At 49.2% G+C, this 70,477-nt stretch overlaps 1 protein-coding gene across 1 annotated transcript; it reads right to left on the reverse strand.

The window, feature by feature from the left end:
- Positions 1-6,452: 6,452 nt before the first annotated feature.
- LOC138732645 (filaggrin-like) lies at positions 6,453-53,063 on the reverse strand. The gene is made up of 16 exons (XM_069879286.1): positions 52,919-53,063; positions 51,862-52,154; positions 51,085-51,684; positions 28,571-28,577; positions 27,352-28,254; positions 24,000-24,728; positions 21,043-21,628; positions 20,463-20,662; positions 18,583-19,531; positions 17,621-18,409; positions 16,034-16,271; positions 14,956-15,750; positions 14,077-14,494; positions 10,547-10,767; positions 7,381-8,072; positions 6,453-6,885 (listed from the first exon to the last, which is right to left on the reverse strand). Exons 1-16 carry the CDS (start codon positions 53,061-53,063, stop codon positions 6,453-6,455), a joined length of 7,998 nt encoding a protein of 2,665 aa, XP_069735387.1.
- Between the last annotated feature and the right edge of the window lie 17,414 nt (positions 53,064-70,477).

A 70,477-nucleotide genomic window follows, 5' to 3' on the forward strand; every position in this document is an offset into this window, starting at 1 on the left:
CTGCTGTGCCCACGGTTGTCCTGCCCACCTCCTGCTGAGCCTCACCTGCTTCATGGATCCCAGCTGCTTTTGGACGAGCTGTGGTTCTGGGGCTCACAGAGTGCTCTGGCAGCGTGGCTCTGGGGAGGAGGAGGCCGTGCGAGTTCATACCAAGCCCTGGCATAGGGTCTCCATCAGCTGTGGCCCCAGCTGTGGCGGGAGAGGGCAAGGCAGGGCTTTCCCTCAGTGTGCACCGAGCTTGGGCAAAAGTCCACCTTCCCAGTGCTCCCTTTGAGCTGTTAAAAGCCAAAGCAGAGAGAAGCACACCTCCAGACTGGGCAGAGAGTGAATTGAGAGCAGCCCTGAAAAGAAAGAATTGAGGGTGCTGAGAGATGAGAAACTCAATGTGAGCCCGCAACGTGCGCTTGCAGCCCAGAAACCAGCAGTGTCCTAGGCTGCATCCAAAGCAGTGGGACCAGCAGATGTGGGAGAGGATTCTGCCCCTTTGGTGAGACCCCGCCTGGAGCCCTGCATCCAGTTCTGGAGGCTGAGAGATTTGGGGTTGTTCAGCCTGGAGAAGAGAAGGCTGTGGGGAGACCTTAGAGCAACTTCCAGTACTGAAAGGGGCTCCAGGAAAGCTGGGGAGGGGCTCTGGATCAGGGAGTGCAGGGATAGGACAAGGAGAGGATGTTTTTAAGGTGAGAGAGGAGAGATCTAGGTGGCATCTTAGGAAGAAATCGTTTCCTGTGAGGGTGGGGAGGCCCTGGCCCAGGTTTCCCAGAGCAGTGGCGGCTGCCCCATCCCTGGAGGGGTTCCAGGCCAGCTTGGATAGGGCTTGGAGCCACCGGATTCAGTGGGAGGTGTCCCTGCCCATGGCAGGGGTGGAACTGGATGGTCTTTAGGGTCCCTTCCGACCCAAGCCATTCTATGATTCTTTCAATGGCAGGATCAGGGCATGCTGTCCATATTAACATGTTTGTAAAATGGCTATTTGAAGCTTTTAAATATTTGCTGGCCAGGTTTGAATCATGCTTTTGAATCACGCTCTTAGGTAGTTGTCTAGGCCTTTATAGCAGCCATTGGGTGACATAACATGTCCGTTCTCACCCTTTTCCAGGCAGGTGAGGCAAGAAGCAGTGCTGAGAACAAAGGTCACTGAGCAAGTTGTTAAGACTCCCCATTTGCCTGTCAAATAGACAGGATGAACCCGAAAGCGGTGATAAAACTGCAACTGCGTTGGCGTTGAGGAGATGTGGTGGGATACACCGCAGGACGGGCCGTTAGCGCTTGGCTGAAGCAATGCTAATCGTGGCCTGAAAAATACGCAGCCCAATTCCTGCAGCTCTACCACTGAAGTAATGGGGAACTTGGGAGTGGGACTGATGAGCAGCTTCATAACGGGCTAATGAGCAGTCTGGCTGCTCTCCATCAAAGGCCTAGTGGAAGTTGGTACAAGAGCCCTGGGGTGGTACAGGAGGAGAATGTGCAGGCTGGGAAATGTCCAAATGTAGCATTAAAATACAGCATGAACTGAGTGGAAGCCTGTGCTTAAATGTGACAGGTGTATGAGAAGTGATACATGCTCAAAGAGACTGTATTTGCGTTATACAAAGCCCAAGGAATAGATTATAGATGTGCTGTTTCAGTCTTAGAGCTTCTAGGTGGCTGGAAACACCTTTTGTTCCAGATAGTGGAGGAAGCTGCCTAAAAAAAAAAAAGCAGCCTCTTGGGTTTTGATTATTGAGGAAGAGTAGACAACAAGGGAGAATCGGGAAGAGCTGTGGGTGAAATAGCAGGTATCGGAGGTGGGAGGTGATCTGGGAGGAGCTGCTGAGGGTGACAGAGAAGGATGAGGACATTAGGATGAGGCTGGGGATGGCAAGGTGTATCTGATGTGTATGGAGTTGGAGCCACTAATCAAGCATTTGTATCTCCTGTCTCATAAACAGTTGACAATCATCACCTCCATCCCTTTGTACTGGAGGTCAGTGAGAGCTTTAACAGCTTTGTACTGCTCCTCGTTGTCGGTTAACTGAGGGTCTTGCTGTGGATCTGAACATCCACATCCTGCTGATTAAATGTGTAAGAAATCAGCACTGCTGGAGTGTAGGATAGTTTTTCTTCTTGGCTTTTAATTTTTTAGGAATCCATGAGCTGGGGACATTAGTAAGTTGGCAAAGTCAAGATCTTGAAAGTCAGGCCCTGTCATTACATCCTGAATTTGCCTCTGTGAGTCTGTGGGATGTAATTCATTTTAATGAGCTGTTCATGTGCAAGAGTTAACCTGCACCTGCTTTTCCTGCCTCCTTGTGCTCCTGGCAGCATCGCCCCTGCAGGTGTGCGGTGCTCACCTGTTTTCTTTGTGGCTGGGTAACAGCAAGTTGCGTGGGTGATTAACTGTGATTCAAGGCACCTTTCCTTGACAGGCAACTATTTCAGCATGTGCTAAAATGTGTTTGGGAATCATGTCCCAAGGCCTAGGAGCCTCAGAGGGTGCAAGCAACTTAACGTTCTCCATTGTGACCAAAAGAGATGATACAGATTATAGCTGTTCAAGAGATGATTGAAAAGCCTCTGTTGCAACAGCACACGTAACGTAAGCCTGCCTAGCGCATGGGTTAGAGCCCTTTCCAAAAGTGCTGATGATCTTTCTTCATCAGCAGCTAATTTCTTGTTACCAATGATCTTGCTGCACAGGATTTTTTAGTCTGGAATAATCTCTTGGAAGCCTTTGATGGTGTGTTTAGCAACCTGAGAGAAGTGACTTCCCTCAAAGTGGCTGGGTGATGATCTCGGAGGGATATAGAATAGGGTGAGATAGTTTGCAGTGTAACATCAGTTGTTCCTGAAGTGCTAATGTGAATCCCTTGCCAGTTATAGATTGCAGGCAGCAATCGGATCCTGCTTGTTATATTTCTGATGAAGGAAGTTGCAGTGTCTTGGAAGGAGAACTGTCTGTGACTGACATATTTTGCTTCAGCAGCCGGGGTACTAAGTTATTTCTGTGCAAAAACTGAGATGTAATTATTCCTAATGGTGTCATGTTGACTTGCTCTTGTAGTGCTAGGCAGAAAGGTAGTTTCTGTAAATAAAGGAAACTAAACCCAATTAATAATGAAAAGGACGACTTCTGCAAGCGTGTGCCTGAATGAAGAGAGTGGAGAGATGTGTGGGAACACTTATTCCAATCAGAACAACAAATTTTCCAGCAAGTTATCTCTGATCCTTTCTGTCCATTCCTCATCAGCATTCACAGAAGGAGATATTATTTATGAGAACTTCTGTGAGAAAAGGAGTGTGTGAATATTAATGAGAATGACAAGAAATGACATGCAACTCTGTGCAAAATCTGTGTGAGAAGCACCTGGGTGCCCATCATGTGCTCTTGGCAGATTTTGCACAGTTTTGAAGCATCTCTGGTAGCAAATGTGGGTGGAAACGTAGCATTAAGTGTCTGATCAAGCCCCACAGGCAAGAAATAGCCGATAGTCACACTAAATGAACTCTAGTGAAGTCCTTGGTTTAGTCTCTTGCTTACAACATTAAGTTCAGAAATAAATATAAACATATTTTACTGATCTGTTAGAGTAGGGAGTGGAGAAAACACCTTCTGACCTCAACGAGGTCAGGTTTTCACCTTAGGCTCTCCAAGCACAAGTTGTGAACTGAATTGACCTCTTGTTCATATTTAAACACAAACTGTTTGAAACAGTTTCTTTTTATTTTGAAGGAGTGCTAATAGCTTATCCACGTTCCTGTTTCTGCTGCTTTATTGTGTTCTTGTATTCCCTGAACCTGCAGGCTCCAAATTTGCTGCCTACAGATGTGGTGTAGCTTCTGGTTGAGTAGGGTTGCATCTAAAGCACCTCTCAGAAGAATAATAGCCTCCTCACTCTAACCAAACTATGACAAGGCAAAAGTTAATATAACGGGGTCTAAGTTCATGGGGACATTTGGAAATATTTTCTTGATTCTGAAAGCTGTGGTCCGTGGGTCCTTCTCTCCACAGTGCCTTGGGAAATAATAGCAGGAATGGGGACAATCGTGTTAAAGGTGGTTAGAGTGCTGCCACCTTTTGGTACAAAATTAGGGAGAGCTGTTGCCAACACTGACTTGGAGAAAAAAAGCCTTTTCAATATCTAAAGAGCAGTGAAAAGGGATTACCTGAGCGTGCACTGCTTGACAAGAATGTTATCCCATGTAGCTGCTTTTCTTTCTGCCTCCTTTGTGCAGTCCTTCCTTTTGTCGGTTCTTGATTTGTCTGTAGTTTCCACTAGCAGCTTTCATACCATTATTCATCATGTTTGTGTCTGATGAATGCAACATGAAACCCCTCGCAGCATCCCGCAGCCGTGAGAAAGGATGCTCTGATGCTTCTTCTAGAAGGAGCAGTGGCTTAAATCAAAGACCTGTAGCAGCTGAAGAGCTGGTAGAAAATTGCTTGACATGGAAAAATGGCTTGTGTCTGCGTGTTGCTTGTCTCCTGGCGCTCTGGAGCAAGGATGTGGATAGAGCTGGTTCATCAGTCTCACTAAGAGCCAATACCCAGCTAGACTTGAAATGCTGCCTCTCCCTTCACCTACCACTCAGGGGCAGAGACAGCGATAGAGGGAACAGTCACATTCATGTGCAGTTTTACTTCCTGCCACTCTGTGTTTAAATGCTTCTGATGAAAATCTGGAGTGGTTTCACTCATTGGAGAAGGCAGATGCTGTAGAGGCAGGTCATAGGTGAGTTTTTCAGTGTGGGCATTTGCACAGTTGAAAGAACCTGGGGCCAAAAGAGAAATCACTTTGTTTAAGAAGTAAGTTTCTTGGAGGAGATAAGAGATGCTGTCTAGAAATGCTTGGATGTCACTTCCCAGGCTTTGGGATGGGAGGTTGGCATGCACATATCTGTAGGGATCTCTAATCCCTCATGATTTGCTCTTGTATGAATGGGGTCAGTACTTCAAGTGGGAAATGGCTGATGCCCCTGCAGTCCCTGACACTGACTTGTGTTGGGGTTAAGCCCTCGCTGGAGAGTGCACTGCCAGGTCTCAGGGTGCACTGGGTTACTGGGACTCCCTGGATGGGAGGTGCGGGGAGCAGCCGGCTGCGGGTGCCTGAGGTTTTTAATGGCCATCTTCAGGCAGTAATATTTTATTAAGTGAGAAAGCTCCCCATTTCATTACTCTGTATGCTCCAGCTTAGAGTTAAATAGTACTATAATTCTACTTTACGATACGTTCAAGACCTTCTTTTGCAACTTGGAGTGGTACTTTCTCAGAGGAGTATGTTTCTTGACTCTAAAGGCAGTGTTTGCGTGAACAAAGATGCAGAATCTCGTCTGACATCTGTATTGTGTGTGCAGCACGTAAGTCGTCAGATGGAGGCTGTAATTATTATTTCTGTACATGTTAGGAAGTTAGTGTGCTTGCTTCTATTCCAGGGTAAGAGTATTGATAGTGAATAACTGAGAGGATGCTGCAAAGGAAACTCAGTTGATATGCAGAACACAAGATGTCAAGGTCTGACGTTCCTCATCACTTACGAGACGGCATCTAATAACTCATAAGTGAATGTAAATGTCATATCAGTCCTAAAACATTATGCGTTCTCTATCAACCAGAATAATGAATGATAACAAATGTTACAGCACACAAAACACCAAGAAAACAAAAGTGAAGCATGAAATGAAATGAAAGAAATAAAGCGGAGAAAATGAGAATGCTACTATACCTTGCTTTATTCATACTTCTCATCTGGAAGGATCTCCAAGCTTTGTGGGTAGGATGGGTGCTTACAGGCTCCAGACAAATCTGACCACACATAAATAAATACTCATGCATCATCACTGTTGGCACACAACAGTTTTTTTCCAATTCATTGTGGACTTGCAATGGGGCAGACGTAGTATTCTGGTAAAAAAGATTTTTTTGATTACTTTTGATTACTGAGGCTTCGCTGCGCTGCCCCTCGCCGCGCTCCCCTTCGCCGTACTGCTCTTCACTGCGCACTTCCTCGTATGCTCCTCTTCGCCTGCTCTTCCTCACCTGCTCCCATTTGCCGTACTGCTCTTCGCGCGCTCTTCCTCGCCTGCTCCCCTTCGCCGCGCTCTTTCTCACCTCCTCCCCTTCGCGCGCTCTTTCTCGCCGCGCTGCCCTTTGCCGCCCTCTTCCTCGCCTGCTCCTCTTCGCGCGCTCTTCGTTGCCTGCTCCCCTTCGCGCTCTCTTCCTTGCCTGCTCCCCTTCGCGCGGTCTTCGTCGCCTGCTCCTCTTGCTGCGCTGCCTTCGCCGCGCCGCCCTTCGCTGCGCTGCCCTTTGCCGCACTCTTCATTGCCTGCTCCTCTTCGCGCGCTCTTCGCCGCCTGCTCCGCTTCGCCGCCTGCTCCCCTTCTCCGTCTCCCCTTCTCCGCCTCCCCTTCGCTGCGCTCTTTCTCGCCTGGTCCCCTTCGCTGCGCTCTTTCTCGCCTGCTCCTCTTCGCGGCGCTCTTCATTGCCTGCTCCTTTTCACACTCTCTGTCCGCCTGCTCCCCTTCGCCGCCTGCTCCCCTTCGCCGCCTGCTCCCCTTCGCCGCCTGCTCCCCTTCGCCGCCTGCTCCCCTTCGCCACGCTCCCCTGCTCCGCCTCCCCTTCTCCGCCTCCCCTTCGCTGCGCTCTTTCTCGCCTGCTTCCCTTCGCACGCTCTTTCTCGCCTGCTCCTCTTCACCGCGCTGCCCTTCGCCGCGCTCTTCCTCACCTGCTCCTCTTCGCGCGCTCTTCGTCGCCTGCTCCCCTTTGCCGCGCGGCCCTGCGCTGTGCTCTTTCTCACCTGCTCCCCTTCGCTGCGCTGCCCTTCACCGCGATCTTCATTGCCTGCTCCTCTTTGCGCGCTCTTCGTCGCCGCCTCCCCGTCGCCGCCTCCCCTTTGCCGCGCTCTTTCTCGCCTGCTCCCCTTCGCGTGCTTTTCCTTGCCTGCTCCCCTTAGCTGCGCTGCCCTTCGCCGCGCTCTTCATTGCCTGCTCCTCTTCGCGTGCTCTTCGCCGCCTGCTCCCATTCGCCGCCTGCTCCTTTTCTCTGCCTCCCCTTCTCCGCATCCCCTTCGCCGCGCTCTTTCCCGCCTGATCCTCTTCGCCGCGCTTTTCCTCACCTGCTTCTCTTTGCGCGCTCTTCGTCGCCTGCTGCCCTTTGCCGCGCTGCCCTTTGCCGCGCTCCCCTTCACCACGCACTTTCTCTCCTGCTCCTCTTCAATGCGCTGCCCTTCGCCACGCTCTTCATTGCCTGCTCCTCTTCACCGCGCTCTTCCTCGCCTGCTCCTCTTCGCGCGCTCTTCCTCGCCTGCTCCCCTTTGCGTGCTCTTCCTTGCCTTCTCCCATTCGCTGCACTGCCCTTCACCGCCTGCTCCCCTTCACTGTGCTCCTCTTCACCGCACCCCTTTTCACGTGCTCCTCTTTGCCACGCTTCTCTTCACCGTGCTCTTCCTCGCGTGCTCCTCTTTGCCACGCTTCTCTTCGCTGCGCTCTTCCTCGCCTGCTCCCCTTCGCCACGCTCCCCTTCGCCGCGCTCTTTCTCGCCTGCTCCCCTTCGCCGCGCTCCCCTTCGCAGCGCTCCCCTTCGCCGCCTTCCCTTCACCATACTGCTCTTCGCACACTCTTCCTCGCCTGCTCCCCTTTGCCACACTCCCCTTCGCTGCCTCTCCTTTGCCGTACTGCTCTTCGCGCGCTCTTCCTCGCCTGCTCCCCTTTGCCGTGCTCCCCTTCGCTTCGCTCCCCTTCACCATACTGCTCTTCGCGCGCTCTTCCTTGCCGCCTCCCCTTCGCCATACTGCTCTTCGCGCGCTCTTCCTCGCCTGCTCCCTTCGCCGCGCTCTTCGTCGCCTGCTCCTCTTCGCCGCGCTCTTCGTCGCCTGCTCCTCTTCGCCGCACTCTTCGTCGCCTGCTCCTCTTTGCCGCGCTCTTCGTCGCCTGCCTCTCTTTGTGCGCTCTTCGTCGCCTGCTCCTCTTTGCGCACTCTTCGTCGCCTGCTCCTTTGCCGCGCTGCCATTTGCCACGCTGCCCTTCGCCGCGCTCTTCCTCGCCTGCTCCCCTTCGTACGCTCTTCCTCGCCGGCTCCTCTTCGCCGCGCTGTCCATTGCCTGCTCCCCTTCACGCACTCTTCGCCGCCTGCTCCCCTTTGCCGCACTCCCCTTCTCCACCTCCCCTTCTCCGACTCTCCTTCGCCGCGCTCTTTCTCGCCTGCTCCTCTTCACCGTGCTGCATTTTGCCACGCTGCCCTTCGCCGCGCTTTTCCTTGCCTGCTCCTCTTCGCCGCGCTCTTCCTCGCCTGCTCCCCTTCGCCGCGCTGCCCTTCGCCGCGCTCCCCTTTGCCTGCTCCTCTTCGCGCGCTCTTCGCTGCCTGCTCCCTTTCGCCACCTGCTCCCCTTCTCCGCCTCCCCTTTGCCGCCTCCCCTTCGCCGCGCTCTTCCTCGCCTGCTTCCCTTCGCGTGCTCTTTCTTGCCTGCTCCTCTTCACCGGGCTCTTCCTCACCTGCTCCTCTTCGTGCGCTCTTCGTCGCCTGCTCTCCTTCGCCACGCTTTTTCTCGCATGCTTCTCTTCGCTGCGCTGCCCTTCACCACGCTTTTCATTGCCTGCTCCTCTTTGTGTGCTCTTCGTCGCCTGCTCCTCTTCACGCGCTCTTCGTCGCCTGCTCCCCTTTGCCGCGCTCCCCTTTGCTGCGCTGCCATTTGCCGCGCTCTTTCTCACCTGCTCCTCTTCGTGCGCTCTTCCTCGCCTGCTCCTCTTCGCGCGCTCTTCCTCGCCTGCTCCCCTTCGCTGCGCTGCCCTTCGCTGCGCTGCCCTTCGCCGCGCTGCCCTTCGCCACGTTCTTCATTGCCTGCTCCCCTTCGCCCCCTCCCCTTCGCCGCGCTTTTCTTCGCGTACTCCTCTTTTTGCGCTCCTCCTTGCCGCCTCCCCTTCGCCACCTGCTCCCCTTCACCGCTCTCCCCTTCTCCATCTCCCCTTCTCCGCCTCCCCTTCGCCGCGCTCTTTCTCGCCTGCTTCCCTTCGCGCACTCTTTCTTGACTGCTCCTCTTCGCCGCGCTCTTCGTTGCCTGCTCCCCTTGCCTGCGTTCCCCTTCGCCACGCTCTTTCTCGCTTGCTCCCCTTCGCTGCGCTGCCCTTCACCACACTCTTCATTGTCTGCTCCTCTTCGCCGCGCTCTTCCTTGCCTGCTCCCCTTCACGTGCTCTTCCTTGCCTTCTCCTCTTCACCGCGCTCTTCGTTGCCTGCTCCCCTTCGCCTTGCTCTTCCTCGCCTGCTCCTCTTTGCCGCGCTCCCCTTCGCCGTGCTCTTTCTCGCCTGCTCCTCTTTGCCGCGCTGCCCTTTGCTGCGTTCCCCTTCGCTGCCTCCCCTTCGCCATACTGCTCTTCGCGCACTCTTCCTCGCCGCCTCCCCTTCGGCAGCTCCCCTTTGCCGCACTGCCCTTCACCGTAGTGCTCTTCGCGCAATCTTCCTCGCCTGCTCCTCTTCGTGCGCTCTTCCTCGCCTACTCCTCTTTGCCGCGCTCCCCTTCGCCGTGCTCTTTCTCGCCTGCTCCTCTTCGCCGCGCTGCCCTTTGCTGCGTTCCCCTTCGCTGCCTCCCCTTCGCTGTACTGCTCTTCGCGCGCTCTTCCTCGCCTGCTCCCCTTCACCATGCTCCCCTTCGCCCCGCTCTGCTTCGCCATACTGCTCTTCGCGCGCTCTTCCTCGCCGCCTCCCCTTCGGCAGCTCCCCTTTGCCGCACTGCCCTTCACCGTAGTGCTCTTCGCGCAATCTTCCTCGCCTGCTCCCCTTTGCGCGGTCTTCCTCGCCTGCTCCTCTTTGCTGCGCTGCCCTTTGCCGCACCGCCCTTCGCTGCACTGCCCTTCGCCGCGCTCTTCATTGCCTGCTCCTCTTCGCGCGCTCTTCACCGCCTGCTCCCCTTCTCCGCCTCCCCTTCGCCGCGCTCTTTCTCGCCTGCTTCCCTTCGCGCGCTCTTTCTCTCCTGCTCCTCTTTGCCGCGCTGCCCTTTGCCATGCTCTTCCTCGCCTGCTCCTCTTCGCGCGCTCTTCGTCGCCTGCTCCCCTTCGCTGCGCTCCTCTTCACTGTGCTTTTTCTCGCCTTTTCCCCTTCGCCGCGCTGCCCTTCGCAGCCTCCCCTTCTCCACCTCCCCTTCGCCGCACTCCCCTTTGCCGCGCTCTTTCTCACCTGCTCCCCTTAGCGCGCTCTGTCTCACTGCGCTGCCCTTTGCCGCGCTCTTCGTTGCCTGCTCCTCTTCGCCGTGCTCCCCTTCGCCGTGCTCTTTCTCGCCTGCTCCCATTCGCGCGCTCTTCCCTGCCTGCTGCCCTTCACTGCGCTGCCCTTCGCCGCGCTCTTTATTGCCTGCTCCTCTTCACGCACTCTTCGCCGCCTGCTCCCCTTCGCCGCGCTCCCCTTTGCTGCGCGTTTTCTCGCCTGCTCCCCTTCGCTGCGCTGCTCTTCACCACGCTCTTCATTGCCTGCTCCTCTTCCCCGGGCTCTTCCTCGCCTGCTCCCCTTCGCCGTGCTCCCCTTTCCCGCCTCCCCATCGCCGCCTCCAATTTGCTGCGCTCCCCTTCGCAGTGCTCTTTCTCACCTGCTCCCCTTCGCTGCGCTGCCCTTCGCCGCGTTCTTCATTGCCTGCTCCTCTTCGCGCGCTCTTCGCCGCCTGCTCCCCTTCGCCGCGCTCCCCTTTACCTGCTCCCCTTCGCTGCCTCCCCTTCACCGCGCTTTTCTTCGCGTGTTCCTCTTTGCCGCGCTCCTCTTCTTGTGCTCCTCCTTGCCGCCTCCCCTTCGCCGCCTGCTCCCCTTCGCCGCCTGCTCCCCTTCGCCACCTGCTCCCCTTCGCCACCTGCTCCCCTTCGCCACCTGCTCCCCTTCGCCGCTCTCCCCTTCTCTGCTCTCCCCTTCTCCGTCTCCCCTTCTCCGCCTCCCCTTCGCTACGCTCTTTCTCGCCTGCTTCCCTTCGCGCACTCTTCCTTGCCTGCTCCTCTTCGCCGCGCTGCACTTCGCCACGCTGCCCTTCACAGAATCACACAGAATCACAGAATAACCAGGTTGGAAGAGACCCACCGGATCACCGAGTCCAACCGTTCCTACCAAACACTAAACCATATCCCTCAGTACCTCTTCCACCCGTGCCTTAAACACCTCCAGGGAAGGTGACTCAACCACCTCCCTGGGCAGCCTGTTCCAGTGCCCAATGACCCTTTCTGTCAAGAATTTTTTCCTAACGTCTAGCCTAAACCTCCCCTGGCGGAGCTTGAGGCCATTCCCTCTTGTCCTGTCCCCTGTCACTTGGGAGAAGAGGCCAGCACCCTCCTCTCTACAACGTCCTTTCAGGTAGTTGTAGAGAGCAATGAGGTCACCCCTCAGCCTCCTCTTCTCCAGGCTAAACAACCCCAGCTCTCTCAGCCCCACCGTGCTCTTCCTTGCCTGCTCCTCTTCGCCGTGCTCTTCCTTGCCTGCTCCTCTTCGCTGCGCTCCCCTTCGCCACGCTTTCTCACTTGCTTCCCTTCGCTGCGCTGCCCTTCGCCATGCATTTCCTTGCCTGCTCCTCTTTGTGCGCTCTTCCTTGCCTGCTCCCCTTCGCGTGCTCTTCCTTGCCTTCTCCTCTTCGCCGCGCTCTTCGTCGCCTGCTCCCCTACGCCGTGTTCCCCTTCGCCGCACCCCTCTTCGCGTGCTCCTCTTTGCCGCGCTCCTCTTCGTGCACTCTTCCTCGCCTGCTCCTCTTTGCTGCGCTCCCCTTCGCCGTGCTCTTTCTCGCCTGCTCCTCTTCACCACGCTGCCCTTTGCTGCGTTCCCCTTCGCTGCCTCCCCTTCGCCGTACTACTCTCCGCGCGCTCTTCCTCGCTGCCTCCCCTTCGACGCCTCCTCTTCGCCGCGCTGCCCTTCGCCGTAGTGCTCTTTGCGCACTCTTCCTCGCCTGCTCCTCTTTGCTACGCTGCCCTTCGCCGCGCCACCCTTCGCTGCGCTGCCCTTCGCCGCGCTCTTCATTGCCTGCTCCTCTTTGCACGCTCTTCGCCGCCTGCTCCCCTTCGCTGCCTGCTCCCCTTTTCCGCCTCCCCTTCACCGCGCTCTTTCTTGCCTGCTTCCCTTCGCGCGCTCTTTCTCTCCTGCTCCCCTTCGCCGCGCTGCCCTTTGCCACGCTCTTCCTTGCCTGCTCCTCTTCACGTGCTCTTTGTCGCCTGCTCCCTTTCGCCGCGCTGCCCTTCGCCGCGCTGCCCTTCGCCGCGCTCTTCGTTGCCTGCTCCTCTTTGCCGTGCTCTTTCTCACCTGCTCCCATTCGCGCGCTCTTCCCTGCCTGCTGCCCTTCGCTGCGCTGCCCTTCGCCACGGTCTTTATTGCCTGCTCCTCTTCACGCACTCTTCGCCGCCTGCTCCCCTTCGCCGCCTGCTCCCCTTCACCGCGCTCCCCTTTGCTGTGCTCTTTCTCGCCTGCTCCCCTTCGCTGTGCTGCTCTTCGCCGCGCTCTTCATTGCCTGCTCCTCTTCTCCGGGCTCTTCCTCGCCTGCTCTTCTTCGCGCGCTCTTCGTCGCCTACTCCCCTTCGCCGCGCTCCCCTTCGTGTGCTCTACCTCGCCGCGCTCCCCTTCGCCGCCTCCAATTCGCCGTGCTCCCCTTCGCACGCTCTTCCTCCCCTGCTCCCCTTCGCCGTGTTGCCCTTCGCCACGCTGCCCTTCGCCACGCTGCCCTTTGCCACACTCTTCATTGCCTGCTCCCCTTCGTACACTCTTCCTTGCCTGCTCCTCTTCGCTGCGCTCTTTCTCACCTGCTCGTCTTCGCTGCGCTGCCCTTCGCCACCTCCCTTTCACCACGCTCCCCTTCTCCGTACTGCTCTTCCTCGCCTGCTCCCCTTCGTGCGCTCTTCCTCGCCTGCTCCCCTTCGCGCGCTCTTCCTTGCCTGCTCCTCTTCGCTGTTCTCCCCTTCGTCATCTCCCCTTCGTCGCTCTCCCCTTTGCCGTACTACTCTTCGCCACGCTCTTCCTCGTCTGCTCCCCTTCACTGCGCTGCCCTTCACCGCGCTCTTCCTCGCCTGCTCCCCTTCGCGCGCTCTTCCTCGCCTGCTCCTTTTCGCCATGCTCTTTGTCGCCCGCTCCTCTTCGTGCGCTCTTCCTCGCCTGCTCCCCTTTGCCGCGCTCCCCTTCGCCGCCTCCCCTTCGCGTGCTCCTCTTTGCCGCGCTCCTCTTTGTGCAGTCTTCCTCGCCGCCCCCACTTCGCCACGCTCTACTTCACCGCCTCCCCTTCGCCGCACTCCCTTTTGCCGTGCTCCCCTTCGCCACCTCCCTTTCGCTGCGCTGCCCTTCACCGCGCTGCCCTTCGCTGCCTCCCCTTTGCCGTACTGCTCTTCGCGCGCTCTTCCTCACCTACTCCCCTTCGCTGTGCTCTTCCTCACCGGCTCCCCTTCGCCGTGCTCCCCTTTGAACCCTCCCCTTCGCCGCGCTCCCCTTCGCTGCCTCCCATTCGCCATACTGCTCTTCGCGCGCTCTTCCTTGCCGCCTCCCCTTTGCCGCGCTCCCTTTTGAAGTCTCCCCTTCGCCGCGCTCCCCTTCGCCACCTCCTCTTCGCTGCGCTCCCATTCACCATCTCCCCTTCGGTGCCTCCCCTTTGCCGTACTGCTCTTCGCGTGCTCTTCCTCGCCGCCTCCCCTTCGCTGCACTCCCCTTCGCCGCCTCCCCTACGCCGCGCTCGCCTTTGCTGCTTCCCCTTCGCCGTACTGCTCTTCGCGCGCTCTTCCTCGCCACCTCCTCTTTGTCACGCTCCCCTTCACCGCCTCCTCTTCACCACATCCCCTTCGCCGCGCCCCCCTTTGCCGCCTCCCCTTCGCCGTACTGCTCTTTGCATGCTCTTCCTTGCCTTCTCCCCTTCGCGCACTCTTCCTCGCCTGCTCCCCTTCGCCGCACTGCCCTTCGCTGTGCTCTTCCTCGCCAGGTCCCCTTCGCTGCACTCCCCGTCGCCGCCTCCCCTTCGTGTGCTCCTCTTTGCCGCGCTCCTCTTCGTGCACCCTTCCTTGCCGCCTCCCTTTGCTGCCTACCCTTCACAGCCACCCCTTAGCCGTGCTCCCCTTAGCCGTGCTCCCCTTCGCCACCTCCCCTTCGCTGCCTCCCCTTCGCCGTGCTCTTCCTCACCTGCTCCCCTTCGCCGGGCTCCCCTTCGCTGCCTCCCATTTGCCGTACTGCTTTTCGCGTGCTCTTCCTCGCCTGCTCCCCTTCGCGTGCACTTCCTCGCCTGCTCCCCTTTGCCGCGCTCTTCATCGCCTGCTCCTCTTCGCGTGCTCTTCCTTGCCTGTTCCTCTTCGCGCTCCCCTTCGCCACGCTCCCCTTCGCCGCGCTCTTCCTCGCATGCTCCCCTTCGCGCGTTCTTCGTTGCCTGCTCCCCTTCGCCACGCTCCTGTTCGCCGCGCTCCCCTTTGCCGCCTCCCCTTCGCCATGCTCCCCTTCGCGCGCTCTTCCTCGCCTGCTCCTTTTCACCGCGCTCTTCGTCGCCTGCTCCTCTTTGTGCGTTCTTCCTCACCTGCTCCCCTTCGCCGCACTCCCTTTTGCTGTACTATATTCGCGCACTCTTCCTCGCCTACTCCCTTTCGCCGCACTCCCCTTCGCCATGCTCCCCTTCACTGCCTTCCCTTCGCCGTACTGCTCTTCGCGCACTCTTCCTCGCCGCCTCCCCTTCCATGCCTCCCCTTTGCCGCAATGCCCTTCGTCGCCTCCCCTTCGCCGCCTCACCTTCGCCCTGCTACCCTTCGCCGTAGTACTCTTCGCGTGCTCTTCCCGGCCTGCTCCCCTTCACCGTGCTCTTACTCGCCTGCTGCTCTTCGCGCACTCTTCCTTGCCTTCTCCCCTTCGCGCGCTCTTCCTTGCCTGCTCCCCTTCGCCGCGTGACCTTCGCCGCGCTCTTCCTCGCCATGTCCCCTTCGCCGCACTCCCTGTCGCCGCCTCCCCTTCACATGCTCCTCTTTGCCGCGCTCCTCTTCGTGCACTCTTCCTTGTCGCCTCCCCTTCACCACCTACCCTTCGGAGCCACCCCTTCGCTGTGCTCCCCTTAGCCGTGCTCCCCTTCGCCACCTCCCCTTTGCCGTACTGCTCTTCAAGCGCTCTTCCTTGCAAGCTCCCCTTCGCCGCCTCCCCTTCGCCGTACTGCTTTTCGCATGCTCTTCCTCGCCTGCTCCCCTTCGCCGCGCTCTTCGTCACCTGCTCCTCTTCGTGTGCTCTTCCTCGCCTGTTCCTCTTTGTGCGCTCTTCGCCACGCTCCCCTTCGCCGTGCTGCCCTTCGCTGCACTCTTCCTCGCCTGCTCCCCATCGCCACCTCCCCTTCGCCGTCCTGCTCTTCTCGCACTCTTGCCTGCTCCCCTTCGCGCGCTCTTCCTCGCTGCCTCCCCTTCGCCATGCTCCCCTTAGCCGTGCTCCCCTTTGCCACCTCTCTTTCACCGCACTGCCCTTCGCCACCTCCCCTTTGCCGTGCTGCTCTTCGCATGCTCTTCCTCGCCTGCTCCCCTTCGCTGTGCTCTTCCTCGCCTGCTCCCCTTCGCCTTGCTCTTCCTCGCCTGCTCCCCTTCGCCGCGCTCCCCTTCGCTGCCTCCCCTTTGCCGTACTGCTCTTCGCGCGCTCTTCCTCGCCACCTCCCCTTTGCCACGCTCCCCTTCGCCGCCTCCCCTTCACCGCCTCCCATTCGCCATACTGCTCTTTGCGCGCTCTTTCTCGCATGCTCCCCTCGCTGCGCTGCCCTTCGCCGTGCTCTTCATCGCCTGCTCCCCTTCGCGCGCTCTTCCTCGTCTGCTCCCCTTCACCGCGCTCCCTTTCGCCATACTATATTCGAGCGCTCTTCCTCGCCTTCTCCCTTTCGCCGCACTCCCCTTTGCCACGCTCCCCTTTGCTGCCTCCCCTTCGCTGTACTGCTCTTCGCACGCTCTTCCTTGCCGCCTCCCCTTCCGTGCCTCCTCTTCGCCGCACTGCCCTTCGCCATTTCCCCTTCGCTGCCTCCCCTTCGCCCCGCTGCCCTTCGCTGTACTGCTCTTCGTGCACTCTTCCTCGTCTGCTCCCCTTCGCACGCTCTTCCTTGCCTACTCCCCTTTCCTGTGCTCTTCCTCGCCTGCTCCTCTTCGCTGTGCTGCCCTTCGCCGCCTCCCGTTCGCGTGCTCCTCTTTGCCTCGCTCCTCTTCGTGCACTCTTCCTTGCTGTCTCCCCTTTGCCGCGCTGCCCTTCGCCGCCTCCCCTTTGCCGTACTGCTCTTTGCGCGCTCTTCCTCGCCTGCTCTCCTTTGTGCGTTCTTCCTTGCCTGCTCCTCTTCGCTGTGCTCTTCCTTGCCTGCTCCCTTTCGGTGCGCTGCCCTTCGAAGCCTCCCCTTCGCCGCGCTCTCCTTCGCTGCATCCCCTTTGCGTGCTCCTCTTTGCCACGCTCCTCTTCGTGCGCTCTCCCTTGCCGCCTCCCCTTCGCCGCCTCCCCTTCGCTGCCTCCCCTTCGCCGTAGTGCTCTTCGCGCGCTATTCCTCGGTTGCTCCCCTTCGCCATACTGCTCTTTGCACGCTCTTCCTCGCCGTCTCCCCTTCCACGCCTCCCCTTCACTGCTTCCCCTTCGCGTGCTTCTCTTTGCTGCACTCCTCTTTGTGCACTCTTCCTTGCCGCCTCCCCTTAGCCACGCTCCCCTTCTCCGCCTCCCCTTCGCCGCCGCCCCTTCACCGCGCTCCCCTTACCGTTCTCCTCTTCGCCACCTCCCCTTTGCTGCGCTGCCCTTCGCCGCCTCCCCTTTGACGTACTGCTCTTCGCCGTGCTCTTCCTCTCCTTCTCCTCTTCGCCGCGCTCTTCCTTGCCTGCTCTCCTTTGCCGCGCTCCCCTTTGCCGCGCTCCCCTTTGCCGCGCTTCCCTTCACCGCCCTCCCCTTCGCTGCCTCCCCTTCGCCGCGCTCCCCTTCTCCTCCTCCCCTTCGCTGCGCTCCCCTTCGCCGCGCTCTTTCTCACCTGCTCCCCTTCACGTGCTCTTTCTCGCTGCGCTGCCCTTTGCGGCTCTGTCCTTTGCGGCTCTGCCCTTCGCCGCGCTGCCCTTCGCCGCACTCTTCCTTGCCTGCTCTCCTTTGCGCGCTCTTCGTTGCCTGCTCCCCTTCGCCACACTCTTTCTCGCCTGCTCCCCTTCGCTGCGATGCCCTTCACCGTGCTCCCCTTCGTGTGCTCTTCCTCGCCGCGCTCCTCTTTGCCGTGCTCCCCTTCGCCGCCTCCCCTTTGCCGCGCTCCCCTTCGCAGCGCTCTTTCTCTCCTGCTCCCCTTCGCGTGCCCTTCCTCCCCTGCTCCCCTTCGCCGCGCTGCCCTTCGCCGCGCTCTTCCTCGCCTGCTCCCCTTCACATGCTCTTCCTTGCCTGCTCCCCTTTGCCGCGCTGCCCTTTGCCACGCTCTTCCTCGCCTGCTCCACTTCACCGCACTCCCCTTTGCCGCCTCCCTTTCTCTGCACTCCTCTTCGTGCACTCTTTCTCGCCTGCTCCCCTTCACTGTGATGCCCTTCGCTGTGCTCTTCCTCGCCTGCTCCCCTTCGCATGCTCTTTGTTGCCTGCTCCCCTTCGCCGCCTCCCCTTCGCCGCGCTACCCTTTGCTCGCTCTTCCTCACCTGCTCCTTTTTGCCACGCTCTTCATCGCCTGCTCCTCTTCTTGCGCTCTTCCTCGCTTGCTCCCATTCGCCGCGCTCCCCCTCACCTGCTCCTTTTTGCCACGCTCTTCATCGCCTGCTCCTCTTCTTGCGCTCTTCCTCGCTTGCTCCCCTTCGCCATACTATATTCGCGCGCTCTTCCTCGCCTACTCCCTTTCGCCACGCTCCCCTTCGCTGCCTCCCCTTCACCGTACTGCTCTTCGCGCGCTCTTCCTTGCCGCCTCCCCTTTGCCGCGCTGCCCTTCGCCGTAGTGCTCTTCGCGCGCTCTTCCTCGCCTGCTCCCCTTCGCCGCGCTCTTCCTTGCCTGCTCCTCTTAGCGTGCTCTTCCTCACCTGCTCCTCTTTGCGCGCTCTTTGCCGTGCTCCCCTGCACCGCGATCCCCTTCGCCATGCTCTTCTTCGCGTGCTCCTCTTTGCCGCGCTCCTCTTTGTGCGCTCTTCCTTGCCGCCTCCCCGTTGCCGCCTCCCCTTCGCCGCGCTCCCCTTCGCCATACTGCTCTTCACGCGGTCTTCCTCGTCTGCTCCCCTTCACCGCCTCCCCTTCGCTGTGCTGCCCTTCGGCGTAGTGCTCTTCGAGCGCCCTTCCTCGCCTGCTCCACTTCGCCGCGCTGCCCTTCGCCGCGCTGTCCTTCACTGCACTATTCCTCGCCTGCTCCCCTTTGCTGGGCTCCCCTTCGCTGCCTCCCCTTCGCGTGCTCATCTTTGCTGCGCTCCTCTTCGTGCAGTCTTCCTCGCTGCCCCCACTTCGCCGCCTCCCCTTCGCCGCGCTCCCTTTCGCCATGCTCCCCTTCGCCACCTCCCTTTCGCTGCGCTGCCTTTCACCGCGCTGCCCTTCGCTGCCTCCCCTTCGCCGTACTGCTCTTCACACGCTCTTCCTTGCCGCCTCCTCTTCACCGCGCTCCCCTTCGCTGCCTCCCCATCACCATACTGCTCTTCGCGCGCTCTTCCTCGCCTGCTCCCCTTCGCGTGCTCTTCCTCGCCTACTCCCCTTCGCTGTGCTCTTCCTCACCGGCTCCCCTTCGCCGCGCTCCCCTTCGCTGCATCCCATTTGTCGTACTGCTCTTCGCGCGCTCTTCCTCGCCGCCTCCCCTTCGCCGCGCTCCCCTTCGCCACCTCCCCATTGCTGTACTGCTCTTTGGGTGCTCTTCCTCGCCGCCTCCCCTTTGCCACGCTCCCCTTCGCCGCCTCCTCTTCGCCACATCCCCTTCGCCACGCCCCCCTTCGCCGCCTCCCCTTTGCCGTACTGCACTTCGCCGCACTCTTCCTCGCCTGCTCCCGTTCGCGCGCTCTTCGTTGCTTGCTCCGCTTCACCGCGCTCCCCTTCGCCACCTCCCCTTCGCCGTGCTCCTCTTTGTGTGCTCTTCCTCGCCTGCTCCCCTTCGCCGCGCTCCCTTTCACCGTACTATATTCGCGCACTCTTTCTTGCCTACTCTCTTTCGCCCCACTCCCCTTCGCCGTGCTCCCCTTCGCTGCCTCCCCTTCGCCGTACTGCTCTTCACGCGCTCTTCCTCGCCGCCTCTCCGTCGCCGCGCTCCCCTTTGCCGTGCTCCCCTTTGCCGCGCTCCCCTTTGCCGTAGTGCTCTTTGCGCGCTCTTCCTCGCCTGCTCCCCTTCGCCGCGCTCTTCCTTGCCTTCTCCCCTTCGCGCGCTCTTCCTCGCCTGCTCCCCTTCGCCGCACTCCTCGTTGCCGCCTCCCCTTTGCCACCTCCCCTTCGCTGTACTGCTCTTCGCGTGCTCTTCCTCGCCGCCTCCCCTTCCGTGCCTCCCCTTTGCCGCCTCCCCTTCGCCGTGCTACCCTTCGCTGTAGTGCTCTTCGCGTGCTCTTCCTCGCCTGCTCCCCTTCGCCGCGCTGCCCTTTGCCGCGCTCTTCCTCACCTGCCCCTCTTCGCGCTCTCTTTGCCGCGCTCCCGTTCGCCGTCTCCCCTTCGCCGTACTGCTCTTCGCCATGCTCTTCCTCGCCTGCTCCCCTTCGCCATGCTCTTCCTCACCTGCTTCTTTTCGTTGCACTCTTCCTTGCCTGCTCCTCTTTGTGTGCTCTTCGTCACCTGCTCCTCTTCGCGCGCTCTTTGTCGCCTGCTCCCGTTCGCCGCGCTCCCCTTCGCCGCCTCCCCTTCTCCACCTCCCCTTTGCCGCGCTTTTTCTCACCTGCTCCCTTTCGTGTGCTCTTTCTCGCCGCGCTGCCCATCGCCGCGCTCTTTCTCACCTGCTCCCCCTCGCGCGCCCTTCCTTGTCTGCTCCCCTTCGCTGCGCAGCCTTTCGCCGCGCAGCCCTTCACCGTGCTCTTCATTGCCTGCTCCTCTTTGTGCGCTCTTCGCCGCCTGCTCCCGTTCGCCGTGCTCCCCTTCGCCGCCTCCCCTTCTCCTCCTCCCCTTCGCCGCGCTCTTTCTCACCTGCTCCTCTTCGCCACGCTGCACTTCGCCACACTGCTCTTCGTCGCACTCTTTTTCGCCTGCTCCTCTTCACGCGCTCTTCGTCACCTGCTCCCCTTCGCTGCGCTCCCCTTCATGTGCTCTTCCTCGCCGCGCTCCTCTTTGCCGTGCTCCCCTTCGCCGCCTCCCCTTCGCCGCGCTCTTCGTCGCCTGCTCCCCTTCGCGGTGCTCCTCTTCGCGTGCTTCTCTTTGCCGCGCTCCTCTTCATGCGCTCTTCCTTGCCTGCTCCTCTTTGCCGCGCTGCCCTTCACCGCCTCCCTTTCCCTGTGCTCCCCTTCGCTCTGGTCCCCTTCGTCGTCTCCCCTTCATCGCGCTCCCCTTCGCCATACCACTCTTCGCCGTGCACTTCCTCATCTGCTCCTCTTTGCACGCTCTTCCTCGCCTACGCCCCTTCGCCGCCTCCCCTTCGCTGTACTGCTCTTTGCGCGCTCTTCCTCGCTGCCTCCCCTTCCGTGCCTCACCTTTGCCGCACTGCCCTTCGCCATTTCCCCTTTGCCGCCTCCCCTTCGCTGTAGTGCTCTTCACGCGCTCTTCCTCGCCTGCTCCCCTTCGCTGCGCTCTTCCTTGCCTGCTCCCCTTCGCGTGCTCTTCCTTGCCTGCTCCTCTTCGCGTGCTCTTCCTCACCTGCTCCGCTTCGCCGCGCTCCCCTTCGCTGCCTCCCCTTCGCAGCCACCCCTTCGTTGTGCTCCCCTTAGCCGTGCTCCCCTTTGCCACCTCCCCTTTGCCGTACTGCTCTTCGCGCTCTCTTCCTCGCCTTCTCCCCTTCGCTGTGCTCTTCCTCGCCTGCTCCTCTTCACCACGCTTTTCCTCGCCTGCTCCCCTTCGTGCGCTCTTCCTCGCCTACTCATCTTCACGCGCTCTTCCTCGCCGCCTCCCCTTTGCCGCGCTCCCTTTCGAAGCCTCCCCTTCGCTGCGCTCCCATTCGCCGCCTCCCCTTCGGTGCCTCCCCTTCGCCATACAGCTCTTTGCGTGCTATTTCTTGCCTGCTCCCCTTCGCCGCGATCCCCTTCACTGCACTGCTCTTCGCTCACTCTTCCTCACCTGCTCCCCTTTGCGTGCTCTTCCTCGCCTGCTCCCCTTCGCGGCCTCCCCTTCGCGTGCTCCTCTGTGCCGCGCTCCTCTTCGTGCACTCTTCCTCGCTGCCTCCCCTTCGCCGTGCTCCCCTTCACCGCCTCCCCTTCACCGCTCTCCTTCGCCGCGCTCTCCTTAGCCGCCTCCCCTTCGCAGCCACCCCTTCGTTGTGCTCCCCTTAGCCGTGCTCCCCTTTGCCTCCTCCCCTTTGCCGTGCTGCTCTTTGTGCGCTCTTCCTCGCCTGCTCCCCTTCCTGCTCTCTTCCTCGCCTTCTCCCCTTCGCCGCGCTCTTCCTCGCCTGCTCCCCTTTGCTGCACTACCCTTCGCTGCTTCCGCTTCGCCGTACTGCTCTTCACGCGCTCTTCCTCGCCTGCTCCCCTTCGCGCGCTGTTCCTCGTTGCTCCCCTTCGCCATGCTCTTCCTCGCCTGCTTATCTTCACCACGCTCTTCCTCGCCTGCTCCTCTTCGCCACGCTTTTCCTCGCCTGCTCCTCTTTGTGCGCTCTTCCTCGCCTGCTCCTCTTCGTGCGCTCTTCGTGCGCTCTTCGTCTGCTCCCCTTCGCCGCGATCCGCTTCGCCGTACTGCTCTTCACGTGCTCTTCTTCACCTGCTCCCCTTCGCCACGCTGCCCTTCGCCATTTCCCCTTCGCTGCCTCCCTTTTGCCGTACTGCTCTTCGCTCACTCTTCCTCACCTGCTCCCCTTCGCTCACTCTTCCTCGCCTGCTCCCCTTTGCCGCACTGCCCTTCGCCGCGTTGCCCTTCGCCTTGCTCTTCCTCGCCTGCTCCCCTTTGCCGCGCTCCCCTTCGCCGCCTCCCCTTCGCATGCTCCTCTTTGCCGCCCTCCTCTTCGTGCACTCTTCCTCGCTGCCTCCCCTTCGCCAACTCCCCTTTGCTGTGCTCCCCTTCACTGCTCTCCTTCGCCGCTCTCCTTAGCCGTGCTACCCTTCGCCACCTCCCTTTCACCACGCTGCCCTTCGCCGCGCTGCCCTTCACCACCTCCCCTTTGCCGTACTGCTCTTCGCGTGCTCTTCCTCGCCTGCTCCCCTTCGTGCGCTCTTCCTCGCCTGCTCCTCTTCGCTGTGCTCTTCCTCGCCTGCTCCCTTTCGGCACGCTGCCCTTCGCTGCCTCCCCTTCGCCGTACTGCTCTTCGCGTGCTCTTCCTCGCCGCCTCCCCTTTGCTGCGCTCCTCTTCGAAGCCTCCCCTTCGCTGCGATCCCCTTCGCAGCCTCCCCTTCGCCGCGCTCTCCTTCGCCGCGCTCCCCTTCGCCGTACTGCTCTTCGCTCACTCTTCCTCGCCTGCTCCCCTTCGCCGCGCTGCCCTTCGCCGCACTCTTCCTCGCCTGCTCCCCTTCGCTGCGCTCCCCTTCGCCGCCTCCCCTTCGCCGTGCTCCCCTTCGCTGCCTCCCCTTCGCCGTAGTGCTCTTCGCGCGCTATTCCTCGGTTGCTCCCCTTCGCCATACTGCTCTTTGAACGCTCTTCCTCGTCGCCTCCCCTTCCACGCCTCCCCTTCGCTGCTTCCCCTTCGCGTGCTTCTCTTTGCCGCGCTCCTCTTCGTGCACTCTTCCTTGCCGCCTCCCCTTAGCCACGCTCCCCTTCTCCGCCTCCCCTTCGCTGCCGCCCCTTCACCGCGCTCCCCTTACCATTCTCCTCTTCGCCACCTCCCCTTCGCTGCACTGCCCTTCGCCGCGCTGCCCTTCGCCGCCTCCCCTTTGACGTACTGCTCTTCGCCGCGCTCTTCCTCTCCTTCTCCTCTTCGCCGCGCTCTTCGTTGCCTGCTCCTCTTCGTGCGCTCTTCATCACCTGCTCCTCTTTGCGCGCTCTTCGTTGCCTGCTCTCCTTTGCCACGCTCCCCTTTGCCGCGCTCCCCTTTGCCGTGCTTCCCTTCACCGCCCTCCCCTTCGCTGCCTCCCCTTCTCCTCCTCCCCTTCGCTGTGCTCCCCTTCACCGCGCTCTTTCTCACCTGCTCCCCTTCACATGCTCTTTCTCGCTGCGCTGCCCTTTGCGGCTCTGCCCTTCGCCGTGCTGCCCTTCGCCGCACTCTTCCTCGCCTGCTCCCCTTTGCGCGCTCTTCATTGCCTGCTCCTCTTCGCCGCGCTCTTCCTCGCCTGCTCCCCTTCACCGCCTCCCCTTTGCCGCGTTGCCCTCCGCCACCTCCCCTTCTCCGCCACCTCCCCTTCTCTGCCACCTCCCCTTCTCCGCCACCCCTTCGCTGCGCTGCCCTTCGGCGTAGTGCTCTTCGCGCGCCCTTCCTCACCTGCTCCACTTCGCCGCGCTGCCCTTCACCGCGCTGTCCTTCACTGCACTATTCCTTGCCTGCTCCCCTTTGCCGGGCTCCCCTTCGCCGCCTCCCCTTCGCGTGCTCCTCTTTGCCGCGCTCCTCTTCGTGCAGTCTTCCTCGCCGCCCCCACTTCGCCGCGCTCCCTTTTGCCGCGATCTACTTCGCCGCCTCCCCTTCGCCGCGCTCCCTTTCGCCATGCTCCCCTTCGCCACCTCCCTTTCGCTGCACTGCCTTTCACCGCGCTGCCCTTCGCTGCGCTCTTCATTGCCTGCTCCTCTTCACCGTGCTCTTCCTCGCCTGCTCCCCTTCGCGCGCTCTTCCTTGCCTTCTCCCCTTCGCCGCGCTCCCCTTCGCCGCGCTCCTCTTCGCCGTACTGCTCTTCGCGCACTCTTCCTCGCCTGCTCCCCTTGGCCGTGCTGCCCTTTGCCGCGCTGCCCTTCGCCGCCTCCCCTTCACCGTACTGCTTTTCGCACACTATTCCTCGCCTGCTCCCCTTCGCCGTGCTCCCCTTCGCTGTACTGCTCTTTGCGCTCTCTTCGTCGCCTGCTCCCCTTCGCCACGCTCCTCTTTGCTGCCTCCCCTTTGCTGCGCTCTTCCTCACCTGCTCCCCTTCACCGCGCTCCCCTTCGCCCCCTCCCCTTCGCCATACTGCTATTTGCGCGCTCTTCCTCGCTGCCTCCCCTTCGCTGCCTCCCCTTCACTGCGCTGCCCTTCGCCGTAGTGCTCTTCGCGCGCTCTTCCTTGCCTGTTCCCCTTTGCCGCGCTCCCCTTCGCCGCCTCCCCTTCGCATGCTCCTCTTTGCCGCCCTCCTCTTCGTGCACTCTTCCTCGCTGCCTCCCCTTCGCCAACTCCCCTTTGCTGTGCTCCCCTTCACCGCTCTCCTTCGCCGCTCTCCTTAGCCGTGCTACCCTTCGCCACCTCCCTTTCACCACGCTGCCCTTCGCCGCGCTGCCCTTCACCACCTCCCCTTTGCCGTACTGCTCTTCGCGTGCTCTTCCTCGCCTGCTCCCCTTCGTGCGCTCTTCCTCGCCTGCTCCTCTTCGCTGTGCTCTTCCTCGCCTGCTCCCTTTCGGCACGCTGCCCTTCGCTGCCTCCCCTTCGCCGTACTGCTCTTCGCGTGCTCTTCCTCGCCGCCTCCCCTTTGCTGCGCTCCTCTTCGAAGCCTCCCCTTCGCTGCGATCCCCTTCGCAGCCTCCCCTTCGCCGCGCTCTCCTTCGCCGCGCTCCCCTTCGCCGTACTGCTCTTCGCTCACTCTTCCTCGCCTGCTCCCCTTCGCCGTGCTCCCCTTCGCCGTACTGCTCTTTGCGCTCTCTTCGTCGCCTGCTCCCCTTCGCCACGCTCCTCTTTGCTGCCTCCCCTTTGCTGCGCTCTTCCTCACCTGCTCCCCTTCACCGCGCTCCCCTTCGCCCCCTCCCCTTCGCCATACTGCTATTTGCGCGCTCTTCCTCGCTGCCTCCCCTTCGCTGCCTCCCCTTCACTGCGCTGCCCTTCGCCGTAGTGCTCTTCGCGCGCTCTTCCTTGCCTGTTCCCCTTTGCCGCGCTCCCCTTCGCCGCCTCCCCTTCGCATGCTCCTCTTTGCCGCCCTCCTCTTCGTGCACTCTTCCTCGCTGCCTCCCCTTCGCCAACTCCCCTTTGCTGTGCTACCCTTCACCGCTCTCCTTCGCCGCTCTCCTTAGCCGTGCTACCCTTCGCCATTTCCCCTTCGCCGCCTCCCTTTTGCCGTACTGCTCTTCGCTCACTCTTCCTCACCTGCTCCCCTTCGCTCACTCTTCCTCGCCTGCTCCCCTTTGCCGCGCTGCCCTTCGCCGCGTTGCCCTTCGCCTTGCTCTTCCTCGCCTGCTCCCCTTTGCCGCGCTCCCCTTCGCCGCCTCCCCTTCGTGTGCTCCTCTGTGCCGCGCTCCTCTTCGTGCACTCTTCCTCGCTGCCTCCCCTTCGCCAACTCCCCTTTGCTGTGCTCCCCTTCACCGCTCTCCTTCGCCGCTCTCCTTAGCCGTGCTACCCTTCGCCACCTCCCTTTCACCACGCTGCCCTTCACCGCGCTGCCCTTCACCACCTCCCCTTTGCCGTACTGCTCTTCGCGTGCTCTTCCTCGCCTGCTCCCCTTCGTGCGCTCTTCCTCGCCTGCTCCTCTTCGCTGTGCTCTTCCTCGCCTGCTCCCTTTCGGCACGCTGCCCTTCGCTGCCTCCCCTTCGCCGTACTGCTCTTCGTGTGCTCTTCCTCGCCGCCTCCCCTTTGCTGCGCTCCTCTTCGAAGCCTCCCCTTCGCTGCGATCCCCTTCGCAGCCTCCCCTTCGCCGCGCTCTCCTTCGCCGCGCTCCCCTTCGCCGTACTGCTCTTCGCTCACTCTTCCTCGCCTGCTCCCCTTCGCCGCGCTGCCCTTCGCCGCACTCTTCCTCGCCTGCTCCCCTTCGCTGCGCTCCCCTTCGCCGCCTCCCCTTCGCCGTGCTCCCCTTCGCTGCCTCCCCTTCGCCGTAGTGCTCTTCGCGCGCTATTCCTCGGTTGCTCCCCTTCGCCATACTGCTCTTTGAACGCTCTTCCTCGTCGCCTCCCCTTCCACGCCTCCCCTTCGCTGCTTCCCCTTCGCGTGCTTCTCTTTGCCGCGCTCCTCTTCGTGCACTCTTCCTTGCCGCCTCCCCTTAGCCACGCTCCCCTTCTCCGCCTCCCCTTCGCTGCCGCCCCTTCACCGCGCTCCCCTTACCATTCTCCTCTTCGCCACCTCCCCTTCGCTGCGCTGCCCTTCGCCGCGCTGCCCTTTGCCGCCTCCCCTTTGACGTACTGCTCTTCGCCGCGCTCTTCCTCTCCTTCTCCTCTTCGCCGCGCTCTTCCTTGCCTGCTCCTCTTCGTGCGCTCTTCATCACCTGCTCCTCTTTGCGCGCTCTTCGTTGCCTGCTCTCCTTTGCCACGCTCCCCTTTGCCGCGCTCCCCTTTGCCGTGCTTCCCTTCACCGCCCTCCCCTTCGCTGCCTCCCCTTCTCCTCCTCCCCTTCGCTGTGCTCCCCTTCACCGCGCTCTTTCTCACCTGCTCCCCTTCACATGCTCTTTCTCGCTGCGCTGCCCTTTGCGGCTCTGCCCTTCGCCGTGCTGCCCTTCGCCGCACTCTTCCTCGCCTGCTCCCCTTTGCGCGCTCTTCATTGCCTGCTCCTCTTCGCCGCGCTCTTCCTCGCCTGCTCCCCTTCACCGCCTCCCCTTTGCCGCGTTGCCCTCCGCCACCTCCCCTTCTCCGCCACCTCCCCTTCTCCGCCACCTCCCCTTCTCCGCCACCTCCCCTTCTCCGCCACCCCTTCGCTGCGCTGCCCTTCGGCGTAGTGCTCTTCGCGCGCCCTTCCTCACCTGCTCCACTTCGCCGCGCTGCCCTTCACCGCGCTGTCCTTCACTGCACTATTCCTTGCCTGCTCCCCTTTGCCGGGCTCCCCTTCGCCGCCTCCCCTTCGCGTGCTCCTCTTTGCTGCGCTCCTCTTCGTGCAGTCTTCCTCGCCGCCCCCACTTCGCCGCGCTCCCTTTTGCCGCGATCTACTTTGCCGCCTCCCCTTCGCCGCGCTCCCTTTCGCCATGCTCCCCTTCGCCACCTCCCTTTCGCTGCACTGCCTTTCACCGCGCTGCCCTTCGCTGCGCTCTTCATTGCCTGCTCCTCTTCACCGTGCTCTTCCTCGCCTGCTCCCCTTCGCGCGCTCTTCCTTGCCTTCTCCCCTTCGCCGCGCTCCCCTTCGCCGCGCTCCTCTTCGCCGTACTGCTCTTTGCGCACTCTTCCTCGCCTGCTCCCCTTGGCCGTGCTGCCCTTTGCCGCGCTGCCCTTCGCCGCCTCCCCTTCACCGTACTGCTTTTCGCACGCTATTCCTCGCCTGCTCCCCTTCGCCGTGCTCCCCTTCGCCGTACTGCTCTTTGCGCTCTCTTCGTCGCCTGCTCCCCTTCGCCACGCTCCTCTTTGCTGCCTCCCCTTTGCTGCGCTCTTCCTCACCTGCTCCCCTTCACCGCGCTCCCCTTCGCCCCCTCCCCTTCGCCATACTGCTATTTGCGCGCTCTTCCTCGCTGCCTCCCCTTCGCTGCCTCCCCTTCACTGCGCTGCCCTTCGCTGTAGTGCTCTTCGCGCGCTCTTCCTTGCCTGTTCCCCTTTGCCGCGCTCCCCTTCGCCGCCTCCCCTTCGCATGCTCCTCTTTGCCGCCCTCCTCTTCGTGCAGTCTTCCTTGCCGCCCCCACTTCGCCATGCTCCCTTTCGCCGCGCTCCCCTTCGCCGCCTCCCCTTTGCTGCCGCCCCTTTGCTGCGCTCCCCTTCGCTGCCTCCCCATCGCTGTACTGCTCTTTGCCTGCTCTTCCTTGCTGCCTCCCCTTTGCCACGCTCCCCTTCGCCGCCTCCCCTTCGCCATTTCCCCTTCGCCGTGCTCCCCTTCGCCGCCTCTCCTTCGCTGTACTGCTCTTCGCGTGCTCTTCCTCGCCTGCTCCCCTTTGCTGCACTGCGCTTCACCGCGCTCTTCCTCGCCTGCTTCTCTTTGCGCGCTCTTCGCTGCGCTCCCTTTCGCTGCGCTCCCCTTCGCCGCCTCCTCTTCGCCGCCTCCCCTTCTCCTGCTCCCCTTCACCGCGCTGCCGTTCGCTGCGCTGCCCTTCGCCACGCTGCCCTTTGCCGCCTCCCCTTCGCCGTGCTCCCCTTTACCGTACTGCTCTTCGCGTGCTCTTCCTTGCCTGCTCCTCTTCGCCGCACTGTTCCTCCCCTGCTCCCCTTCGCCGCCTCCGCTTCGCTGACTCCCTTTCGCCGCACTCCCCTTCGTGCGCTCACCTTCGCCGTGCTCCTCTTCGCCTGCTCTTCCTTGCTTCCTCCCCTTCGTCACGCTCCCCTTCGCTATACTGCTCTTCGCGTGCTCTTCTTCACCGTGTTCCCCTTCGCCGCGCTCCCCTTTGCCGCGCTCTTCCTTGCCTGCTCCTCTTCACGCCCTCTTCCTCGCCTGCTCCTTTTCACGTGCTCTTCGTCACCTGCTCCCCTTCGCCTGCTCCCCTTCGCCGCGCTCGCCTTCACCTGCTCCCGTTCGCCTGCTCCTCCTCGCGGTGCTCCCAGGGAGACTGTTTAAATCTCCTGCGGTAGCCCCTGGGTCTGCCCCCTCCCGTCAGGCTCCGCGCGGGACCAGCGTGTGGGGGCTGGCAGGACCCCCACCCCCTCCTGTTTTTTTCTAGGATTTTCCTGGCTCCAGGAAGCTCCCACCGCCTCAAGAATTCCACCCCACCTCAGAACTCACCGTCCTGCTGCCGGGTGCCGCCAAAGAAGCAGTGTTAATCCCAAAGAAGCAGTGTTAACTGCGTCTTAACTTCAGGTTGCCTGTATAAACCTCTTCCCTTGCCATGCATTTCAAAATTAATATTTCTGTCAGGACAGGAGTAACCGAGCTAAGCTGGCTTTTGGGACAGAAGAAGGTAATCGTTATCCCTGTTTCAGCAAAAACCATCTAATGCTTTACACTGACCATATGCTGCTGAAGCCTTGCTCCTAAGGGTCCTTTATTTAGAAGAACAACTCCTGGGCAGATAGCCTCATAAAGCATGAACAAAGCAGTTCTCTTACGTCAGCACTTACTGCAGTGGCGGTTACTGTGTTTTCATATGTGCTTGTGTAATGCAGTTACCATCCAAACAATGAGTCAGAGACTGGAAAGGGCAGAACTGTCCCCAGGTCGGTTTTAGAGCAGATCCCAGGCTGAGCGGCAGTTCAGACACGCGTGGTATATTTGCTGGTGGGGTGTGACTGGGGTGAATTGTGCAAGCGTGACTTGGCTTGCAACTCCTCCCTGATGCTGTCACGTCATAGCAAATAGCAGGAAAACTCCACAGGGCATAAATAAACGTGGGTCTTGGACTAGATTCTCCAATAACATTTGCTTCCAGTTCTGTAGGTTACCTTTTATGGGGGGAATACACACTTGCCTTTAGCTGTCTTGGTAAACTTCTCCCCCCTCAATGCTCTTCTCACATTTCTGTGTCTGTCAATACCAGAAGGCATTTCCTTCTGTCCTGTTTTTGCCTTGTGGTGCCCTCCTGGCACCATAATTGTGGCCTCCTCTGGACTCCTTCCTGTCCAGAGGTCTCCAGAACTCCAGATGAGGATTCATCTGAGCAGAGCAGTGGAATGCTCCCTGCGACCTGCTGGTCACGCTTCTGATGCATCCCAGGATACAGTTGGCTAACTCTTATCATGTAGGATTTTAACATAATTTGAGTCGAACATCATTAGTTCGTTATCTGTTAGTTTCTTATCTGTTTCTCTTCTGTGAGATAAGACCACCAGTGACTAATACCAGTGCATCTGGAAGCCTTGCGTCCTGTCTCCACTTCATTCATTTTCCTCCTGCTATTTTAGTCTCTCTTCAGATGTTTACTCAACGGCTTGGTGGCAAGCAGTAGGCACAATTTGTGCCATGGTTTCATGCGGTGACCTGGTGAGTCACATGGCTTCACACTGTTCTCTGGCTTTGAGAACGCATTATCAACAAAAATATCTGCAGGGTGAGATTTGCCATTTCTGCCCCTGAAGTGGCCAGAACTAATCTAATGCTGATGCGCACAAATGTTTGTGCACACGGCACTGAGTTCATGGCAAGGAGCATTTTAGTTTTGCTCAAGAGCTAGTGTGTCTGAAGAGTTGTGCTGATACAAATTCACAGCATGGATTATGACTTTAATAAACCAACATAATTTTTTCCAGGAGAAGCCCTGCCAAGGTATCTTAACCTTGTTCCTTCTCCTTACTGCACACAGGGAGTGTGTTCAGAATTCCCTGTTTATACCTGCTGATAACGTGCTGTAACTAATGAATAAACCTTTTGTGGAAACTCCTAGTGTTTTTATAAACACAAATTGCAATACATACTCAATCATTCATAATGAAATAGTTAGTACACCAAATAAAGGAAATGCATTTTATTGTTATCTCATTATAAATGCCTAAGCACTTCCAGCAAAGTACTGTATATGCAGATACCTATGTTAGGTACCTATTTAAAAAGCCTTATGGGAAAGAAGACAAACCTCCAAATTAAGTATATGCTGTAAATTCCACGCAGTTCAACAGAGGTTGCCAATGCAGTCACTGTACACTAATACTTTCTGCTACAGATGGTGAACTTGGTGAACTGACCTCAATTTCTCACTATGATGCTGGTCAAGTCTTTTGGAAAGCAACAGCCAATTGTATTGATTATGAAAAATGTTCATAAAGCACTTTTGTTTTTGTGAGGGAGAAGTGGGTGCATACAGCCTGCTGGGACTTAGTTGAAAACTGAAGTGTGAGGAAGGATGAGGGGATGGTTTAGAACCATTCCAGCTCCAAACCTGTCCACAAGCCGTGTGTCTCTTGGGAGCTGTAGGTCAGACCTCCCGTGTCCTCCTCTTCTCCTGCAGGCCAATGTTCTCGACTAGATGTTGTCCATCAGTGGTTGATCTGGGGCAGGGACTCTCCTGATGTGCCGTGATGTTAGCAAGACAAATGCCTGTACTGCCCCATGGGAACAGCTGTTCTCCTTAGGGGAGCAGTGCAGCAAAGGGGGACCTCACTTCCATCAGGTACCATCCTCTGGAAAACTGTAGAAGTCTCCAGGATCAAGTAGAAGTACCAATCCAAGTGTTCTTACTCTGGAGGAAAAGGGAAGACATCTGTGCTTTGGCTTTGCTATTCCCAATGATGGGACTTCCTCCGGGAGCTGAGGAGCACAGAAATACTTGCTGATGGTATGTGCAAATACAGCGGAACGGAAAGAGATTTCTTGAGATGCTTCCCAGAGTGACATACCTGTCATACCAGCTGGGTTGGTGACTGGCAAGAGCATCCACGATGCCATTCAAGTAGTTTATGCTAGTAGTCCATATGCTGCTTAACTGCAGTCGGGGTCTAATTTTTGGAGGGAACTGGAGCAGGTTTCCTCCAACATTCCCCAAGGATCAGGAGATCTTCCCAACAGCTTCTAGTTACCCGTAGGGAAACTGAGGCATGCAGAAGTGGTGTGACTTGCTTGGGGTTATTCCATGACAAAAACATACCTCCCACAGGCTGAATGTACCCCGGGTCAGCGCTCCAGCTCTCTCGTACACGGTGTTTCACAAAGCTGGAGCGCACTTGCAACCTATTGGCTGTTAGAGCATGCTAATGGACAGCCCTTAAGGGCTAGTAAAACTCGGTATCTACCATATGTCTGTATTCTGATTTTTGGAGAATTTGATGGCTGGACTGGCAGCCCTGCAAGCTGAAGTGTATCTGGTACTTTCCCCTGCAACATGCCTCATGCTCCTTAATGAAGAAAATGCTTACGAAGCTTAATTTCAGTGCTGTTAAACTGCTTGCTCTTCTTCTGAAGCTAATACAAAGGAGCCAACTGCATTTTTAGTTTTATTTTTTAAGGCCCAGAAGGAGGAAGGCGAGTGCAGATAAGCAGATGTGTCTAGTTAGTGCTTGTCATTTGTCTTGGTGAGAGCCTTGTGATTCCTGATATTTCACAGGTCCTGGAGGGAAGGCAACTGTACAAACCCTTCAGTTCATTAAAGAGAGGCCACAATAGTAGAAACCCTGATGCCTATCAAGGCTGGTTTCTATGTGAGTCTCCACCCTATTCACTCTTGTCTCCCTCCTGACACCTCTACTGCTGTCCTTCACCCTGCAGCTATTAGCAAACCAATTATTAGCACAGCTTTTGAGTGAGGTTTAGGTGGTCAACTGCTGAATTCAGAAGGATAACAAGGTGTTCAAGCTTTTTCTCTGAGTGCTAGTCTAGGTCTCTTTCCTCAGCCCTATATGTGATTTTTGGGAAGAGATAATTACATACCCACAAAACACCTACTACTTTGTCAAACTCGGCTAAAATTTAGCCAACTGTTGCAAAAAATCTTGGGAAAATTGGTCTGGGAGGACCAACATAGGCAGTGCAGCTAAATAAATCCATTTTTCTCTGGAAACAGGGCTAGAATTGTCCCAGAAAGACTCTGAGAGTTCATCAGTGCAAAGTCTGCATTCTTGGACAGCAATTAAATATTCTTTCTTGGAAACATCTGAAGGGAATTTCATGGTGTACCTTGGCAAAAGCTGAGTTGACAAAGTCTCTCTTGGTGGAGTATCATGGATTTAGGGACATCCTATTGACACTGGGTGTGTTTTCTTTCTGTTCCCATGTCCTAGTTTACAGTTCCTCCTTTGATTTGCACACTTCCAAGTGTGCACAGTTTTTTAACATTAAGTATCAAGTTGGACTCATGAAATATTTTTTGGAGTAGACAGGTTTTAAGTAAAATGTGTGCTGAGTGCTCTTCTTCCCTTGGCTGCTAGATGAAGTATTCAGAACAAATCAGAAAGTAGCTTTAAAAATTAAAGACCTCAAAGTCTCTTTTAAAGGATAAAGTAGAAAATATTTAATTGGTTACCCCAGGGAAAAATTAAAAGCTACCATGAGGTCATTCCCAACCGTGAAGGATGAAGAAATCTGTGAAATCTTCTCAGGCAAGAGGGACAACTGTGTCCTGGTGTGCATCCAGCTGCCAGCTGGTAAAGGGAGATGGTTATCCTGCTCTATTCCACACTGGTGTGGCCCCACCTTGGGCCCTGTGTGCAATTTTGGGTTCCAAATGATAAAAAAAAAAGATCTAAAGCTACTGGAGAGCGTCCAGATGAGGCCACAAAGTTGGTGAAGTGTTTAGGGGGGGGAAACTGTAGGAGGAGTGGCTGAAGTCACTTGGTCTGTTCAGCCTGGAGAAAAGGAGAGTGAGGGGAGACCTCATCGCAGTCGACAGCTTCCTGGCAAGGGAAGGAGGAGGAGCTTGATGAGCCTTTTGGAAATGTGGCTCTGAAACGTCACACCTGGGAATACAAATCCAAGGTGACTGAAGGTTCATGCAGGATGTTATTGAGAGATGGTCTCCATTGCTTTTTTCCCGCCCCCATAGAAGTCTCCTCTGTGTTTTTTTCTGAGTGCTGACCTTGGCAGGAGGCAGGATCCCAACCTTGAACAGGCATCAGGCAGGGGTCTGGTGTAGGGGGTATTTGCCATGTTTCTGTCTCGCCTGTTCACAGTTCTGAGAATGCGAGTATAATTGGGAGGATATATTTTTAATCGTGTTTTTTTTCTGAAGCCCTTGGATATAAGCAAATTAACTTTGATCTCTGGCTGCTAAATGAAAGACTTTTGTCTGGATCAGGTGGAAGAAGTTCCCTTAAATAACTAGGATAAAGAAAAACGCAAGGTTGATGAGGGCTAATAATACTTCAGTGGGATAGAAACAGTAAACCCTCAATGCAAGCTTAGGGTAAGGAGAGCTTTCTGAGTGTTGTGGTGTGAGCTGGCTCGCCACGTGAGACCGAGCCTCAGTGCAAAAGCTGAAATGGCAATTGCAAAAACAGTTACTGGTGATGATTATTTGAGTATGAGCCATATTTCTGCTTTTCTATGAGAAAATGTGAAGCAATGTCAGAACTTCTTTGTTATGGACAGGTACGTTTTGCCATCCTGGTCCTGTGCATGGTGGTGAATGGTTGTATCCTCACATCCCTGGGCTGCTTGTTCACCTGTGTAATCAGCTCTTCCTCTTCCTTGGCTGCTTTAGTTCTTTTTTTTTCTACTTGCTTGTATCAGTGTTCACAAATTGGTTCAGCAAAGTGCATGTGTTGATGTCACTGGTGCTTAATTAATGCTCCTGGTTGCTAGAAGATAGATGGAACTGAGGCAAATGTGTTGGCTCCTGCTGAGTATGCAGCTTGGTTTAAGGAGTACTCAGAGGATGAGTATGTGTTTGCATATAAGATTCCTAAGTAGATGGATGGTATAGATCAGGACATGAAAAAGGATATTGAAGGGCGTGGATCTGTTGGAGCGAGGCCAGAGGAGGCCACAGAGATGATCTGAGGGCTGGAGCACCTCCTGTGCAAGGACACACTGAGAGAGTTGGGGTTGTTCAGCCTGGAGAAGAAAAGGCTCCAGGGAGACCTTAGAGCAGCTTCCAGTGCTGAAAGGGGCTCCAGGAAAGCTGGGGAGGGGCTCTGGATCAGGGAGGGCAGGGACAGGACAAGGGCGAATGGTTTTCAGCTGAAAGAGGGGAGATTGAGGTGAGATCTTAGGAAGAAGTGTTTTGCTGTGAGGGTGGGGAGGCCCTGGCCCAGGTTGCCCAGAGCAGGGGTGGCTGCCCCATCCCTGGAGGGTTCCAGGCCAGGCTGGATGGGGCTTGGAGCAACTGATCCAGTGGGAGGTGTCCCTGTCCATGGCAGGGCTGGAACTGGATGGGCTTTAAGGTCCCTTGCACCTGAAACTATTCTGTGGTTCTATGAAAAATCAAGTTCCTTTCCGAGTTACTTGAGAAAGTACAATTTCAATGGGCAATCTTGCAAGAGCTGAATATTTTTAAGGACTTCTAGAAGTATTTCAAGAAGTGACTCCTTAAGAGCTATTTCATTTTTCAGCGTGTCTGGATGTCAGCAAAGCCCTGTTTTCACTAGCATGCTGCCGTTGTCTTGCCAAGTCGAGTTAAATGAGATGAGCCTGATATGAAATGGAAATGCGTACCAGGGAAATAGTCATAAGACAGTGGTTATGGAGGAACTTTTAAAGACGTCAGATGAAATTTGTCTTTAATGAAATTTTCTTTAGCCTTGGTTTTACTTGACCAAAACTAAGCGTTTCTTTCTACCCTCCTTATTTTTTTTTTTAATCAGGAAAACACTTCTTATTAACAAAGAAAGGTGTTCCATGATGGGAGATGGTCTCACTTACCGACTATACGTTAGCTACACAGATAAAAATGTTTTAAGGCAAAGGATACTTTGTTGTACTTGAGAACTGCCTGCTTAGTGATTTCACTTAGTATGCTACTACACAGCAATTTCTGTGAAATAGCAGTGAGGGCACGTTTGTGAAAGTCTTGGCTCCTATCCAGGCTGCAAATGAGCATGAGATCAGTGGAACGAGATGTTATTTTTCCCAATTTGGTGTGCTCACCCCTGCTAGCAGGTATGAGGTTCAGTTCACATCCATTTAATTAAGGTACTTATGTTATACTAGTGGGGAAGGAAAGTTGTTTTCAGGTCAGAAAGAATTTATTAAGAACAAGAAAATCAAGTTACCAAGTAAGATGGGCTAAATCAAAAGCTTTTATTGAAGCCTCTGTACATAAGGACTGTGGGTAATGATGAACTTGCATCTTAACCATCTCCTGGCTTTCTAATTGCAGGAGACAAGTTGTATGTGACTTCTGTGTTGTATGTGTATGTTTTTTTGCTATATGAGGTTTTAATATAGAAAGGTACTTTGCAGGTCAAGTGATTCCAGCTGGGGCAAATGGATCACATTTGAAAACCCTGAATTCAGTATTACAGACTTTGAACACTCTGTGAAGAGACCTCAGTTGTCACATAGGTGTCCTTCTGGGTTGGTTGCTCTAGTGGTCTGCACGGCAGGGACCAAGGACGTTGGCCTGGACGTGTGCCTTTGAAGCACCAGCCAAAGCTCAGTGTACCACTCTTCTGAAGATGCATTTAAGTTTTACTTGTAGTGAACCTCGAACCTATTAAGCTAACATCAAGTTTTGAATTGCCTTGGTTGAGCTGGTGCAGACCTCTGTGTGTGTTTACACTCATAAATCAATTGAAACACTGTGGGAACATTCTACAGAGAACAAGGCCTGGATGCTGTGAGATTGTTTAATACTGAACAACTCTAACAAGGCCTTGAAACAGAGAGCCAAAAGATAAACAGGGGCCAGCTGGGAGGAATGCAGCAGCTAGTTCAGGAGGAATGAGCACCAGCTGAAAGAAAAACAATTGAAGAGAACTATCAACATAGTTAATTTTAGTGTAACTTGGTTTCTTAGTATGTGCAATAGTTTAGCCAATAATATGTTAGTAATAGCCTTATGGACAGCTACCTTTAACCAGTAATACACTGTAGATACCCTCGTGGGCACCCAGTTATGTAACCGAAAAGGGTTTATAAAGAAATAGCTAAGCTCAATAAAGTGAACACTCGCTGATCATATTGGTCTCTGTGTTTGATTCCGTGATGCTCCCATCAACAAAATGCAAGCTGCATCATCTTAGTGAAATCCGCAGGAAAGCAGCGCAGTATTGCCCCCCCTCCCAGCACTTCACCAGCCTTCCCCTTAAACAAAAACAAGACCAAGAGGAAACAATTCTTGGTGACCCTTTGCAGATTCCCTGGGATGTGGCGTGTTGCTCCAGCAATGGCCGTTTGGTTGTGCTGCAGCTGCTCACGTGTTCCCTGAATGTGGACTCAGGATGGAGAAGAGCTGGTGGCAGCAGCTGGTGAGGGGTCCTGTCTATGCCTCTCTGCTTCCAGCTCAAGCTTCCTCAGCAGAGAAACCTGAGCTGCTGCTGTGGGTCTCCTGTTGGTCCTCCAAAGCATCCCTCACCTTGTTTTCTCCCCATCTTGTTTTAAGAGACCACAGGGTGTTAATTCCTTCTTCTCAGATGTGACCGTGTCAGCTTTGCCTTGGGCAGAGCCAACTGTGGATTACCTTTCTTCTCTGAATCCTAGTGCTTTCACTTCAAGTCTTTTGTAAATCCGGTTTTGATTTAGTGATTTTTGTCCTTAGGGGATTTTTCTGGATGGAAAGAGGGAAAACAAGCCTTTCTTCTCTCTGCTATGCTCTGTTAACTTAAACCTCCCTGCATGGAGTTCTCTCAGTCCCCTTTGCAGACTGTATGATTTCCTATGGCTCCTAGGAGAGAGAAGCAAATGCTTCAAAATTCAGACTACAGTGTGATCAGTCCTGGAGAGAAGAGAAAAAGGACAATTGTTTGCTCCTGCTCCCATCTGCAGAGACTCCACGTGGCTAACCAGAGCAATGGGGATCCTAGATTTTTGGTTTAAATCACAGAATCACAGAATCACAGAATAACCAGGTTGGAAGAGACCCACCGGATCACCGAGTCCAACCATTCCTACCAAACACTAAACCATATCCCTCAGCACCTCGTCCACCCGTGCCTTAAACACCTCCAGGGAAGGTGACTCAACCACCTCCCTGGGCAGCCTCTGCCAGTGCCCAATGACCCTTTCTGTAAAGAATTTTTTCCTAACGTCTAGCCTAAACCTCCCCTGTTGGAGCTTGAGGCCATTCCCTCTTGTCCTGTCCCCTGTCACTTGGGAGAAGAGGCCAGCACCCTCCTCTCTACAACGTCCTTTCAGGTAGTTGTAGAGAGCAATGAGGTCACCCCTCAGCCTCCTCTTCTCCAGGGTAAACAACCCCAGCTCTCTCAGCCACTCCTCATAAGGCCTGTTCTCCAGCCCTTTCACCAGCTTTGTTGCTCTTCTCTGGACTCTCTCCAGAGCCTCAACATCCTTCTTGTGGTGAGGGGCCCAGAACTGAACACAGTATTCGAGGAGCGGTCTCACCAGTGCCGAGTACAGAGGGAGGATAACCTCCCTGGACCTGCTGGTCACGCCGTTTCTGATACAAGCCAAGATGCCATTGGCCTTCTTGGCCACCTGGGCACACTGCTGGCTCATATTCAGTCGGCTGTCAACCAACACCCCCAGGTCCCTCTCCTCCAGGCAGCTTTCTAGACAGACTTCTCCCAGTCTGTAGCACTGCATAGGGTTGTTGTGCCCCAAGTGAAGGACCCGGCATTTGGCCTTGTTAAACCTCATGCCATTGGACTCTGCCCAGCGGTCCAGCCTGTTCAGATCCCTTTGCAGAGCCTCCCGACCCTCCAGCAGATCGACACTTCCACCCAGCTTAGTGTCGTCCGCAAACTTGCTCAGGGTGCATTCGATGCCTTCATCCAGGTCATTGATGAAGACATTGAACAGGGCTGGACCCAGCACTGAGCCCTGGGGAACCCCACTTGTCACTGGCCTCCAGCTGGATTTCACACCATTTACCACCACTCTCTGGGCCCGGCCATCCAACCAGTTTTCCACCCAGGAGAGTGTGCGCCTGTCCAGGCCAGAGGCTGACAGTTTCTCAAGCAGAATGCTGTGGGAAACTGTGTCAAAGGCTTTGCTGAAGTCCAGGAAGACCACATCCACAGCCTTTCCCTCATCCAGTAGCCGGGTCACTTTGTCATAGAAGGCGATCAGGTTAGTCTGGCAAGACCTGCCTTTTGTGAACCCATGTTGACTGGGCCTGATCACCCGGTTCTCTTGCATGTGCTTCATGATAGCACTCAAGATCACCTGTTCCATGACTTTCCCTGGCACTGAGGTCAGACTGACAGGCCTGGGTGAATCCCGTCCGGCCCCATAGACTTGTGACTGTCCAGTCGGGCTAGCAAGGCTCTGACCACCTCCTCTTGGATCATGGGAGCCTCATTATGCTCCTCTAGCTCCTGGGTTTGTACACAGGCGGAACGACCCTCCTTACGACTAAAGACTGAGGCAAAGAAGGCATTAAGTACCTCAGCCTTTTCCTCATCCCCTGTTACTGTTGTCCCTTCTGTGTCCAATAGGGACTGTATGGTCTCCCTAGTCCACCTTTTATTATTTATATATTTGTAGAAAGATTTTTTGTTATCTTTCACTGACTTGGCCAATCCAATTTCTAGCTGAGCCTTAGCCCTTCTGATTTTTTCCCTACACAATCTCACTTCCCTCCTGTAGTCCACCCAAGAGGCCTGTCCCTTCTTCCAGAGGCCATAAACATTTCTTTTCTTCTTGATATCCCTCAAGATCTCTCTATTCAACCAAGCTGGCTTTCTCCCCTGCCGGCTTTTTTTCCGGACCATGGGGATGGCTTTCTCCTGAGCTGCTAGGACCACCCCTTTGAAGAGCTCCCAGCCCTCCTGGGCTCCCTTGCCCTGGAGTACTGTCTCCCATGAGACTTCACCAACCAGCCTGCTGAAGAGATCAAAGTCTGCCGTCTGGAAATTTAATGCTCCTGTCCTACTAACCACCCTCTTCACTTCACCTAGAACAGAAAACCCCATCATCTTATGATCACTTTGTCCTAGATATGTCACACACCATGTCTATGTTACGTAAATGCCACGTACACACCATGCATATGCCATGCACAAGCCTTGCACACAGAAGCAACGTGCCACACTCATGCCTTGCACACAGAAGCAACATGCCACACGGTGTTCATGTTATGTACTTGCTGTTTACACACCATCCACATGCCTTGCACACGCTAGCACACGCCAATAAGATGACGCACTAGCCATGTACACACCATCCACATGCCATGCATACACCACTGTGCCCATACACACGCTGTGCACATGCCAGGCTCATGCCACAAGCACGCCATCCACATGACACGCACACGCCTTGCACACACAAGCAACATGTCACACACCATGTGCTTGTTATGTTTCTGCCTCGTACATGCTGACACACAGCACAGACACGCAGCACGCTGCCCTCCCGCTGGCTGCGGCCAATGGGATGCAGGCTGGGACTGGGAGAGGGACAGCGCCCCGTGTCCCTCCCGTCCCCCCAGAACCCTCCTGTCCCTGCCCAGGGTGCTGCGCGAGGCCGGGGGGAGGGTCTTTCCTCTTATGTCTGCTCACTTTTTTAGTTTCTCTATGACAGCTTTATTGGACTTGACTTTTAGCCTCATGACTGTGCATAAGACGTGGCTGAATGTGACGGGAAGACTGCTGGGGAAATGGCAAGAAGAGGATTGACAAGAAACAGTGGAACATGCCCTTTAGAGTTTGCTGCTCGTCCTGCTGCTGAGAAATGAGAATGTCTCTGAATTTGCTACTGCGTGAGACAGATTAAAGACGTTTAATAAAAGTTCAGTTCTATCTAAATGGTAGATGGGACTATGCTTATGTAAAGCATATTGTATGTAACTGTAACCCATACGCTTCAAAGCACTGTATTTCAGCAGCTAGAACATGGGAGGAATCTTCTAATCTGTACAGGTTTTTAACAATGATAATTGACATTTAGGGTCTTAATAACATCTATAATTTTATATCATTTCAATCAAGCCTGGCTGTCATACATTGAAATTTCAGTAAAGCCCCAACATTTTATACTTAGGAGTAATTTCTTATTACCCATCCTAAGTGGGATGCTATAGTTTTGCTGTTAAAAGGGTGGGTCTTGTTCAGAAACCTCTGCAGGTCATAGTTGGGTTGTTTAAGTCTCTGCCACACCTGTGGTCAGCAACTAGGTACAGGTGAAGCGTTTGCCCCTTAAAAGGCCTCTTGATTTACAGCTGCCTCTCACCTGCAGCTTGAGCATTCAGTGAAGGAAGGGGCTACAGAAGCCTGCCTTTCTTCCTTCCTTTGCTGGGTTTTGAGCAGTCGTGTGGTCTTCTTTGTGGGGCATTTGAGCCTCCTGTCATCGTTTCTTCTGTGAGTTTCAGGTAATGATTTTGCTTGTGGATTTGCTTTTTAGTCTTAGAGTAAAATTGGTTTGCAATGTGGCAGCTTCGGAGAGATGTTACCACAAACATTTGCAGTCAATGTCATCTTTGTTTGTTCTTGTTTTATTAGTAGAAGTAGGGATGTTTTTTTAGTTTGTTTTTTTTTTTAATCTATTGGGGCCCTAAGGATTTAGGCTCAGCCTAAATAAGATTTCCAGTGTAGTTTTAGCGATAGCTGCTACTGTTTTTCCCAGAGGTGGTTTGTTTAATTTGGGGTTTGTGTCATAAGCAGTTGAAAATTATATTTGCCCAGAGCTTTTTGATGAAATGCCCAAGAAAACTGTTAGCTTGCCTGTATTACCAGGATTTTTTTTTTTTTTCTAAATTTACATCAGTACCGGAGGACTCAAAGGAGGTAAATACGAGAACTGTATTTAAAGCACTTTCTAGGGGAGAGTTAGTAAACTATTCACCAGTAAGGCTGTGACAACTGTGCCAGGCAAGTTATTGGAAATGGTAACCAAGAATGGAATTAGAGGGTATGGCTAAGTGTGGTGTTTGGGGTTATCCTACCGCATGCATCTGTCGGAGTTTTTTGAGGAAAACTGCAATCATGTAAATTAGGATGATTTGGTTGATGCTGCTTTATCTACTGTTTAGACGATGTTTTCTCAAGAGCAGGAAGAAAAAGCTATTCCTATGCACTAGCTAAAGCTATGTATGGATTTTTTTTGCCGGCACAACAGAACTGCTGAGTTCTGTTGACTTACTGAATGAGAGTATTGGGGGGTGTGTGTGTTGAATTTCTGCCCTCTTTTGTGCTTTTCTGTTGTTGCTTAACTCCTGCTCAGAATTGAAAATGTTTTGAGTAGAGAGAATGTAAGAGGTTTTAGATGTAGTGCCCACTTACACGAGAATTGTACTGTTATCATGTTTTTAGAAAATGTTTTCATTTATGTGGTGACTGTTCCAAGTAGTTTTATGTAGAAAGCCTTGTTTAAAAAGCAGTGAATAGTGAGCTCTTGCAGAGGAGTTAAGGTTGTTCAGACAGGGTAGATGAATGTGGTCCAGAAACACTGCTTTTTGGTCAAGTGAGTAAACCAGAAACTGAACGATGCTCTTCCTTGCCAAGCTGTGTGCGGCTGTGCCATCATGGAATTTCCTGTTGTGTGTTTTCACTTTAGGAAAACAGATAATTTGGTTTATGCTTTGATCAAAATACTTTGCTGCGCTGCTTTTCTGATAGTACTCTTGGGATACCAATTGCAAGGGTTGTTTTTTTTCATATTTTATGTGTTTTATTACATGACATTTCAGACTGCAATGCTGAACAAAACTGCTGCAATTTTGCTGTAATTATAGCTCAGCCCTAACTCGGTCTCTGCCGTTTCTAGAAGTTGTTCGAAAACCATCACTTGGCTTGGCACAGTTAAATACAATTGGCACTCTCTGTTCCGTAAAGGTACTTAATGGAGCCACTGTGCAGGATGAACTGGTTTTCACACTGGGATGCAGTGGGGTTTATGCAAGTTAGCACAGAGGTCACTGCCAGCCCTGTCCACATTGTGTCTCTCTTAGCTGGAGTTGCTGTGTGTTGCCTGGAAAACTCCCTCAGTTTGGTTCTGGCTTCTGCAGTACATCCTCACGTAAAATTTCACACAAGGAGTAACCGAAACAGTTGTGTAACTGGAGGGAAGGGATAATGCAAGCACCTTCCCATGTAGCTAGGGAACTCCCTCTGTTAACCAGGCTCTGTTTTCCTCTCCCCCATAGTGGGGAGGGCTTGCTACTGTGCCTGACTCCTTTATTGATGTGAGGCCGGAGATTATCATAAGATCAGAAAGTGACTGTCTGCAGAAGCAAGAATGATGATTAAGACCAGATATTGATCATCTGCCCATGTCTTGTGTCTTTAGTCACTGAGGAAATGCCAATCCAAAAATTCCTACTTGCCAGTCCATGGGAAGAAGAATATTTTTTCTGTAATGATGACAAATTGTCAAGTCTGGAATTCAGTGGCTGTATTAATATCAAGTGCGTCTTTTTTTTCTTCATTGAATTTTAAGGCAAAGCTTCTGGAATCCATACAAACAGGTGGGAGGGGAAGGAGCCCTCTGTCTGACCCAATATATGCATCTGCCTGATCTAGGCATGTTTCAAACTCCTTTTCCCCTCAAAGTGCATAAAGGCTCTGTATGTTTCATAGCATTTCTCAGTATCCCTTTTATCAGTGCAGCTTTTTACTCTTTGAGCACTTGTCAGTTTGGCTTAAATTGCAGGCATTAAAGGGCTTAGGCCGGACGTTCTCTTTTGGAAGCTTAGTGTAGGGCATCCCATAGTCCTGGAAGTGCAGTACAGCTCAAAGGAATGATTATCTGAGTGATGAATGCTGTATAAGGCAGTTATTCTGACAGTGCTTCCCTGTCCCTGGAATGCCACCCACCTCTGGCTTAGGTAAGCAAAGCCCCAACCGTGACTTGCTTTTGTCTTTCTCACAAAGTGCCGTCTTGAAGATGAATCAAAAAATTAATCTTGAGGGGAAAAAACATCTACTGCTATTGATGTTGTTTATGAAATGTTTATGATGCTGAAAAGGTGGCACACGTGAGCGTTAGGCATACCTGAATACTCTAAGCAGTCACTACGGAAGCTTAAAATATTTGAATGCATAAAAGTAGTAGGAGCCACTGGGAAATGTCTATTTTTTTTATTGTGTATTTAGATTTGTAAAACTTGTTTTATGGACTTAATGATTCTGTACAGTTCAATAGATCTTACTCTTATAATGACTTTTGAATGGTGCAAGGTATAGCCCATGTCATTTAAAGAAAGAAGAGGGGAGGGAGAATACATCCACAAAAACCGTAGCACTGAAACATGAACCCATTAAAACTGTTTTTGTGAATTAGTCCTTTCTGCAGTGCTTTCTGCGACGGTACTTCTCTAAGGAATGTCATTCATATTATTCCACAGAGAATTAAAGGTCCATCTGATTATTTCTGACCTGATGACCTGTTTTCTGAAGCAATGCTCGCTCGGGGGTCAAGGTTCACAGCTTGAAATATGTTAGTAACTCCAATGGAAAGACAGACTTTATGGTTGTGCACTTCTAGCTGTATAGCATGTTTTATAAACAAAATACTCGCCAATACTGTGGCCTTAACTCTAGTGTGACTAAATGCAGGGAGGAATATGACCTTGCAATTTCAGTCGTGGTATTGCTTGTTTAAAAAAAACCAATTATGTCACCATCAAATTAATATTTTCTGTCTTGTGTCTGTACTTTCAGTGTCTTTATTTTTACTTTTTACTTTATACTCTAACTTACTTCAACATACACAGAAAAAAAACCGCTTAAGCACTTATGAAAAGCAAATAAAAAGCTTCTTTCGAAAGCTTTTCAAAGGAAAGTCTTAATGGACTGACAAGCTTCAAAGTTCATTACTGTGTTTTTTCTCATAGTTACTGACATAATGAAAATAAAATAATTGAATTTATATCATAGAATCATTTGGTTGGAAAAAACCTTTGAGATCAGAGTCCAACTGTATCCGTCCACCACTAAACCGTATCCCCCGGCACCTCATTTTCCCTGAGTGGCTTCTTCTGGGGCCTGATAACCCTTTCCATGAAAGGGGTTTTCCTGGTATCTAATCTGAAACTCCCCTGGTGCAACTCAAGGCCATTTCCTCCTGTCCTATCGCTAGGTACATCTGCCTTGCTCCAACCTCCTTTCAGGGAAGTGCAGAGCACAATGAGGTCTCCCCTCAGCCTTCTTTTCTCTAGGCTAAAGAAGTTCCCTTGGCCGCCTCTCATAAGGCTGGTTCTCCAGCCCCTTCACCAGCCTCAGTGCCCTGTTCTTGATACACTCCAGCTCCTCAAAGCCTGTCCTGTAGCCAGATGCCCAAAACTGACTCTAAGCCCAAGCGTGCCCAAGAAGGTCAATGGCTTCCTGACCTCTATCAGAAACTGCTTGGCCAGCAGGACCAGGGAAGTGATTATGCCCCTCTACTCAGCACTAGTGAGGCTGCACCTAAAATACTTTGGTCAGTTTTGGGGCCCAGGAGGGTTGAAGAACCTTAAACAGGAACCATGTGCTATAAAACCTTAATTTATAACTTTTATTTTTCTTTAAAAAATTCTGCAGGTTCTATAAATTACAGAGCACCTTCTCACTACTACTTAGCAATTCAGAAGTGTGGATGTAGTAAGATGGATGAGGTAGGAGCTCATCAGTGACATTGAGATTGGGGGCAGCCTGGACTGTGGTGATTTCTCACTGGTGCAGTTCAAAGTGCTGAGGGTTATGTTTTAGGTTCATGAAATAATTACTATACCTTCAGATAAATGAGCTCAAATGCCAAAGGTCAAGGAGTTGATTATCCCAGGATAAAGGTATTAGCATATTTAAGAGAATACTGGTAGGGTTTTTTTCCAAAAGATTATTCTTGCACTCGACATCTTCCCCCGTTAGCTACTAAAACTTTTCTGCTCTGCGAGTGGACAGGTTTTCAGAAACTGCTCATCCATATTTCTTCAAATACAGCTTTAGCAAAGTTTACTTTGTCTTTCTGCCTTGTCAGTTCAGCTAATAGATAGACTTATTTTGTTACCTTTAAATCCTTTTTTTCACGGAGTAAAATAAATTGCTGTTTCTTCACTTTGAGAACTTAAAGTCAATGAAGATTTCAATGGCTTTTGTATCTCAAGAAATATAATTTCCATATGCTCTCAATATGGGTAGGATGCCCCCTTATTTGTTAACTTTGACAGACTGACTACTTGTATGAAGCTTTAGTGCAGCTGTTCGGACTTAGACTAACTTCTGGATGCTTTTCAGGTAATGTGATTTTTGTCCCTTGGGAATATAGCAGAGTTGACTGAAAGAAGCCACTCGATAGCTTAGCAGAAGAGAAAATAGAAAGCCTTGTCTTGCTGTAGGCAAAGCATCCTCTGACAGCAGAAGAAGACTTCTTCTGCAATAGCTAAGTAACTAATGGGACAATAACATAGTCTCTCAAATACACACAGAGAAGTGTTTTCTTCAGTCAATTTGTGCCACAAGATTTTTCTTTCATAGCTTATGATTTGGCTCTAAACAAAAAGATTAACAAAAACCCCTCCAGCTGCTCTGAATTCTCTTGTGATGGTAGATCTCCTGCCTAGAATCCACTCTCAAGCCTTGCAGTGTATGGCACTTGGTTTCCCATCAGTCTCAAAGCTTTCTGAAATCTCTAGAACATTTTGGGCAGCAGCTGTAGGCCTGGAGCAGTGAAGGTAATCATACCAAGTCACAGCTTGCAGTTTTCAATTCCTTCTCAGTCTGTTTTCCCAGCAGGAAAGATCTCGTTGGCTGCTCTTTTTCTTCTCTCTTTTCCCCCCTTTAGCTGTTAACTGATGCACTACTTGAACAATCTTTTGCTGCTCGTAGCCCTAAAATGGGAGTGCATTATTGAATTATTTGTATGTGGCATCGAGTTGTGCCCCCCTCGACCTGCTTTTTGTGAACAGAGAAGGCCTTGTGGGGGATGTGGCAGTAGGTGGACGCCTAGGACTAAGTGACCATGAGATGATAGGTTTTTTTGTTCTAGGTGAAGTGAAGAGGGTGGTTAGCAAGACAGTAGCATTAAATTTCCGGAGGGCAGACTTTGATCTTTTCAGAAGGCTGGTTGGCGAAGTCTCATGGGAGACAGTACTCAAGGGCAAGGGAGCCCAGGAGGGCTGGGAGCTCGTCAAAAAGGAAATGCTAGCAGCTCAGGAGAAAGCCATCCCTGTGTTCCGGAAAAAAAGCTGGCAGGGGAGAAAGCCAGCTTGGTTGAACAGAGAGATCTTGAGTGATATCAAGAAGAAGAGAAATGTTTATGGACCCTGGAAGAAGGGACAGGCCTCTCGGGTGGACTAGAGGAGGGAAGTGAGATTGTGTAGAGAAAAAATCAGAAGGGCTAAGGCTCAGCTAGAAATTGGATTGGCCAAGTCTGTGAAAGAGAACAAAAAATCCTTCTATAAATATATAAATAATAAAAGGAGGACTAGGGAGACCATACAGTCCCTATTGGACGCAGAAGGAACAACAGTAACAGGGGATGAAGAAAAGGCTGAGGTACTTAATGCCTTTTTTGACTCGGTCTTTATTTGTAAGGAGGGTCGTTTCATCTGTGTACAAACCCAGGAGCTAGAGGAGCATAATGAGGCTCCCATGATCCAAGAGGAGGTGGTCAGAGACTTGCTAGCCCGACTGGACAGTCACAAGTCTATGGGGCCGGATGGGATTCACCTTAGGGTACTGAAGGAGCTGGCGGGTGTGCTGGCCAAACCCCTTTCCATTATCTTCCAACAGTCCTGGCTGACTGGGGAAGTCCCACTGGACTGGAGGCTGATGTTGTGCCCATCTACAAAAAGGGCCGCAGGGAGGATCCAGGGAACTCCAGGCCTGTCAGTCTGACCTCAGTGCCAGGGAAAGTCATGGAGCAGGTGATCTTGAGTGCGATCATGAAGCTCATGCAAGAGAACCGGGTGATCAGGCCCAGTCAACATGGGGACACAAAAAGCAGGCCTTGCCAGACTAACCTGATCGCCTTCTATGACAAAGTGACTCGGCTGCTGGATGAGGGAAAGGCTGTGGATGGATCTTCCTGGACTTCAGTAAAGCCTTTGACACAGTTTCTGACAGCATTCTCCTTGAGAAACTGTCACCTCTGGCCTGGACAGGCGCTCACTCTCCTGGGTAGAAAGCTGGTTGGCTGGAGGGCCCAGAGAGTGGTGGGAGATGGAGTTAACTCCAGCTGGAGGCCAGTGACAAGTGGGGTTCCCCAGGGCTCAGTGCTGGGTCCAGCCCTGTTCAATGTCTTTATCAATGACCTGGATGAAGGCATCGAGTGCACCCTGAGCAAGTTTGGGGATGACACTAATCTGGGTGGAAGTGTCGATCTGCTGGAGGGTAGGGAGGCTCCAGAGGGATCTGAACAGGCTGGACCACTGGGCTGAGACCAACGGGATGAGGTTTAACAAGGCCAAATGCCGGGTCCTGCACTTGGGGCACAACAACCCTGGGCAGCTACAGACTAGGAGAAGTCTGGCTGGAAACTGCCTGGAGGAGAGGGACCTGGGGGTGTTGGTTGAGAGCAACTAAACTTGAGCCAGCAGTGTGCCCAGGTGGCCAAGAAGGCCAATGGCATCTTAGCTTGGATCAGAAACGGCGTGACCAGCAGGTCCAGGGAGGTTCTTCTCCCTCTGTACTCAGCACTGGTGAGACCACTCCTTGAATCCTGTGTTCAAATGTGAGCCCCTCAGCACAAGAAAGATGTTGAGGCTCTGGAGTGAGTCCAGAGAAGAGCAATGAAGCTGGTGAGGGGGCTGGAGAACAGGCCTTATGAGGAGCAGCTGAGAGAGCGGGGGGTTTTTTGGCCTGGAGAAGAGGAGGCTGAGGGGAGACCTCATTGCTCTCTCCAACTACCTAAAAGGAAGTTGTGGAGGGGAGGGAGCTGGGCTCTTCTCCTAAGTGACAGGGGACAGGACAAGAGGGAATGGCCTCAAGCTCCGCCAGGGGAAGTTTAGACTGAACATTAGGACAAAAATTTCACAGAAAGGGTTATTGGGGACTGGCAGAGGCTGCCCAGGGAGGTGGTTGAGTCACCTTTCCTGGAGGTGTTTAAAGTACGCGTGGACGAGGTTCTGAGGGGCATCGTTTAGTATTTGATAGGAATGGTTGGACTCGATGATCCGGTGGGTCTTTTCCAACTTGGTGATTCTATGATTCTATGCATTACATAATCATATTCTTATGCACCATTTAGATAGAATTGAGCATTGGTTAAGCACCTTTGATCTGTCTCATACAGTAGCAAAATCACAGAGACCGTGCTATTTCTCAGCAGCTGAAGAAAAAGCAAACTCTAAAGGGCATTTTCAACTCTTTGTTATTGATCCTCTTCTTGCCCTTCTCCCAACAGCCTTACCATTGCATACAGCCACATCTTTTGTGTAGTCATCAGGCCAAAATGTCCAGGCTGGGAAGAACAATAAAGCATTCACAGAGAAGCTAACCGTAATAGCAGACCCCAGACATAAGAGGAAAGGCTGTGAGACTCCTATATTTACATCAAGGACAGAGACAGCCTGTGCTTTTATCAACTGAGCTGTGGCCCTTCCTCTCACAGAACTAACTCAATACGATCACTACTGCAACATCATTAGTCAGGCTCCAGTTGCAGGGGCCTGTGAATCCCAGGCATGTACAAAAAGCAAGTCAGCTAGGGTCCCATGCCTCTAAGTTACAGAGCGCTGGGGTGGGGAGGGGGAGAGGGGAAGAAAATGCCCTAAAGCTCTACTACTTCAGACATCTGGAAGATATCAACACACGGATCTTTTCAGCAGCACTTCTCTGAGCAGAAGCCAAGAGGAACCTTTCAGCCTAGGGGTCTTATAAAGCCATGTGTGTACATAAAGAAGAGCTGACTTGTTTGAGAGGATGTAGGAGCCCTACAGACAGACAGAGGATTATAAAAAAGGGCAGGGACTAGTCCAAAGATTCAGAAACAGAAAGAGAAGCAAAGGGGAGTGTCAAGATACAGAGTGAATGGAAAAGCTGGAACAGCAACAGTAAGCAATACAAAGGGATAGAGAAAGAAAAAGAGGGATGGAAGGAGAGAAAGAAAAGCAAGGCACTTGCAGGTGCAGAGAAAGAACAAACTGCAAGGATCAAGCCAGTGAAGCTGTGGGGGAAAAGAATGAGGAAAGCAGATTGGGACAAAGATGAAAAAGAAAAAAAAATATGGGCAGAGAACAGATGCTGAAGACTGGGAAAAAAGAGAGAGAGAAAAGAGCAGAGAAAAACAAAAGAGTAGGGGTATAGGGATACCAGGGGACAAAAATTGCAGCAGTATGATAAATGAAAGGAACCAAAAAGTCCAGCTCTAAAATTTTCGCTACCTGGTCCCATCACTGTCACAACAAGCAGCATTGAAGTGAAAGCGCACATACTGTTATTTCTTGTAAGGATGCTCTCAGGAATGTAATAGTGTTGTTCTAGCTGAGAATGTAAGGCAGAGTTATAAAACACAGCTGCTCCCCAGGTGCTATTTATACCTGTGAGGGGGTTCATCACACCCCACTCAGAGGTGGTGGGTGGGAAGGCCCAGGGGGTGTATAAGCCACAGGCCTTGCCTCAGGAGGTCATTTAGGTTCTGGTTTTCCTTGAGATTAGGGCTTTGCTGCTGTTTCAATTCATTATAGCTTTTGAGCAGATTAAGCTAGTTTGGTAAGTTTTTTTAGGTTTTTCTTTGTTTGTTTGGTTTTTTTTTGTCTTCTAAAGAAGCAGAGGCATCTGTTGGAGAGATGAGTTTTGCAAGAATCCAGGCTAAACAGCACATACAGCTGTAACTATGGGGGTTTGTTTTGTCAGTAATTTTTGATTGGGTGTTGGAGGGGCAAAATGTTTTAACAGTTTGATTTCAGTTATTGGGGGGTGGCAAAGGCTGCCCTGGGAGGGGGTTGAGTCACCTTCCCTGGAGGTGTTTAAAGGATGGGTGGATGAGATGGTGAGGGGCATCGTTTAGTATTTTATAGGAATCGTTTAGTATTTTTATAGGAATGGTTGGACTCGATGATCTGGTGGATCTTTTCCAACCTGGTGATTCTATGAATATCAGAGACCTTGCTACTTGTAGGTATGGACTTGCTGCCCATCTGCAGTGCAGGATTCTGCCATTCGTGTAACCTGTGACCATTGTGACATCAGTGACATATATGACGACTGTGGCATCTAAGTTGTGACTAAGTTGACATCAGTGACATCTATGTCATCTGTGGTTATTGTGACATCAATTACATCAGTGATGTCTTTACTCCTGTGGTATCAGTGCCACCTGTGACGTCCGTGACTATTGTAACATCAGTGACATCTATGTTGTCTGTGACTATTTTTACATTAGGGACATCTGTCATGCCTGTGACTATTGTGACAGCAGTGACATCTGTGATGACGGTCATTATTGTGAAATCAGTGTCATCTATAACATCTGCGATGACTGCAATACCGGTGTAATCTGTGACATATGTGATAGATCAGTGTTAGGGTTAGGATTAGTATAGTTTGGGTTATGGTTAGGGTTAGGTTTTTTGTGACATCAGGGCTGTTGTGACATCAGTGACATTTATTTCATCTCTGACTAATTTGAAAGCAGTGACATCTATGTCATCTGTGTCTATTTTGACATCAGTGATATTGATGATATCTGCCACTATTGTGACATCAGTGTCATCTGTACCATCTTTGACAATGGCGACATCAGTCACATTTGTGACATCTGTGTCTATTTTGACATCAGGGTCATCTATGTTGTCTGTGAATATTGTGACATCAGTGACTTTTGTAATGTCTGTGACATCCGTTACTATTGTGACATCAGTTGCAGATGTGTCCTCTGTGACTTATAATAACATCAGTTACATCTGTGAGGTCTTTTACTATTTTGACATTGGTGTCATCTGTAACGTCTGTGAAGACTGTGACATCAGTGTAGTCTGTGACTTTTGTGATGATTGTGACATCAGTGACATTTGTGACATCTGTGATGTCATTGACTATTGTGACATCACTGTCATCAGTGACGCTTGTGATGATTGTGACATCAGTGACATATTTGACATCTGTGATGTCTGTGACAATTTTTACATCAGTGACAACTATGTCCTCTGTGACATATATAACATCATTTACATCTGTGAGGTCTTTTACTATGGTGAATTCAGTGTCATCTGTAATGTCGGTGATGACGATGTCATCAGTGTAGTCTGTGACTTTTTTGACGATTGTGATGTCAGAGATATTTGTGACATCTGTGATGTCATTGACTATTGTAATGTCACTGACATCAGTGACATCTATGACAATTGTGACATCAGTGTCATTTGTGATACCTGTGATGTCTGTGACAACTTCTACATCAGTTACATCTGAGGCGTCTGTGATGTCTCTGACTATTGTGACATTAGAGACATCTGTGATGTCTGCTACTATTCTGACATCAGTGACATGTGACATCTGGCACTGTTATGATATCAATTACATTTTTGATGTCTTTGTATATTGTGACATCAGAGACATCATGGATAGGGTTTGGGATAGGGTTACGGTTAGGGTTAGGTTTAGGGTATAGGTGTTAGGATTTAAGGTTATGGTTAGGGTTAGCGTTAGGGTAAAGTTTAGTGTTAGGGTTAGGGTTACTGTGAAATCAGTGACTTTTATTTTGTCTGTGACTATTCTGAAAGCAGTGACATCTATGTCGTCTGTGTCTATTGTTACACCAGTGATATCGATGACGTCCGTCACTATTGTGACATCAGTGTCACCTGTAATGTCTTTGACTATGGTGATATCACTGACATTTGTGACAATGTTGGCATCTTTGGCGATGGTGACATCAGTCACATTTGTGGCATTGGTGACTATTTTGACATCTGGGTCATCTATGTCTTCTCTGACTATTGTGACATCAGTCACATCTGTGATGTCTGTCACTATTGTGACATTAGTGACAAGTATGACATCTTTGAATATTGTGACCTCAGTGACATCTCTGATGTCTGTGATTTCTGTGATTATTTTTACATCAGTGATATTTGTTGTCTGTAACTACGTTGACATTAGTGACATCTATGTCATCTATGACTGTTTTGAAATTTGTGACGTCTGTGACTATTGTGACATCAGTGACATATGAGATGTTCGTGACTATTGTGACATCAGTGAAGTTAATGTCTGTGATATCTGTGAGCATTGTCACATAAGAGACATCTATGTTGTGTGTGATGATTGTGACATCAGTGACATCTATGTCCTCTGTGACTTTGATACCAGTTACATCTGTGAAGTCATTTACTATTGTGACATCAGTGTCATCTGTAACATCTGTGGCAATTGTGACATCAGTGTAACATGTGATGTCTGTGACGATTGTGACATCAGTGACATATGTCATCAGTGTAGTCTGTGACATCAGTGACATCTGTCTTCTGTGACTATTTTCACATTAGGGATGTCTGTCATGCCTGTGACAATAGTCACATCAGTGACAATGGTGATTACTGTGCATCTGTGACAATTGTGACAGCAGCGGAATCTGTGATGTCAGTCACTATTTTAACATCAGTGTCATCTGTAACACCTGTGAGGATTGTGACATTAGTGTAAGCTGTGACATGAGTTGCAGATGTGTCCTCTGTGACTTATGTAACATCAGGTACATCTGTGAGGTCATGTACTATTGTGAATTCAGTGTTACCTGTGATATCTGTGACTATTGTGACATAAGTGACGTCTGTAATGTCCGTCACAACTTTGACATCAATGTCATCTGTAATGACTGCGATGATTGTGACATTTGTGTAATCTGTGACATCTATGACTACTGTGACATCAGTGACCATTGTAATGTCTGTGGCAGCTGTGACTACTGTGACGTAAGTGACATCTATGTTGTCTGTGACTATTGCGACATCATTGACATATATGTCCTCTATGCATTTCATCAGTTACTTCTGTGAGGTCTTTTACTATTGTGACATCTGTCATCTGTGTCGATTGTGACATCAGAGACATCTGTGATGTCACTGACAATTGTTACATCTCTGACATCTGTGACGATTTTGAACATCAGTGACATTTGTGACATCTGTGATGTCTGTGACAATTTTGGCATCAGTGACCTCTGTGATGTCTGTGATGTTAGTGACTATTGTGACATCAGTGACATTTGTGATGTCTCTGATTGTGAAATTATGGAATTATTTGACGTTTTAACTATTGTTACATCAGTGATATCTGTCATGCCTGTGACAATCGTGACATCAATGACATCTGTGAAATCTGACATCTTTGATTATTGTGACATCAGTGATATATATGATGTTTGTTTCATCTGCGAATGTTCTTACAACAGTGACATCCGTGACGTCTGTGACTATTGTGACATCAATGACATTTTTGAAATCTGTGATTGTTTTGACATTAGTGAAATTTGTGACGTGTTTTATCATTGTGACATTATTGACCTTTGAAATCTGTGACTATTGTGACATTTGTGATGTCTGTGGTATCTGTGACTATAGTGACACAAGTGGAATCTATGTTGTCTGTAGCTGTTGTGACATCAGTGTCATCTATGTCCTCTGTGACGTTTCTGACATCAGTTATATCCGTGAGATCTTTACTATTGTGACATCAGTTTCGTCTGTAACATCCATGATGATTGTGACATCAGTGCAACCTGTGACATCTGTGACGATTGTGGCATCAGTGACATTTGTGGCGACTGTGGCATCTCTGACTACTGTGACATCGGTGACATCTATGTCGTCTGTGATTATTGTGACATCAGTGATATCTCTGATGTCAGTGACGATTGTGACATCAGTGACATTTGTGAAGTCTGTGGCGATTTTGACATTAGTGAAATTTGTGACGTCTTTTACCATTGTTACATCAGTGGCATCTGTGATGTCTGTTACTATTGTGTAATCAGTGACACCTGTAACGCCTGTGACTATTGTGACTATTGTGACTATTGTGACTATTGTGACTATTGTGACTATTGTGACTATTGTGACTATTGTGGCAACATTGTCTTCTGTAAGATCTGTGACAATTTTCACACTAGTGTAATCTGTTACATTTGTGACTATTGTGGTATCAGTGACGTGTATTAGCTGTGGCATCCGTGTCTATTGTGACATAAGTGACATGTTTGTTGTGTGTGACTATTGTGACATCAGTGACATCTATGTCCTCTGTGACTTTTCTGACCTCAGTTACATCTTTGAGGTCTTTTACTGTTGTTACATCAGCTTCATCTGCAACATCTGTGATGATTGACATCAGTGTAGCCTATAACATCTGTGAAGTTCATGACATCAGTAACATCTGCTATGTCTTTGACTATTGTGACATCAGTGATGTTTGTGATGATTTTGACATCAGTGACATCTTTGACATCTGTGATGTTAGTGACTACTGTGGCATCAGTGACATTTGTGAAGTCTCTGACCATTGTTATATTAGGGAAATTGTATGTCTTTTTGACATATTGTGACATCACGCCTGTGACTATTGTGACATCAGTGACATCTGTGATGTTGGACACTATTGTGACATCAGTGATATCTGTGATGTCTGTGACAATTGTGACATCGGAGACATCTGTGATGTCATTCACACTTTTGACATCACCGACAACTGTGAGGATTGTGACATCAGTGACATTTTTGGACGTCTGCGACTATTGTAACATCAGTGACATCTCTGTCATCTGTGACTTTTGTCACATCAGTGACATCGGTTATGTCTGTGATGTCAGTGACTATTTTAACATTAGAGAAATTTGTGACCTCTTTTACCATTATGATATCAGTGACATCTGTGACTATTCTGACATCAGTGATACCTGTAAAGTCTGTTAATATTGTGTCGTCAGTGTCCTTTCTAAAGTCAGTGTCGTCAGTGTCATCTGTGTCTATTTTGACATTATTGTCATTTATAATGTCTGTCTTGTCTGTGTCTATTGTGACATTTTAATTTATAATGCCTGTGTCATCTGTGTCTTCTGTGTTTATTGAGACATCATTGTCATTTTTACTGTCGGTGTCGTCTGTTATCTGTGTCTATTGTGACATCTTTGTCATTTATAATGTCTGCATATTGTGACATCACTGTCATTAATGTCTGTTTCTTCTGTGTCTATTGTGACATCATTGTCATTTAAAATGTCTGTGTTGTCTGTGTCTATTTTGATATCATTGTCATTTAAAATGTCTGTCGTCTGTGTCTATTGTTACAACATTGTCATTTATAATATGTCGCCTGTGTCTATTGTGACATCATTGTCATTTATAATGTCTGTGTAATCTGTGATGTCTTTGTTGTCTCCATCATCTGTGTCTATTGTGACATCATTTTAATTTCTAATGTCTGTGTCGTCTGTTTCTATTGTGACATCATTTTCTTTTATACTGTGTCATCTGTGTCGTCTTTGTGGTCTCTGCTGTCTGTGTCTGTCGTGACATCATTGTGATTTCTAATTTCTGTCTTCTGTGTCGTCTGTGTCTATTGTGACATCATTTCCATTTACAATATCAGTGTCATCTGTGTCAATTGTGACATCATTGTCATTCAAAATGTCTGTCGGCTGAGTCATCTGTCTCTATTTTGACATATTTGTCATTTATAATTTCTGTGTCATCTGTTTCTATTGTAATATCATTCTCATTTATAATGTCTGTGTTGTCTCTGTCTATTGTGACATCATTTTCATTTATAAAGTCTGTGACTTCTGTGTCGTCTGTGTCTATTGTGACATTGTTTTCATTTATAAAGTCTGTGTCATCTGCGTCTATTATGACATCATTGTCATTTCTAATTTCTGTGTCGTCTGTGTCGTCATTGTCAATTTGGACATAATTGTCATTACTAATGTCTGTGTCCTCTATGTCTTCTGTGTGTATTGTGACATAATTTTCATTAATAATATCTGTGTCCTCTGTGTCTTCTGTGTCTATTTTGACATCTTTGTCTTTTATAACGTCTGTGTCATCTGTATCGTCTTTGTCTGTTGTGACATCATTTTCATTTATTATGTCTGTGCTGTCTATGTCGTCTTCATCATCTGTTTCATCTGTGTCTATTTTGATGTCATTGTCATTTATAATGTCTGTGTGGTCTCTGTCGTCTGTGACTATTGTGACATCATTGTCATTTATTTCTGTGTTGTCTGTGACTTCTGTGTCTATTTTGAAATCATTGTCATTTATGAAGTCTGTCGCCTGTGTGTATTTTGACATCATTTTAACTTATAATGTCTGTCATCTGTGTCTATTTTGACAACATTATCTTTTATAATGTCTGTGTCTTCTGTGTCTATTTTGACATCATTGTCTTTTATAACATCTGTGTGATTTGTGTCATCTGTGTCTACTTTGAATTCATTGTCATTTAAAATATCTGTCATCTGTATTGTCTGAGTAGTCTGTGTCATCTGTCTATTGTGACATCATTGCCATTTCTAATGTCTGTCTCTTCTGTGACTTCTCTCTCGTCTGTGTCTTCTGTGTCGTCTTTGTCTATTTAAAAATAATTGTACTTTATAATGTGTGTTTTCTGTGTGTATTTTGACATCATTGTCATTTATATTGTCTGTCTCTTCTGTGTCGTCTGTGCCTATTGTGACATCATTGTCCTTTATAAAGTCTGTCTTCTGTGTCGTCTGAGTCTATTGTGATATCATTGTCATTTATAATATCTGTGTCGTCTGTGTCTATTGTGACATCATTGTCATTTATAATATCTGCATGTTCTGTGTTGTCTTTGTCGTCTGTGTCATCTTTGTTTAAAGTGACATCTTTGTCATTTATAATGTCTTTGTCGTCTGTGCCTATTGTGACATCATTGTCATTTGTAATGTCTGTGTTGTCTGTGTCTAAAGTGACATCACTGTCATTTACAATGTCTGTCTCGTCTGTGTCGTATGTGTCAATTGTGATGTCATTGTCATTTGTAATGTCTGTGTCATCTGTGTATATTGTGACATCATTGTCGTGTGTAATGTCTGTGTCGTCTCTGTCATCTGTGCCTATTGTTATGTCATTGTCATTTAAAATGTCTGTGTCGTCTCTGTCGTCAGTGTCTATTGTGACATCATTGTCATTTCTAATGTCTGTGTCGGCTGTGTCAATAGTGACATCTTTGTCATTCATAATGTCTGTGTCGTCTCTGTATTTTTTGACATATTTTTCATTTATAATGTCTGTGTCATCTATGTCGTCTGTTTCGTCTTTATCGTCTCTGTCTATTGTGACAACATTGTCATTTATAGTGTCTGTTTCGTCTGTGTTGTCTGTGTCTATCGTGACATCATAGTCATTTATAATGTCTGTGTCGTCTCTGTCTATTGTGACAACATTTTAATTTACAATGTCTGTGTCGTTTGTGTCATCTTTTTCAATTATGACATCATTGTCATTTATAATGTCTGTGTCATCTGTGTGTATTTTGACATCATTGTCATTAATTAAGTCTGCGTTGTCTTTGTCACCTGTGTCTATTTAGACATCATTGTCATTTTTAATATATGTGTCATCTCTGTCTATTTTGACATCATTGTTGTTTATAGTGTCTGTGTCGGCTGAGTCGTCTCTGTCTATTGTGACATAATTGTCATTTATGTTTGTGTCGTCCGGGTCTATTTTGACATCATTTTCATTTATAATGTCTGTGTTATTTGTGTCTTCTGCATCTGTTGTAACATCATTGTCATTTATTATGTCTGTGTTGTCTTGGTCGCCTGTGTCTGTTTTGACATCTTTGTCATTTATAATGTCTGCGTCGTCTGTGTCTATTGTGACATCATTGTCAATTATAATGTTTGTGTCATCTGTGTCGTCTGTGTCTATTGTGACAACATTGTCATTTACAATGTCTGTGTCATCTCTGTCATTTTTTACATAGTTTTCATTTATAATGTCTTTGTCGTCTGTGTCTTTTGTGATATTATTGTCATTTATAATATCTGTGTCATCTGTGACTTCTCTATTTTGACATCATTGTCATTTATAAATCTGTCATCTGTGTCACCTGTGTGTATTTTGAAATCATTTTAACTCATAATGTCTGTGTTGTCTGTGTCTATTTTGACACCAATATCATTTATAATGCCTTTGTCGTCTGTGTCATCTGTGTCTGTTGTGACGTTGTTGTAATTTATAATGTCTGTCGTCTGTGTCATCTTTGTTGTCTGTGTCTATTGTGACATCATTGTCATTTATAATATCTATGTCGTCTATGGCTATTGTGGCATCTTTGTAATTTATATTGTCTGTGTGGCCTGTGTCGGCTGTGTCTATTGTGACATCATTTTAATGTATAATGTCTGCATCGTCTGTGTCTATTGTTACATCATTGTCATTTATACTGCCTGTGTCATCTGTTTCTATTTTGATATCATTGTCATTTATAATGTCTGTCGTCTGTGTCTATTGTGACATCATTTTTATTTATAATGTCTGTGTCATCTGTGTTTATTGCGACATCATTGCCATTTATAATGTCATTGTCGTCTGTGTCCATTGTGACTTCATTGTCGTTAATAATGTCAGTGTCTTCTGTGTCTATTGTGACATCTTTGTCATTTATAATATCTGTGCCGTCTGTCATCTTTGTCGTCTGTGTCTATTTTGAAATCGTTGTCATTTATAATGTCTGTGTAGTCTGTCACTTCTGTGTCTATTTTGACATCTTTGTCATTTATAAAGTCTAAGTCGTCTGTGTTGCCTGAGTGTTTTTTGACATCATTTTCACTTATAAAAATGGTGTCGTCTCTCTCTATTGTGACATCTGTAACATCTGTGTCATCTGTGTCTACTGTGAAATCCTTGTCATTTATAATGTCTGTGCTGTTTGTGTCGTCTTTGTAGTCTGTGTCTATTGTGACATCGTTGTCATTTATAACGTCTGTCGGCTGAGTCATCATTGTCTATTGTGGCATCATTGTATTTTATAATGTCTGAGTTGACTGTTTTGTCTGTGTCTCTTGTGACATCATTGTCGTTTATAATGTCTGTGTCATCTGTGTCTGTTGTGAAATCATTGTCATATATAATGTGTGTCGTCTGTGTCTATTGTGACATCATTTTCATTTATAATGTCTTTATCATCTGTGTCTTTTGTGACATCTTTTACATTTACAAAGTATGTATCGTCTATGTCAACTGTGTCATCTGTGTGTGTTGTGAAATCGTTGTCATTTATTATGCCTGTTTCGTCTGTGTCGTCTTTGTCTATTGTGACATCACTGTCATTTATATTGTCTGTGTCTTCTGTGTCATCTGTGTCTATTGTGACATCATTGTCTTTTAAAATGTCTGTCATCTGTGTCTAATATGACATCATTGTAACTTATCATGTCTGTGTCGTCGTTGTCGTATGTGTCTGTTGTGGCATTATTATCATTTTTAATGTAGGTGTTGTCTGTGTCTACTTTGACATCATTGTCATTTATAATATGTGTCGTCTGTGTCTATTGTGACATCATTGTCATGTCTGTGTCTATTGGGACATCATTGTAATTTACAATGAGTGTATTGTCTCTGTCTATTATTTCATTAATGGCATTTATAAAGTCTGTGTCGTCTTTGTCTATTGTGACATCATTGTCATTTCAAATGTCTGTTTCTTCTGTGTGTATTATGACATCATTTTTATTTATAATGTCTGTGTAGACTGTGTCTTCAGTGTCTATTGTGACAAAATTTTCATTTATAATGTCTGTGTCACAGAATCACAGAATAACCAGGTTGGAAGAGACCCACCGGATCATTGAGTCCAACCGTTCCTATCAAACATTAAACCATATCCCTCAGCACCTCGTCCACCCGTGCCTTAAACACCTCCAGGGAAGGTGACTCAACCACCTTCCTCGGCAGCCTCTGCCAGTGCCCAATGACCCTTTTTGTAAAGAATTTTTTCCAACCCCAGCTCTCTTAGCCGCTCCTCATAAGGCCTGTTCTCCAGCCCCCTCACCAGCTTTGTTGCTCTTCTCTGGACTCGTTCCAGAGCCTCAACTGTCGTCTGTGTCATCTGTGTCGTCTGTCTCGTCTATGTATATTGTGACATCATTGTCATTTATACTGTCTGTGTTGTCTGTATGTTCCGTGTCTGTTGTGACATCATTGTCATATATAATGTCTGTGTCTATTGTGACATCACTGTCATTTATAAAGTCTGTCGTCTGTATCATCTGTGTCTATTATGACATCATAGTCATTTATATTATCTGTGTTGTCTGAGTCTATTGTGAAATCTTTGTCATTTATAATGTCTGTGTAGTCTGTGTCTATTGTGACATCGTTATAATTTATCATGTCTCAGTTGTCTGTGTAGTTTGTGTCTAATGTGAAAGCATTGTCATCTATAATGTCTATTTTTATGGTGACATCATACTCATATATAATGTCTGTGTCTTCTGTGTCGTCTTTGGCTATTGTGACATCATTGTAATTTTAATGTCATTGTCATCTGTGTCTACTGTGACATCATTAACATTTATAATGTCTGTTTTGTCTGTGTCATTTTTGTCTATTGTGACATAATTGTCATTTATAATATCTGGGTCGTCAGTGTCTATTGTGACATCATTGTCATTTCTAATATCTGTGTAGCCTGTGTTGTCTGTGTCTGTTGTGACATTATTGTCCTTTATAATATCTGTCGTCTGTGTCTATTGTGAAATCATTGTCACTTATAATGCCTGTGTCGTCATTGTTTATTCTGACGTCACTGTCATTTATAATGTCTGTCGTCTGTGTCTATTGTGACATCTTTGTCATTTATAATGTCTTTGTCGTTTGTGTCTATCTTGACATCATTGTCTTTCATAACGTCTGTGTCGTCAGTGTCGTCTGTGTCTATTGTGACATCATTGTCATTTATAATATCTGTGCCATCTGTGTCGTCTTTTATCGTCTGTCTGTGGTGACATCATTGTCACTTATATTGTCTGTGTCATCTGTGTCTATTGTGACATCATTGTCATTTATAATGTCTGTGTATTCTGTCGTCTGTGTCTGTTCTGCAATCATTGTCATATATAATGTCTATGTCGTCTGTGTCTATTGTGACATCATTGTCATTTATAATGTCTGTGTCGTATGTGTTATCTGTGTCTGCTTTGGCAACATTTTAATATATATTACCTGTGTCGTTTCTGTCGTCTTTGTCTATTGTGACATCATTGTCATTTATAATGTCTGTGTAGTCAGTGTCTATTGTGACATCATTGTCATTTATAGTGTCTGTGTCGTCTGTGTCTATTGTGACATCATTGTCATTTATAATGTCTGTGTCGTCTGTGTCTATTGTGACATCATTTTCATGTATAATGTCTGTGTCTATTGTGACGTCGTTGTGATTTTGATCATTTATAATATCTTTGTTGTATGTGTCTTTTGTGTCTATTTTGACTTCTTTGTCATTTACAATGTTTGTGTCGTCTGTTTCGTCTGTTTCTATTGTGATATCATTGTCATTTATAACGACTGTCGTCTGTGTAATCTGTGTCTATTTTGACATATTTGTCATTTATGAAACCTGTGTCTAATGTGTCTTCTGTCTGTGTCGTCTGTGCCTATTATGACATCATTGTCATTTATAACCTCAGGGTCGTCTATGCCGTCTGTGTCTATTGTGACATCATATTCATTTATAATATCTGTGTCGTCTGTGACATCTGTGTCTATTTTGACATCATTTTCATATATAGTATCTGTGTCGTCTCTGTCGTCTGTGTCTACTGTGACATCATTCTCATTTATAATATCTGTGCCAACAGTGTCGTCTTTGTAGTCTGTGTCATCTGTGTTTATTTTGACATCGTTGTTATATATAATGTATGTCTAGTCTGGTTCGTTTGTGTCTATTGTGACATCATTGTCATTTATAATATCTGTGTCGTCTGTGTCTATTGTGACATCATTGTCTTTCATAATGTCTGTGTCATCAGTGTTGTCTGTGTTCTAAGAGTCGTCTTTGTCATCTGTGTCTGTTTTGACATCATTTTCATTTCTAATGTCTGTGTCGTCTTTGTCTATTCTGACATCGTTGTAATTTATAGTGTCTAAGTCGTCTGTGTCGACCGTGTCTATTGTGACATCATAGTCATTCATAATGTCTGTGTCTATGGTGACATCTAAGTCATTTTTAATGTCTGTAACTTCTGTGTCTATTGTGACATCTTTGTCATTTATAATGTCTGTGTCGTCAGAGTCTATTGTGACATCATTGTCACTGATAATGTCTGTCATCTGTGTTGTCTGTGTATGTTGTGACATCATTGTCACATATAATGTCTGTGTCGTTTGTGTCGTCTGTGTTTATTGTGACATCATTTTCATTTATAAAGTCTGTCTCGTCTGTGTCTATTTTGGCATCATTTCCATTTATAATGTCTGTGTTGTCTGTGTCTATTGTGACATCATTGCCATTTATAATGTCTGTCTCTTCTGTGTTGTCTGTGTCTATTGTGACATCATTTTAATTTACAATGTCAGTGTCGTCTGTGTCATCTGTGTCAATTGTGACATAATTGTCATTTATAATATTTGTCAGCTGTGTTGTCTGTGTCTATTGTGACATCAATGTCATTTCTAATGTCTGTCTTCTGTGTCTTCTCTCTCGTCTGTGTCGTCTTTGTCTATTTAAACATAATTGTACTTTATAATGTCTGTGTCTTCTGTCTGTATTGTGACACCATTTTCATTTATAATACCTGTGTCGTCTATGTCTATTGTGACAACAGATTTATTTATGTCTGTCATCTGTGTCTATTTTGACATGATTTTCATATATAATATCTGTGTCGTCTGTGTAGATTGTGTCTATTGTGACATCATTGTCATTTATAATCTGTGCCGTGTATGACGTCTTTTTTGTCTGTCGTCTGTTTCTGTTTTGACATCATTGTCGTTTATAATGTCTGTGTCGTCTGTGATGTCTGTGTCTCTTGTGACATCATTGTCATGTATTATGTCTGTGTCATCTGTGTTGATTTTGACATCATTTTTATTTATAATTTGTCTTCTGTGTCTATATTGACATCTTTGTCATTTAGTATGTCTACGTCGTCTGAGTCTATTGTGACTTCATTATCATTTATGTTTCTCGTCTGTGTCTATTGTGACATCATTGTCATATATGTCTATGTTGTCTGTGTCTATTGTGAAATCATTGTCAATTATAATATCTGTGTAGCCTGTGTCGTCTTTGTCTGTTGTGACATTTTTGTCATTTATAATGTGTCGTCTGAGTCTGTTGTGACATCTTTGTAATTTAAAATATCTGTGTTGTCTGTGTCTATTGTGACATCATTGTCATATATAATACCTTTGTGCTCTGTGTCTATTTTGACATCATTGTCATTTATAATGTCTGTGTCATCTGTGTCTGTTGTGACATCTTTGTCATTTATAATGTATGAGTCGTCTGTGTCTGTTTTTACATCTTTTTAATTTTCAAAGTATGTGTCGTCTTTGTCGCCTGTGTCGTCTGTGTCTATTTTGAAATAATTGTCATTTGTAATGTCTGTGTCGTCTTTGTATAGTTTGACATCATTGTCATTTCAAATATCTGTGTCTTCTGTGTCATCTGTGTCGTCTTTGTCTATTTGGACATAATTGTCATTTATAATGTCTGTGTCGTCTGTGTAGTCTGTCTTCTGTGTCTATTGTGACATCACTGTCATTTATAATGTCTGTGTCGTCGTTGTTGTCTGTGTCGTCTATGTCTATTGTGATATCTATGTCATTTATAATGTCTGCGTCTTCTGTGTCTATTGTGACATCATTGTCATTTATAATGTCTGTCTTCTGTGTCGTCTGTGTCTATTGTGACATCATTGTCATTTATAATGTCTGTCATGTGTGTCTATTGTGACATCATTGTCACTTTTCATGTCTTTGTCGTCTGTGTCTATTGTGACATCTTTGTCATTTATAATGTCTGCGTCGTTTTTGTCTGTTGTGACATCATTGTCATATATAATGTCTGTTTTTCTGTGTAGTCTGTTTCTATTGTGACATCATTAGCGTTTAAAATGTCTGTGTCGTCTGGTTCATCTGTGTCGTCTCTGTCTATTGTGACATCATTGTTATTTATAATGTCTGTGTGTTCTGTGTCTATTTTGACATCATTGTCTTTTATAATGTCTTTTTTGGCTGAGTCGTCTCTGTCTATTTTGACATAATTGTAATTTATAATGTCTGTGTTGTCTGTGCCTATTGTGACATCATTGTTATTTATAATGTCTGTGTCTTCTGTGTCTGTTTTGACAGCATTGTCATTTAATAAATCTGTGTCGTCTGTGTCGCCTGTGTGTATTTTGACATCATTATCATTGTTAATGTCTTTGTCATTTGTGTCGTCTGTGTCTATTTTTTTGCATCTTTGTCATTTATAATGTCTGTGTCCTTTGTGACATCACTGTCATTTATAATGTCTCTGGTTTTATGTCGTCTTTGTCTATTCTGGTATCGTTGTCATTTATAATATATGTCTTCTGTGTTGTCTGTGTCTACTGTGACATATTTGTCATTTATAATGTCTGTGTCTATTGATACATCTTTGTCATTTATAATATCTGCGTCGTCTGTGTCTATTGTGACATCATGGTCGTTTATAATGTCTGTGTCGTCTGTGTCTATTGTGACATCATTGTCATTTATAATGTTTGGGTTGTCTCTTTTGTCTGTGTCGTCTTTGTATATTGTGACATAATTGTCAGTTATAATGTCAGTGTAGTCTGTGTCGTCAGTGTCGTCTGTGTCTATTGTGACATCATTGTCATTCATAATGTCTGTGTCGTCTGTGCCTGTTGTGACATCATTGTGAATTATAATGTCTGGGTTGTCTCTGTCGTCTGTGTCTATTGTGACATCCTTGTCATATATAATGTCTGTGTCACCTGTGTCTTTTGTGACATCATTGTCCTTTATAATATCTGTGTAGCCTGTGTCGTCTTTGTCTGTTGTGACATCATTGTCATTTAAAATGTCTGTGTTGTCTGTGTCTATTTTGACATCATTGTCATTTATAATGTTTGTCCTCTGTCTATTGTGTTATCTTTGTAATTTATGTCAGTGTTGTCTGTGTCTATTGTGACATCATTATAATTTATAATGTCTCAGTCGTCTGTGTAGTTTGTCTGTTGTGACATCTTTGTCATTTATAATGTCTGTGTCGTCTGTGTCTGTTGTGACATCATTGTCATTTATAATGTCTGTTGTTAGTGTCGTCTGTGTCTATTGTGACATTATAGTAATTTAAAATGTCTGTTTTGTCTGTATCTATATTTACATCGTTGTCATTTATAATATCTGTGTCGTCTCTGTCATCTTTGTCTATTGTGACATCATTGTCATTTATAGTGTCTGGGTCGTTTGTGTCTATTTTTACATCACTGTCATTTATACACTCTGCGTTGTCTGTGTCCTCTGAGTCTACATTAGACATCAGTTTCATTTAAAAAGTCTGTGTCGTCTGTGTCGTCTGTCTCTCTTGTGACATCATTGTCATTAAAATGTCTGTCGTCTGTCTCATCTGAGTCCATTGTGACATCAATGTCATTTATAATGTCTGTGTCGGCTGTGTCAATTGTGATATCATTGTCATTTATAACGTCTCTGTAGTCTGTGTCGTCTGTGTCTAGTGTGACATCATTGTCACTTGTAATATCTTTGACGTCTGTGTTGTCTGTGACATCATTGTCATTAATAATGTCTGTGTCGTCTGTGTCTTCTGTGTCTATTGTGACAACATTTTCATTTATTGTCTGTGTCATCTGTTTCATCTTTGTCTATTGTGATATCCTTGTCATTAATAACGTTTGTGTCTTCTCTGTCTGTTGTGAAAACATTGTAATTTATAATGTCTGTCTTTTGTGACATCATTTTCATTTAAAATGTCTGTGTCCTCTGTGTCGTCTGTGTCTATTGTGACGTCATTGTAATTTATAATGTCTGTAGTCTTTGTCATCTCTCTCTATTGTGGCATCATTGTCATTTTTAATGTGTCATCTGTGTCATCTGTGTAACCTGTGTTTTTTATGATATCATTGTCATTTATAATATCTGTCGTCTGCGTCTATTGTGACATCACTGTAATTTATAATGTCTGTGTTGTCTGTGGCTTCTCTGACATCATTTTCAATTATAATGTCTATGTCGTCTGTATCTACTGTGACATCATTGTCATTTATAATGCCTGTTGTCTGTGTTGTCTGTTTCGTCTGTGTCGTCAGAGTCTATTATGATACTGTCATTTATAAAATCTGAGTCATCTGTGTCGTCTGATTCTATTGTGACATCATTGTCATGTATAATGTCTGTATCATCTGTGTCCTCTGTGTCTATTGAGAAATCATTGTCATACATAATGTCTGTGTCTGTTCCATCTGTGTCTATTGTGACATCATTGCCATTTATTATGTCTGTGTCTATTGCGACTTCATTGTCAATTATAAAGTCTCTGTCGCCTGTGTCGTCTGTGTGTATTGTGGCATCATTGTAATTTATAATGTCTGTGTCGTCTGTCCCCTCTGTGTCCATTTTGACATCATTTTAATTTATAATATCTGTGACGTCTGGGTCTTCTGTGTCGTTTGTGTCTTTTTTGGCGGCTGTGTCGTCTGAATCTATAGTGACATCCTTGTCACTTATAATGTCTGTGTTGTCCGTGTTTATTATGACATCATATTAATTTATAATGTCTGTGTCGTCTGTGTCATTTTTGTCTATTGTGACATCATTGTCATAAATTTCTGTGTCGTCTGTTTCTATTGTGACATCATTTTCATTTATAACGTCTGTCATCTGTGTTGTCTGTGTCTATTGTGACATCTTTGTCATTTTTAATGTCTGTGTCATCTGTGTGGTCTCTGTCTTCTGTGTCTATTGTAATATCATTGTCATTTATAATGTCTGTTTTGGCTGTGTCTATTTTGACATCGTTTTCATTTATAATGTCAGTGTCGTCTGTCTTCTGAGTCTATTGTGACATCATTGTCATTTATAATGTCTGTGTCGTCTGTATCTTCTGTGTCGTCTGTGTCTATTGTGACAACTATATCTTTTATAATGTCTGTGTGGTCTGTGTCATCTGTGTCTATTGTCACATCATTATCATTTATAATGTCTGTTGAGGAGAACTATTAGACATTCTGGGGGCCTGAAAGGGTCAAAGACAGAATAATGAAAGCCAAGAGCCTGGAGAGCAATATTCTGACTGTTGACTATTGACTGTCGTCTCTGCCGTCTGTGTCTATTGTGACATCATTGTCATTTATAATGTCTTTCTCGTCTGTGTCTATTGTGACATCATTGTCATTTATAATGTCTGTGTCATCTGTGTCTTCTATGTCTATTGTGACATCATTTTCATTTATTTCTGAGTCATCTGTGTTTATTGTGATATCATTGTCATTTCTAAAGTCTGTGTCGTCTTTGTCGTCTCTATCTTCTGTATCTGTTATGACATCATTTTCATTTTTAATATCTGTGTCGTCTGTGTCATCTGTGTCTATTCTGACATCATTATCATTTATAATATCTGTGTTGTCTGGTTCATCTGTGTTATCTGTGTCTATTGTAGTTGAGAAATACAATCACCTTCTAAAAACTCAAATTAATAAACTAAAAAGGGGGACATGGGGAATAAAGGATACCCCATTTTCCTTATTATCACATGCTTATTTGTTCTGAATTTTTTAACATTGGATGAAGATGGTCAGTCTGCTGCTGACAGACATTGGGATTATAAAAATAACAATAAGCCTGAGATATATTGGAAAGATCCAATGGATGGAAAAGTACGTGGTCCTGATCCGGTACTAATCTGGGGCAGAGGGTATGTTTGTGTTTTTCCAACAGATGAAACCTCACCCCGGTGGATTCCGGAACGGTGCGTCCGACGTGCCAAAAACAAAAATGGGAAAGCTGCGGAGACGAATGCAAAGACTGTCGTTGAGCAGAGACTGGGAGACGAGGATCAGGTTGGTAGCAATGCTGCTGAGCACCCTATGGCTGATGCAACACGGATGTAAGGCAGAAACATATTGGGCTTTTGTCCCCAATCCTCCTGTTATCCATCCAGTCACATGGGAAGAACCAGTGGACATACCTGTGTACAATAATCAGACTATATTTATGGGATAATATTCTGATAAACATATTATGGCCTTTTCAGCAAACTTTAACTTTTCTGGAAAAATAGATGGAAATCCAATGTGTTTTCAAACTAATTGTACTGAATTATTGTGTGAAGAAGTGATTGTTCAGCATGATTGGGATACTAATGTTGTGTCGGCAGGGATTCATTGGGCTTTAGATTTTTATTATCCGAATCTTACGAATGGAAGTAAAGGTTCTGGAGTACCCCCGCCGCATATTCCCCCATGTCAAAATTTATCTCCTCCACAGATGGATTTTGCACCATCTTGGAGAGTGTGTCACGCTAATGAAACAACGTGTTCAAATACATCTCTATGTGACTGGAATATAATTAATAAACAATTGCGGCCAATAAATCTAGTTTCTGGAATATGGACAAAAAATAATCGTACATTCTATTCTAATTTATGGAAGGCTGTTGCCGCCATGGGAAAAGTTAAGGCAAAAAAACTAAATATTACATGGACTCAAATAGGATCGGTATGGGCAATGAGAGAGACACAAAATGTCACTGAGTTTTATATGCGGGCTTGTGTTCCAGAACCTTATGCGTTCCTAAGTGGAATGTTGACCATTATTAATAATACAGTTAATTGTACCAACTGTCAAATTTCCAATTGCATAAACAGCACTAGTGATTCTTTCTTATTGGTAAAACAGCCTGATTATGTATATTTACCTGTCAATCTATCCCCAAACTGGTATGCGGATAGAGGATCAGAGATATTGGAAAAGGCAACGCAGCAACTCATGCACCGGCATAAGAGAATGATTGGACTAATAATAGCAGGAATTGCAGCCTTAATTACTGCTATTACTGTAACAACAGTAGCCTCCATTTCTTTGGCCACAAGTATTCAAACAGCCACGTATGTCAATGAGCTATCAATAAACATATCAAAGGCATTCCAAAATCAAATCAATTGGGATGAGAAAATTGAACTACGTTTGAATTCGCTTAAAGACACTGTTGATATTATGGGGAGACAATTGCAGATCTTAGCAACTCGAGAATCCCTTTTGTGCCATGCAAAGTATCGTACTATTTGTGTAACTCCAGTGAAATATAATTGCACTGTATTCTCTTGGCAGAAAATCCAAAGTCACTTACAAGGCATTTGGGATAATGCCAATACTTCCTTGGACCTGGGTGAATTGAGGCAACATATTCAAGATATGTTAAATTCTCATAAGATAGATCTATCTGTAGCTGAACAGACAGAAACTTTTGTCAATGCTTTAAAATCTGCTTTTCCGTCTTTTGAATCTTTCAAACAAGGGATTTATGGCCTGATAATAATTGCTGTTGTAATCTTGTTGGGACTACTTGTCTGTCCATATGTACTAAGACTTATCATAAAACAATTCCGACAAGTAATAATAGATTTGAGAAAAATTACATTGGAACATATTAGAGACAAGCCAATACCACTTTCAATTTAACAAATAAGAAAGGGTGGAATGAGGAGAACTATTAGACATTCTGGGGGCCTGAAAGGGTCAAAGACAGAATAATGAAAGCCAAGAGCCTGGAGAGCAAAACTCTGTCTGGCCTGAAAGGGTCAGGAACAGAATATCATGCCAACAACAAAGCTGCTCCTCCTGAAAGGGAGGTTGTGGACTATCAGGGCTCTTGGCAACATGCTTAGTTTCTCATCATTCCAGGGCCCGAGTTAAATATATTTCAAGAACACCTGCAGGTCTAAGATAAGACCACCACAAACAGAATAATGTGTGAATCCTTGAACAGACACGTAGTCCCTCACTTGTAGAACTTGCAGAACTTGTATTCTCACGGTAAGAATAGCCGTAATGTAAACAGTGCACTCAAGCTTGGTAGAAACTGACAAGCTCTCCCAGGAGAGTATAAAAACTCTGGTTGAGGAATAAAGAATTGCTACTTGCCACCAGAGCAGTAGTCCGTCTAGTCTCTCTAAGACGTCCCTGTGAGCTGGTCTCCGTCAGTCTGTGTCTTCTGTGTCGTCAATGTCTATTGTGACATCATTTTCATTTATAATGTCCGTGTAGTCTGTGTGTATTGTGACATCATTTTCATTTATAATGTCTGTGTCGTTTGTGTC

Source organism: Phaenicophaeus curvirostris, chromosome 34 (assembly GCF_032191515.1).
Source record: "Phaenicophaeus curvirostris isolate KB17595 chromosome 34, BPBGC_Pcur_1.0, whole genome shotgun sequence".
Lineage (NCBI taxonomy): Eukaryota > Metazoa > Chordata > Aves > Cuculiformes > Cuculidae > Phaenicophaeus > Phaenicophaeus curvirostris.

Coding starts and splice junctions, on each gene's coding strand:
- LOC138732645 (XM_069879286.1), bottom strand. CDS start 53,063: ATGGTCACTGATGTCACAGTAGTCATAGATGTCACAGATTACACAAAT. Junction 24,729..27,351: donor GGAAGAGCGCGCAAATAGCA/GTATGGCGAAGG, acceptor GAAGGGGAGCAG/GTGAGGAAGAGCGCAGCAAA. Junction 20,663..21,042: donor GAGCACGCAAAGGGGAGCAG/GTGAGGAAGAGT, acceptor GTGGCTGCGAAG/GGGAGGCAGCGAAGGGGAGC.